Here is a 62852-nt window from a genome sequence, read left to right on the forward strand (position 1 = left end):
TATAATTCGCTATCAAGAAGGAAATTCTGATGCAAGATGATTATGCATGTTATGCAGAAGATGTTGAACCCCATGATGTAGAAGAGAAAGAGGAGTCACATGACACAACGGAAGGTACGAGGAACCACCTTCTAATTTATTCATGCAGTACTAAATCTCCTTTTACTACTTTAAGTCAAATTATTGGCCCCCCCTGATGCAACCATAATAGTTCTTTAAAAGGGCATAAGTGTTCCTTCAGTATTTAGAAATCTTTCTGTCATGATTTTGATCCCTCAAATTAGAAAATTTTATGTTAGTTATATCATAACAACCTAATTATATTTTCTCCCTACTATGTAAGAGTAGTTGACTTTCCCCAGAAGTGAGGATGTTGATCAAGTTCAACTCACTGAAACTCAATTTCTTTTTCTCCAAAAAGGATTGATGTAGCTTCTTAAGTTGGGATGTACTAAAATAAATGAAATCTTCATCATTCTGTTTCTTTTTCTCTATCTTTACTGAGAGATAATGCGGTGCAGCTAGTTCATGTCCAATGAAGAGAAATAACATAAGTAGGTTTAGAATTCCATAATATTAGCATTTAAATTACAAAATTCTAAATTCTTCCTCTTAGAAACATGCAGGTGACAAGCTTCCAAAGAGCAAAATAGTGTGTGATTTCTCCCAGCGAAGATCAGATACTTGTGTAATGAATGGGGATGTTAGGGTTCTCAGCCAAATTTCCACAATTATCTTAGCAGGGAACCCTCAATTAGATACTTCAAGACAAAACTTGTGGAAGGTTAGACCATATGCTCGAAAATGGGAACAGCCAGTCATGGAAAAAATCAAAGAACTAACACTCAAAGGACATATTAGGCCTGAAGAATCACCTAAATGCAGTATAAACCATACTGTTCCAGCCATAGTCTTCTCCACTGGTGGATTTTTGGGCAACTTCTTCCATGACTTCACTGATGTTCTGGTCCCCCTCTTCATCACTTCCCGCCAATATAACAGGGAAGTTCAATTCCTCGTAACAAACTTCAATTCACGATGGATCAAGAAGTATCAACCAATACTAGCCCGGCTATCACATTATGAGATCATCAACTTGGACAGAGAGAAGAGAGTGCATTGTTTCCCAAAAGCTCATGCAGGACTTCTAAGTCACAAAGAGTTTGGCATTTATGCCAGAAAATCTCCAAATGGGCACTCCATGACTGACTTCAGAGAGCTCCTGAGGGAATCCTTCTCCTTGAGCAGGAAGTCCGTGAGCTTTGGAACGAAGAAGCCAAGACTCGTAATACTCTACCGAAAAGGGTCGCGAACATTCATGAACAAGAAAGAAGTTGTTTCAATGGCTCGAAGATTGGGTTATAAAGTTATTCTTGCAGGGCCTGAGGAGACTAGGAATTTACCACGCTTTGCACGTACTGTGAACTCATGTGATGTCATGATGGGTATTCATGGAGCTGGCCTGGCTAACATGATCTTCCTTCCGGACAATGCAACATTGCTCCAAATAGTCCCATGGGGAGGATTGGGTTATGCATGTCGACATGATTTCGGGGATCCAGCATCAGACATGGGAATAAAGTACTTAGAGTATGATATCAAAGAAGAAGAAAGCTCTCTAATATACCAGTACCCGAGAGATCATCCAGTCTTCACAGATCCACTTTCAATCCACAAACAAGGATGGAATGCTCTATGGTCTGTTTTTCTTAATCGGCAAAATGTTAATCTTGATTGTAGAAGGTTTAGGGGTGTCCTGCAAGAAGTCTTACGATCTCTTCGTTAGTGAAAAATTGGTATTCTTTGGAATTTGTTAGTTCATCTTGTAAAAAGAGAGTTGTATAAAATGGAAAGGACAATTGATTGTAAATTGAAAATTGAATTGCAAGGCAACTTTTGACTCCAAAGGAAACTGTTAAGAAAACAAAGAATAGTCCACAAAATGTGTTAATGCTTGCTAAAATGAACAACGTTCCGAGCAAAAGGCCATCTGTTGAAACATATAACATGAAGCAAATGTTTTGATGCGTGACAAAAGACCATTGGTTGAATCTAGCTTAAATCAGAACTCTAATGTTCCCGGACTTAATAATTAAGTAATGATAGTTACTTTGTTTTCTTTGACACATCAAGTAATTTATTCTGTAAGAGATGACGAATTATTTGCCTTTGAATTTGGTTATATGTTACAATAACCAACAGTTGGACTTGTTACTGAATTACAATGGACTACGAGAAGACATGCCACAAATGACATGATTATTGGAAAGACCACTGTGAACACAGGATTGCAAAGTGCAAACAAATATCTAAGAGGAAAATTAAGAGAAGCATTTACTTTGGTTTCTGGAGAAAATTAATTGCTATTAGGAAAAGAGTATCAGGGTCATGAAAGGTAGGTGCTCATTATGTGAAGTGTGAACCCTTATTCCTATGAAAAATATAAGCTATGTATTATGTCAGTAATCTGCTTTGTAAAATTATTGTGAGCTTTAATTAGTTAGATTTCTCCACTTCACTAACCTCTCATTCATGATGAAAAGATGATACGCATCGGATAATAATTCAAGACACCATTAGGAATTAAATAACGATTTCCAACACTCTTTAAGACCAGAGCTTTAATGGTAAAACAATGGCCCCGAGTATATTCTGAAGGTAATTGTTTAGAACCTTTTGTTAGAGAAAATAATTGAATCAAACAGAAAGTTAGAAACTAAATAATCAATATTTTCCTGATGATGTAGACTAGTGGACAATCATAAAACAGAAATTATTAATGTACTCAACTAATCATCATCTAAGAATAAAGTTAAAAAGAGCTGGCCTGTAAAGTAGGGAGGAAGGCATCTCTCAATTGTTGTAAAGCAACTATTTCTCCCCGCCCTGAGGGTCTTGACAGGTCCAACTACTCCAAGATTCAACACCATCGATCTCACACAGTCCCCTTGAACATCATGTCTTTTGGAGGAATTGAACCATCCCAGTCAATGATTGATCTAATGAGAATCAGAGAATTGGAGGAAAATACCCATTGTCAGCGAAGGATTTAGGGAAACTTAAAGTCCAAGGTGCATATGGAACAGAAAATTCCCATAATGTTAGCACTTGAGGGTTAGGCCCTACTGCTTCTCATCTTCAAGTTTATGCACTTTCTACTTCAGAGGAAGCAAAAAAAATTTAATGAGGAAAATCCTGCATTATGGGTAAAAGTTGATGATCTAAAATGGACATATGCATAGCTGGAATAATGATTAAATTATTGGTGAGAAGGTCTACTGATGTTCACCAGTCTGGTAATACAACTATTGTTCTCGAGAGTGCAATACCAGGTTTTTCTTCACCCTTCTATCAATTTAAAAAAAAAAAAAAAACAGTAAACGTAAGTAGGATATTGCTCCCTCAAACAATTTTAATGATCTGAACTCGAAGGATGATTGTTCTTCATTGTCTAGTTGTGTAAATCTTCAAAGCATACAATTTTTCTTTGAATATGCAGGTGTCCCTTCATACTATGTCATCCCATCAGTATGCTGGCATGGCCACGACAAGTGTAGAGATAATTCCTTTACCAGCATGGTAATGTCACATGTTAGCATCTCACTTTGATCTATCATGCCACTACGCATCTCAGCATGGTTGTTGGTGACAAAGTAACAGAATGTGCAGGCATTTGCTGCACAATGACCTGTAAAGTCTTCTGCAGCAGCAATATATAACTGTTGTCTCAACTGCAAAGTATTTTGTTGGAGCAGAATCAGCTGCTGCGACAACAGAATATATGTTGCTACAGTAATTGAGGTTGCAAGTACAGCTAGGGCTGAAGCATTGACAGTAGAGCTACTTCTAGCCTACAAGATTATGTCAATAGCGTTGGTACGATCGGAAACCAAGGGAAAAATAAGTTGAAAGCAAATGCAGCATCAGTTTTGTTCAGTACATCAATGGAAGATGTAACAAGATACTTCCAAGAAGATTAGAAGTTCACAAGGATACAAACTATCCTGACAACGTGCCAACGAAACCAAAACATAATCTCAAATCTCATATCTAATGATGGATCTTATTTCCTCTCAGGTTGGTATTGGATCCAGATCTCGGACTACTGTCAGAACCACCATAGGTACATAGTGCTTCGGGATCCTGGCACGATGGCACACTAATGGTTGCATGGTTGTGCTTTTAGTATCTACATACATAATTGGAAGATCCTCTATGTACAAAAGGAGAACCATGACAATAACCAGAGATTCCCAGGGAGGCTAGATTGTTAAAGAATAATTGTTAATGCATGCCTAACATCTATTAGTTTTGTTATTTTATACCTGCTTTGCCCGCTTCAGACATACATTAGATTGATCCCTTGGTCTTATTTGATAGAAGAAAGTATAATCCCTCTAGGAACCCAAACAAATGTCCTGGGATGAGTATAGACATATCCTAGAGAAAACAAGATATCTTTCATATTAATCTAGTACATTTTGTCATCAAAGTCTCAGCATACTCTGCTAATAAGAGCTGTTTTATTGTTTGTGCAACAAGCAGCCAAATAACGAATGCATATAAATTCTTATAAAACTGACTCCTGATGCAGGCATTACAATGGAGAAATGAGCCTAACTGTTCAGATGCACATAGAAACTAACGTAACAATGGAGAAAAGCTTAAAGAGAAATGTAATCACTAGTTGCAGAGAAATATATATAAGAGAAGTGCAAAAGACATAATTAGACACAAGCATATTAATAAACATGGGCATGAACAAAGCAATCATGTTCTATTACTCTATAACATCCTTTACTCCTTTAGATAAGGCTATAAAGCAGAAGGCAAAAATAGGGACTATAGAATTATCCCAAATGTATATACACAAAGTCACAAACATGTTCATGGTGAAATAATTATCTAGTAAGAAGAATTTGGTGGAGAATCTGTAAATCTTGAAATTTACAAGTTTTTTTTGGTTAAATTTAGAAATTATAAGTTTGCAGAAGACACCTCTATAAACAATCAGAAGAGTTGTAAGACAAAATCAGTTTATGATGAACAGATGAAGTATCACTTAGTATGTTCACCTGAAACTCCATTTCCTTTGCTATGTGACTGAGATAGGAAAGTTCATCCTGAAGCCTCCTGGATCTCATTTTGCTGAACGCCATGCCCCATAATTGAAAACTCCAGTTCTGCATGTAGTTATTCAAGTTCCAGTTCTTTAGAACATAGCTTCTCACGCAGTACTCTAGTTAGCATGAGTTCTTTTAATTTGAGTTCCAAGTCATCCTACATAAGGTGAAATAGAAATATTGAGATCGACAGGATCGTCAGAAAGAGATAGCAAGATATTAATCTGCTGAAGAGCATTTGAGATCACTGCCAATTCTTGTTTCATTAAGTTTCATGACTTCAAAATCAAAGATGTCTTCTACAATTTCTTAATATAGGATTGATGTGTAGATTTCTTTTTCTCCTCTTCATGAGAGCTTCCTCTATCTCAGATGATATTTCCCCCTCCCTCTTTCCATCCCCAGCCAACCTCCCTTCTACTCCTCTGGCTGTAGCTCGCTTGGCGTGCAGTCCTCTACCTTCTTTTCCAACTTTACCACCTCATGTTGTGTCCACCACCAAAATCATCCACAACAACTTTCTCCCCCTTACCCCCCAACCCCTCCCCCCTTAGGCAGCTATGGCCTCTACTGAAGATCTCATGAAAAGATTTTTTGAGCTCCTCAAAGACGACAACATGGAGGAGATGATCCCCCTAGATGAAGAAAACCTAATCTCATCTCGAAAGCCAAATCTTTGTCTGGTAGGCAAGCTCATCACTACCAAAACCCACAGTCCTTCTGGGCTCAAGGTAGCGTTTAGTAGAGCTTGGAGCCTTAAGGTAAACTAGAGTTCATTGACGCCGACAAAAATGTCTACCTTATTGCCTTCGAGCTTGAGATCGACAGATGGAAGGCTTGGTATGGATCCCCATGGTCCTTTAATAGAGATCTCTTTGCCCTCGCCTACTTCCAAACCAACCGGTCGGTGAAGCTTTGGACCTTCACTCATTCTGAGTTCTGGATCCAATTCTCTTAAATATTACTTCGCCAGCACAGTGCGCACTCTTGCGGAGAAAGTCGGTTATCCCGTTTTAACGGACACCCTTGATGAAGCAAAATGGTCTAGATTTATTCGGATCCGTAGCAGAATTGATATCATTAAACCTCTAGCCTCATCTCTCTCAATAGCTCTTCTGAACGGATTAACCCAAGGGATCTTTATTAAGTATGAGCGCCTCCCAAGGTACTGTTTCTTTCGCTCCTACATTGGACATGAGATTTTAGAATGGGGTCATCGAGGTGAACTGGAAATTAAGATCATCGGCGATTTCCCTCAACACCTCCACTCCAAGTTGTTTGAGATGCTCAAGCGTAAGGACCTCCAGTTGAATGCTTCTCAATCCTCCAATGCCCCTCAGTACCACAAATGGGATGAAAAGAAATATGTGCATTCTAGGAATGGCAGCCCTCCCCAACGGGCCATTGCCTCATCGCCAGCAACCTCCTCCTTCGAGCATAGCCACTGGCCCTTGGAAAGAGGTACTTTTCCCTCTAATATGGCAACGTGTCGCCACCTGATGTCTCCCCTTACGCCGTCCAATCACCTCCGTTAATGCCTGTGCCACCTGTCGCTCCAATGCTATCCCTCACACCCCTCCCATCACTCCTTCCACTAGTTCCCTAAGCAAAGTCCTACTACCGTCAGGACCCCTATCCTCTACTACATTGTTGTCCAATTAACGCAAGAGTATGCTAAACCAGATAAGCTTGTCACCGCCTTACATATTACACCCCAGCCTCATACCCACTCCACTCTCCTTACATCCAAAACAGCCTCCCACTCCTACAACCCGACAGCTAAGCAGCCTCACCCATCTCATCAAGGTGCCCCAGCAATTCGTGCCCCAGCAAAAGCCAAAACGTGCACGCTTCCTCAAGCATGCATGGAATCCTTGTTCACGTACTCCCTTCACTAACCACTCCCAATCCCGCCTCCATGCAAACCCTAAAAGAATTTATTAGTTCCTTAACCTTACACATAAACCTATCCCTATCATCCCCTCCCTCTACTAAACTCTTCATTTCGTCATCTCCCAAAGCCGCATTCTAAACTCAGTAATCCAGCTCCCCCTTTGCATGTCACCCATAGCTACTCCCCACCTCATACACGAAACCCCTTACTAGATATCACTGCCTCTGTGGAATCACCTAGCAAAAGAAAAGTTTTCACTAAGTCCACCGTTCCAGTTAAGAAAATCGCTATCTTAACAAGCAATAGCTATTATTCTGATGCTATTAGTAACTCTTGCAAGGCGAGGAGCACTGCTCCATCGCCGGACAAATAATGAACAAATTAGCCTGGAATTGTCAGGGATGTGGAGGTCTGACGATAATTTGCAACACTAGAAATTTTCTCCATAGCACTCGCTCCTCTTTGGCTTTCCTTTCTGAGACTAAATGCTAAAAAAAATACTCGACCTCTGTAATCTCCTCCCTCCCTTTTTGTAACAACTTTGTTATCAGCTCCCAGGGGATAGCTGGCGGGCTTTGGCTTCTGTGGGACGACTCCATCAACGTTCAGATTTTGGAAGCTTTCCACAACTACATCTTTGTTACAGTTAATGATCCAGGCAATCGGATGGACTGGATATTTGGTGGCATCTATGGAGACCCTCGCCACGGCCCTGATGATCTCCTTCGAAATCACTTAACCCACTATGCTTTTGGTCCTTGCCCCCTTTGTTGCACCCTTTGCTGCATGGGCGACTTCAGCACCATGGTTGTCGCAAATGAAAAGCAAAGAGGGAATGTTTCTCCTTCTACTCGTCGAGCAGCCTTTGGTAGAAGGATTGATGTAGCAGGGCTTATTGATCTCGGTTTTGCAGGGGTCGGCGTTCACCTGGTTGAATAGATGGTTGGCACGTTCCCTTGTCCGTGAGAGGTTGGACAGAACTCTGGCCTCGATTTCCTGGTGGGCCACCTTTCCTTAGGCCCGCGTATTCCACATACTGGCTATTAGTAGTGATCACAACCCTCTTTTATTAATGCTTATGCTAAAAGTTTGAAGATACCCCTGTTGGTTTCGATTTGAGAATCAGTGGATTTCACTCACTTCTACAAGCAAGCATGGGCTTCAAGCTATAATCAGGATGACCCCCTCCCAAAAAATCTATCAGCTCTCAACCGTAGAATCAAAAGTTGGGCCTACTCTAATACCCATAATCTCCAAAGAGAAATTGAGAAGGTGGATAATTATATCCTCCTCCTATAAGCTCAAAAGGAGCATATTGATACTGACATAGTCATGGAAAACTCTCTTTGCTCAAACCATGAAAACTTTCTCCTCAAGAGTGAAATATTTTGGCATTAGCGCTCTCGTGTAAACTGGCTCAAGCTTGGTGATCGCAACACCAAATTCTATCACTCCGCTACTATCACAAGAGGAAGAATGATATTCTCCATTTGTTGGCTGAAGATGATAACATGATATATGATCAACCCCTCATCCAAAAAACCTTTGTCACCCACTACCGCAAGCTTTTCAAGTCTACCGAGCTTATATCAATCAGAGACCTGACTAATCAAGACTGGAGCCTCCTTCCAAGGATCCATAGTGGTGTTGCAGACATCCTTTGCTCGCCCCCTTCGGTTGAAGAAATCTCAGCCATTGTTAAGAGCTTAAATTCTAATAAGGCCCCGGGTCCAGATGGATTGATAGTCTGGTTTTATCAACTCTTTTGCTCCGGATGATGGGATTAACAAAACCATAATAGTTCTTATTAAGACGAAGGATTCCCCGATGACCGTTAACGATGATAGGCCCATTGGGCTTTGTAACACATTATACAAAATCATATCTAAACTGCTTGCTGCAAGGATGAAATCGTTCATCCCTGATCTTATCCTTGAAGCCCAAAAAGCTTTCGTCCCTAGAAGGCAAATTCTTGACAACCAGGTTATAGCCCATGAAATGATTCATTTCTTAAACCCTTAAGCACTAAAAGTTACTTCCTTCTTCAGGTCGACTTATTAATGGCCTTCGACAGAATGGACTGGAAATTCTTCATGGACTGCCTCAAGCTCTATGGTTTCCCAAATATGTATACCAAGCTAATCCATCGGTGCATCTTCTCTTCATCCCTAGTCGTTGAAGTAAATGGAAATGCTAGCGGATTTTTTAAACTCACTTGGGGGTTGCGGCAAGAGTGCCCATTGTCCCCTTATCTCTTCATTCTTGGAACAAATATTCTCTCATATTTCATTAAAATGGCTGCAACTGATGGCCTTCTGAAGGGGATCAAGATCGCCCACTCAGCGCCTCCTCACTCCCACCTCCTTTTTCGCGAATGATTTGCTCATCTTGGGAAAGCTTCCCCCACTTAAGTTTCCACTATCAACAACATACTAAATCACTTCTTTCTATTTCGGGACAAGATCTTAATCTAGACAAGTTTTTGTTGGGTTCTTCTACCAAAAGATCGACTATAGAATAATTCCCTTAAGATCTGAATTTATAGTAGAAAGTAGTTCATACAACTGTGAGAAAATATTCGTCAGGATATTCCCTTTATTCAAAGAATTACGAAACCAAGTGGATTAGATTTATAGATTCCTGACCTACAACTTTCGTATTTATGCCCTTCGTCGATTCAAACTGCAACTGGGATGTAAACACGGAATAATGTGGGTGATAGTGGTGGTGACGGGTGGAGTGGATGTTAGGGTTATGGATGGGTATGGAGATGAAGGTGGATGGTGGATGTGATTAAGGGATATAGACGAAGGGAATGAAGTGATCGAGATCCCAAAGAAGAGGGGTGGTTCGATAGTCGAGGGAGATTAAAAGTTAGGATAAACCTTACCAACGATAGATGTGGAAGGATGGTGAAGAGGGAGGAGGGAGAGAGTTTAGAGAGAAGATAGGAGGCAAGAAATTACTAATCTAATATCATAATGAATTTGGCTGCCATCCACATATATATAAAGGCTAGCCAATAAGTTCTATAACAATAAGTAACCATAATTCTAGAGGATTCTCACCGACCGTGTTCAAACGCATAATATGTGTTCTCTGTATTTGCGAACCTAATGCAGACGTTCGTAAGGGCATTCAAATGCGACCCCTCCTGCATTCGAACGCGACTTACAAAAATTTTATTTTAATAAAAATAAATAACTAATGCAGTAAGAAAATATCCTAACTAAATGTATTAGCCCACCATGCTTCCCCCACCTTGCCCTCAAGGTGAAAAGTTAGGGAAACACTCCAAAATGTTAATCTCCAACTCCTATGTCACCTCATTAGATGGCTTGCCGAGCTACTCAACTAGAATCTCAATCTCCAATCTGGTACCATGTCGTCGTCGACACCTTGTAAGTACACAAACTGTCTCTACGATCTATGTCTCCTCCAATTGCTCTGGTAGAACTGATCCAGCGATCTCATGATCTCCAATCCGCTCTCAGCAATGAAGCATAGAAGACAGGATGAACTCTCGATACCTCCGGCAGCTCCAAACGATATGCAACCGGTCCAATATGCTCTAACACCTGAAACAGACTAAAGTAGCGATGAGCTAACTTTTGATTACGCATCGAATGCAAGGTCACCTGTCGATACGGTTGCACCCTCACAAACACTCAACTATTGATGTCGAACTCCTGCTCCCTATGACTGCGATCATAAACTTGCTTCATGCGGTTTTGAGCAAGTTTAAGATGAGCACGCAACCTCCTCAATGTGGCGTCTCTATCCATCAACACTAAGTCTACCTCCGTCCGATCCATCGATGCCACTGGATCATAAGCGCATAACGTCGGAGTTGTGCGTCCATACACCACCTCAAATGGAGTCATGCCAATGCTGCCATGGTAGGCGGTGTTGTAGGACCACTCCACCTATGGTAAGAACTCCAACCATCATCTCGGCATCTCTCCAACAAAGCACCTCAAGTATTGCTCAATGTCTCGATTGACCACCTCGGTTTGGCCGTCCATTTGTGGATGGTAGGCCGAACTGAAGTTTAATCGAGTCCCCTGCAATCTGAAAATCTCCGTCCAAAAGTCGCTTAGAAATATACGATTATGATATGAGACAATCGTGCATGGCATATCATATAACCGAGCAACATCTCTAAGAAAAATTTCAGCCATCGACTTAGCTGAAAATGGATGTGATAATGCCGAAAAGTGTGCATACATGCTCAATCTGTCAACCACCACAAAGATAACGAAATAACCACGTACCAGCGAAAGACCCTCTATGAAATCCATAGAAATATCTTCCCAAACACGGTCCGGTATAGGTAAAGGCTGAAGTAATCTGGCCGGTTTCAAAATCCTGAAGCTTGCTTGGCGCCTTCTCAATAACCCTGGATCTGACTGGGCTATCTTGTTAATATCTAAATACTTTCCTTCAAGCTCCTTCTAGCAGACCAATATAAAGTGTGCATGCTCGGCTATGTGGTCCTTAATCATCAAAGTAAACGATACCCTATTCAAACATGCTCGGTGGGTGGTAGGGAATGGCAAATCTATTTCTATACTAACCAATCCTTGGCTACCCTTAGCTACAACTAGGCATCTTCACCTTCCAAACTCCGTCACCAAGGTTAGCGATCTCATCAGTAAATGTTCTTGGAAGCGTTCTCTCATCTGCACCATCTTTCTTCCACTAGTAGCCTCCTACAACATGTACACCTATATTAGTCACCATTCGGCTAATCGTCCTAATAAGCTCATTTGGTCTTCTGTGAAAAATGATGTTTTCTCGACAAAAGCAGCTTATGACTCTCTCTCTAACGGCAATTGGCTCAGCTCTACCTCGAACATAAAGCTCTGGTCATTCATTTGGCGCTCAAAAGTATTGCTTCTGAGGGTCAAGACATTCCTTTGGAGGTGCTTAGTCCAAGCTATTCCAACAAAAGCTATTCTCCATAGCCGTATCCAAGCCATCGTCCTATGTGCTCCTCTTCTAGCGAGACCATTGATCACATTCTTCTTAGCTGTCTTTTCACGCGTGCTATTTGGCTCTCTTGCCATCTCGGGGTCAAATTCAGCAGTAACTTCTCAAACTTGGAAACTTGGCTAGCTGATCTCCAATCAAACTTACTAGCTGAGGACATCTGCTTCTGCTTCAATATGCTCTGGTGCATCTGGAAAGCTAGATGCAATAAGGTCTTTTAGAATCTAGATATCCCCCCAAGGGATGTTGTATTTAGAGCTAATGAGCTCCAATCAAGTTGCATTGGACACCATTACCATGCCCCCGAGCAGCCTGATACGGGGGACTGGTCGACTATTCCAGATATCCTCCCTTCCACCTGTGTGGGCTAGGTCGATGCTGCGTGGTGCAACTCTCTCCTCGGAGGAGTCGACATCTTCCTTAGACCTAGTCAATACTCTTAGTCGATGGCCCTCTCTATTTTCCTGAATCACTATATCAGCCCTTTATTAGGTGAAGCTCACGCCATCCTAGCTGGTTTAAAGGAGCTCTGCAAGCTCCCCCTCAACGACGTGGCATGGTTGTTCAGCGACTGTCAAAATGCTGTGAACTGGATCAACTCTTCAATGGCTAACCCGGACTAGGATGCTTATCATGTAATCCTGGATTGCCAGCTCCTTCTCTCCAAACATCCGTTGATCAAACTAGGTTTTACTAGTAGGTGCAACAATGTATTTGCTCACAAGATGACTCAGCACGCTCTGCACAATAGGTCGTCTGACCTCTGGTCAGGAGAGTAGCTGAGTTCTATTTGTAACTCTCCCTAATCTAAATGATATTAGTTTGCGGACGTTCTTTCAAACAAAAAACAATAGAATTGATGCAAAGCATGCCCTAAGTTATGACTAGAGAAGATCTGTTAATATTGAGAAAATTACACCATAGGTGGAAGGGAACTGGTAACTAGAAATGAACCTACGAATACATGAAAAGATAATTAATTTTGAATTTGGGTTAAGATGATTAGTCTGCACTACCTTGTTTATTACCTAAAACAATGTTGCAATCAGCTGAAATTTTTATATTTTAATGCTGCTTTATTCACATGTGTATTTATTCATCTCTGTAATGTTAATCACATTCTCTCAAAGCCCATGTCAAATTTGCAACTGGTATGTACCTTGATCAATACTCTGAAATTGGATAATTGAATTATGAGGAATTGCTTAAAATAACATGCTATATTCTTATATCCTTCGATCCATCTTATACTTTAGATAAACAATTAGGAGACTTCTTGTAAGTATTTTAATGTCTCTCTAATATTATTGAGACTCTCTTAATTTTCTTTGATCTATTTTGTACCATCAAATTAAGAACATATGCACAATATCATACATGAAAAGAATTTTCCTTTAAATCATAATTTATACATTTTAAGTTGAATTTTATTTATTTAGTGTTAAACAAGAAGAATATTATAAAGATTAGATTATAAATATTTTTAATATATATACTTAATTTTAAGTATTTACTTTATTTATTAAGTATTTACTATTAAGAAACGGAAAAAGGAAGATTTTGAGAGGTTACAAAGCGAGAATCCATCGCTAAGCCTTGCATCCGGCTCTCACATCCCTTTGCTCCAAAACCCAAATGCCGTTTCCTGTCGTTTTAGAGATTTCTTCAAGATTTTAATCGATGTCCAAATTACTGATCTTTTCATCTAGTGATTGCTATTTGTGCTACTGCTGTGTTTCGCTTTTGTGATCTGTGGGTTAAATGGGTAGAAATGTGACTGTCGAAAAGAAGCGAACGTTACTACCTGGGGATGTAGTTGTTGGTTGGTATCTAAGGAAATCAAGAGTTTGAAGAAAATGGTTAGATTTTATGCCACTGGATTCAATTTCATTAGATGTTCATGTTTTCCTTAGATCATGTATGACTGTCCTTGAAAAAGGGATATCATGTTTCTTGTTAAGAGTTCTTGTCTAAACTGCATCTGACCTATCTCTTATTGTATACTTGATTGAATTTTTCAATACCTTTCAGTTAGGTTTCTATGTGTTATTACTTGTGAGGTTAGTGTCAAATTTGAAGGTGTTTCCTATATTGATGTGCAAGTTTTTTGCACCCTTGCTTATTTTATACCCTTGAAATTAAGGTGAGCTATTACTATCATGAACATAATTTGTTAAGAACTTGAACTGAGTGCTAACTATTTCTCCTTTTTCAGTTTTAACCAAAAATTACTGCTTCATTTGTTCAGCATTCAAGTGATTCTTTACTTCTATCAGATCTCAGCTTATGTGATACCTAGAGAAGTATTCTATCAGATCTCTTGGAGAAAGGAAAAGGTAATTGGTTTGAGGAAAAAAAAAACAGAGAAAAGTTAAAAAAAAATTATGTTGGAAACTGCAGTTCATAACAGAAATGATAGGAAAAAAACATGCAATTTTATACAATGGTGTGGAAGAAATAATTGTTTTGATAGGTGATTGCTAAAATGTGATTCAGAATACCAAAAGGATCGGATCAATGAATTGGGGATTGTAAATGCGATCTTAAATGATCAAAAAGTGAACTTTTATGCGGTTTTGTTTAATGTTTATATATATTTTTTATATTATTTTTGATGTTCTGTTGGCTGCTTTTAAAGAGTTTTAATCCTGTTTAGATTTACAATAGATTAGGAAAGTTCTAAATTCAGCTGGATATTGTTTTGTTCTATTTCTCTCTCTTTACAATAAATTCACAATAGATTCACTATAGATTAGGAAAGTTTCTTTTGTAATTGTTTGCTTAATATTCTTCCTAAATATTTTGTATTACTTGGTATCTGAAATTATCACATATTGCTGGAAATTTCTTTCAAGATATAATTTTCTAGTATGCTAGTTAAAAGCACTTTGGACTTTATATTAAACTACCAAGTTTTACGTCATATATCAATGTAGTCGACCATAGAATTTTGATTTGAAACAAGAATATTCTTAATTTATCTTCAGATAAATCCCTAGACAAAGTGGCAGATCATTCTTTTGAGCAGCACCCACACCCTGCTCTAGATGGGATTCTCAAGCACAGGAGGTTGGATTTTTGACATCTGAATAGCAACAAAAGGCAATGGTATATTTGCTTTTATCACCCAAAATTACTACTCAAATAATATCTGCTTAAATTGCGCACCAATATGTCTGTTATTTTGAAGTGATGAGGTTCATTGTTGCAGAATGCACTAGGCGATATAATAGAACTTAGTTTTTTAATATACTAAAATATTATATATGATATATTATATACTATGTGTAATATTTGGTTAGTAATAAAACTAGTATATGTATAACCATACTAAATAATATGTATAGAAAACCATACTATATTATGTACACATGTATAACATTTGGTAGCATCATGTTTTAATATAATATAGAAAACCATAACCCACGCTTGCTACTTCGGTCTATCTAGACCGGTAAATGGCCTCTTAAAAACTGTCAAATGGCTGTTGAAAATCACATGTGTTGCATATCCATTCTCAAAAACTGTATATACAATCTAATCGCCTTGCTAGGCCGCATTTGGCCTGTGCGGGGTGGTCCATAGGCCACCAATACTAAGGTAGCCGCCAAAATTGCCTTTCAAAATACTGATGAGGCTATCAATTTTGCAAAACCTTAGCCAATATTCAAAAGTAGAATCTCAAAAATCTATTTTAGGATCGAAGAATCAAGTAGATGGAAACAAAAACGAATCGAAAAAAAAGAAAATTGAGGTTTATAACCATATTTTTTTGTGAGGAACTAATTAGTTAGCTCGATTATTTTCTCTTGAATGATCAGCCATAACTCGAAGAATCTCCAATACTTTGTCAACATTAGTGACATAATATTTTGCATTAGTTGGTTTTCTGTAGCTTGTGCAAGTGAAGATTTGGGGAGATTTAGGAAAAGCATTTCCTTCAGTCGCCTTGTTAATTCTCTCAAACAGTTCATCTGATTGATCACCAGCAATGCACAGTATGAACTCTGGTGGTTTCCCACTTTGAATAAGTTTCTTGATGAGCTTCTCGGCTGCCAACCCTTTGGTTATTCCCTGTAATTTTACCAAGTATTAGTGCAGTTTTAAGTTTTAACACTAGAAAGGAGAAAAGGCGATATAATATATGGAATTATACTGAAAGCTATTCTACAAAAGCACAAGTTCATGTAGTGGATATAGATTTGATATGCAAAGCCAAAATAGATGAAATATTGCTCAAATTTGTACCTTAGAGTATACATAAGGAAAACACAGGCATCCTCTATTCTATTATTATTTCACTATGTTCATAAATAATTTCAAGTAATATGAATCTATGCATACATATTTAGATGATATTTTTCACTATATTAATATCTAGATAGTCTATCAGGATACAATTATGAGCCTAGATTTAAGATGAATAAACAAATTTAAGTTTGTGTCCAGCAAAAGCTGGATGTGAGACCTAGTAATGTCTTAATATATAATTAGCAATCAAACACAAAGAGTTCACAGATTTAAAAGTAGTAACCTGAGGTTTAACTTCCACAATATCCTGAGCACTGTCAACAATGACAGGATCATCCTTCAGTAGGTAGCCAAGATGATCTAATAGAGCCTTAGCCTGGGAGGAACCAAACTCGGGATCTGCATGTTTATAATGCCATGCCAATGATCTCTCATTTGATTCTATATAGGAACCATTTGTTGTCTGATTGTAGAATTCCATTACAAGCTCTGCAAAATTTCTCCATTCATAATCCTGACTAACTAATGAAGTAGATTCTCTTGCAGAAGCTTTACTCCACCTTCAGGAAAAGAATGAGCAGCAAAATATCTAACAATGAAGGATGATAGAGTTCTCAGTATAAACAGTCGTACCTGATGAAATAACCATGTTTGGCAGCGGCACTGAGAGATACACAAGAGGAAAACCATGCATCTAGTAGATTCCTCCCCTTTTTGCTGAGAATACATACTGTGTTTCGACTGTCCCTGCATAAGCTATCAAGGATTGCTATAGTTTTTGCGCTTGGAGATTCATCAACACATGATTCAGACATGATCATTACATCATAATCCAAGAATATTACCCTGTTTTTTGCTGCCTTATATGGCAAAGAAATATGTTTGAAGGATAATTCAGTGAGATCAGGAGGATAGGCAACAACCTTGAAGCCTAAGCCAATTCCATGATTGCAGTACACTCCATCTCTACGACCTTCACATGCTTTTTCAAGATCATTTACAAATCTGATAGTCCAATATGCTAGATCATGTGTAGCTATATAGTTGTAATGTATGTTGTGATGGAGTTTTCTTTTGTCTTCAGATAAGTTCATTGCTTCACACAAGGCATCAACAACAGACTGAGTACTATAAGGATTAATGCAAAGAGCTCTGCTAAGAGTTTGAGAACAACCGATGAACTCTGATAGAATCAACATGCTAGAGTGAGAAGATGTACACCTTTCTCTATCCATGAGTTCAGATCCTTGCCTGCAAACAATGTACTCATATGGTATCAAGTTCATACCATCTCTTATAGCAGTTACTAAGCAGCAATCGGCAGCCACATAGAAAGCAAGTTTCTCAGAGCAAGGAATAAAATGATCGATAAGGACGACGGGCGTATATCCTGGGCCACCAAATTCTTCATTAATTCTTTTGGCGATGAAAGCCACTTCACTTGTTTCCATCACATCTTGTTCTTTTCTCCTTGGAGGATTGATAATTTGAACAATAACAATTTTCCCTCTATAATACCTATACATCTGCAATATTTGTTCCATTGCAAGCAATTTCAGGATGATGCCTCTGAACATATCCATGTCATCCACACCAACAAACAATGTCATTCCCTTATATTCTTTCTCAATTTCTTGAACCTTTGTGATTGTAGCGGGAAGATTCAGTATTGATTCAAGCCAACCAAGATGAACACCGACAGGAAGAGACCTAATTGTCACTTTGCGACCGTAGTGCTCAACTGCAATATGTCCATGTTTTACTTCATGATGCAGTCCCAGTATCCCGCTGCAGCAAGAGAGGAGGTTTCTCATATAATCGAACGTTTGAAAGCCAATGAGATCGGAGTGAAGTAATCCACGAAGTATTCCCTCATTTGCAGGTAGAGTCAGAAAGATTTCTAATGGAGGGAAAGGGCTATGAAGGAAAAATCCAAGCTTGATTCGGCGCACCTGCTTCCTTAAGAAACTAGGTAGAAGCATAAGGTGATAATCTTGAACCAAGACACAGTCAGAATCTGAATCTATCAAACTTACAACCTTTTCACAGAATTGCATATTTGCAGAAACATAAGCATTGAAAGGCTCCCTGTCATAGTGTTCACAAGAATTCAGACTACAATGGAGAAGAGGCCATAATTTTTGCTTGCAGAATGTGAAATAGAACTTGTCGAAGAGATTATGGTGCAGGAAAGTAGGTACGCATCTGAATTCTTTGTAGAGCTTCTGATAGACAGTTTCTTGCTCCTTTTCGTCATCGATTGTAACATTCAAATTGCCTACATAAATGACTTCAGTTTCTCCTGGAAACCCATCTTTCATTTGTAATAGCAATGAGCTTTCGTCCCATCTGAAGCAAAACTCTCCACTTTCTTGATCCTTTACAGAGTATAGGGGAAGGAAATTAGCTACTATGATTGTTCTTTGCATGACAGCTAACTTTGGACTATCTTCACTGATGAAAATTCTTTGATTTCCGCAGGACAAGTTGTAATATCATCTGTGGAAAACTGCAAAAGAGATGCTGATGTGTATTGTTCTAATGCGCATAATCTGATAAATGCATTAACTAGGTAGCAAGACATAGCAAAGTTGCCTTAAATAGTTAAGAATAAATAATTGAAACACTTCTAGTTAATAATGACCATATATGATTGAAAGACTAAACTTTCAAGTTTCAATAATTTATTGCATCAGTATATGAGCAGAATTCAAAACGCTCTTCTCAATTTGAGAAAAGAAAATAAGAAATTTCTTGGTATCTTCTAACATGAAACTATGGATCAGATGATGCAAATCTTCTAATGTAGAAATTTTTTGTTAACCACATCAGCCATACACTTATAAAATCAAAGATAGAAATAGTAGAGAAAAAACAATTTAACAATCAATCTGCATTAGTATCAAATAAACCTTCGAGTAATTATTATTAACGACAAACCGATGTTAAAAAGGTAAAATTCAGATATATGATCGATAAATGATACAAGAAGTCAACGAATATCATAATTTCTAGAAAAATAATTGCAGAAAATGAATCGATAATGACAAACAAATAACAAAGTGGACTTTGAAAAAACAAAATTTAGCACTAATAAAAAAATCCATGAAAGAAATAAGAGAAGAATAAATAATGACATATTGTACCCTGAGGAATTCTTCTTATTATCCTAAAGAGAGCTACTCCCTTCAATTACTTCATCCCCTTCAACCATGGTCACAGTTATATATACAGGAGACACAGCGCCGGAAATGGAAAGCTCCAAAAATTTATTCTACGTAGGATTGAGTTGTGCCCTTATGTCTGTCCGAGGGAATCTAAGCAATATATTTCAGTAGGTCTATTCAAGCTCCGGATGTCAGCTGACATATGGAAAGTACTTATCCCACCATATCTAAATTAGATGACTAGATTCATCCAGGAACTAGAATCTATATTTCTATAAATGGAATGGAAACTAGATTTACTAGCCATATAGAAGGCCATATCTAAATTAGATAGCCGTACAAAATAGAGAAAATTAGACAGAATATTATAATAATAAAAAGGGGTATTTTACATAATTATCACTATCAAAGTTCCCACTGAAAGTTTTTGACTCTTTGGAATTGCCATTATTAGCTTTTTAACATAATGGCATTATTATTAAATTACCCTCTCTTATTATTTTTTTTAAGTTTAGAATGTAATATATTTATCAATAATTTTTATCTAGCATAAAAGAAGATACATTTTATTCTACTATGATAGTGGGTATAATATTTGATAGCTTTTAAACCATTTAAAATAATTAATACAAGAACAAAATAGTATTTTTTAAATCTAAGTTGTGTTTTAATCATGATTAATTAGATTCAACTAACAAAATAGCACGATAGTTTTGATGGTAATTATGATATTTTAAAGAATGTAACGATAATTATTATATTTTAGAAGTTTTCAATAATAATTATGTAAAAATAACGAAAAAGAAAGAGTTCAAAAAGACAGCTGAGCTCGTTTGTATATATAGCATAGCAGTTATGCCTTGAGTGGAGTTTGATTGATCCTTTCTCTAAGTAATCTGAGTCTAAATTTAATTTCGAGATGATCAAAGCTTGGCATATTTAATTTTATCTCATGATAAAACTATTTTAGCTATTCTTCGTTGCATCTTGACCTCAACTTTCTAAGATCTCTCAAATGCATGTTCTATTAATTTCCAAATTTAGCCTTTTTGTCAAGAAAATATCACATAATGCAATCAAGTTTAGGCGTCGTAGGATGGTTTTATTTTTAAAAGCAAATTATAATTTATCCCTCTTATCACATAATGTAATCAACTTTAGCTTACCCTCTTATGCTTTAACTTTAAGCACTTACATTTCTCTCGTGCACACCCTATTGTAATTATTAGTCAATCGATTAGCAGAGATAGGAAAAGACTTAATTAATCATCACAAGTACTATTTTCTCTACCGAAACATACGCTGATTGGCCGTTGCTGTTCTCCACTATTTGACAAATGGAAATTAGCCAAGGAAACCGTGGAGTTTGTCTAATAGAGAATAATAAATGCCTTCTTTCTTATCCTTCAATTTGTACCAGGGGATGAAGAGGGCAAGACCAATTATAAATGGTGTTCCATAGTGATAGTTATACTTTGGTAATTATGTGATGTTATGATACAAATCGGATCATATCAAAGGGAGATTAGGTTCAATAGATTGAGTCTAATTATCTTATCTGGTTATTTGGAGTTAGAGTCTTAGTAAGTTAGAATTTTATTTAATTAGCTAAATCTAACTCTGTGCAATTTCGGAAAAATATTCGTAGAATATTCTACACATATCCAAATAATATCAAACTAGTTGGATAAGGTCTCCAACCTCCAGATCTACAACTATTATATTCATTACTTCTTCAGATTCAGAATCTATCTGCGACAAAATGAAGCTTAATCCGAGATTAGGGTTTCATATTGTTTTAGGACTTGTTGGATAGCCTCTATAAATATGTGGATGGCAGCCAACTTCACTATGGAATTGGATTCTTGATTTCTTACCTCCTATTTTCTCTCTAGACTTCTTCCTCCTCTTTCTTCACTATCCTGACTTCTCCCTCCTCTTTCTTCACTATCCTTTCATCTCTACCGTTGGCAAGGTTTCTCCTAACTTTTAATCTCCTTCGACTTTCGAGCCACCGCTCTTATTTGGGATCTCGACCACTTCGTTCCCTTCGTCTATATCCTTTAACCACTTCCACAATCCACCTTCATCTCCACCTGTCACCAACACCATCACCAACGTTATTCCATATTTTTGTCCTTGCTACAGTTCGAATCTGCAAAGGGTGTGAATATGAAAGTTGTATATTAGGAAGTTATGGATCCAACCCAATTAGTTTCGTAATTTTTTAATTAACAGAGAATATCTAAAAAATATTTTCCTACGGTTGTACAGACTGCTTTCTGCAATAAATTTAGATCTTAAGGAATTGTTCAGTAGCCGATCTTTTGGTACAAGATCCTATCAATTTGGTATTGGTATCAAAGCCTAACAATTGGTATCAAAGCCTAACAATTGGTATCAGAGCCTAACAGATTATGAATCAAATCTTGACTTATTTTGATGTAAAAAAAAAATATTTTTATGAGTGGTACCCTCAGAAGTTAGGTTTCTAATGACTTTAGTTTTACATAAATTAGAGATCGCATGAAAAGTTAAAAATAAAATAATGAAAGTATGTTAGAACGGGACAAATCGATAAATATCTAACAGTAGTTATCAGAGTAGATCGTCTTTATCTTTATAAGAGTAGATCATAACCCTAAATCCACTTTAACTCTAGCCACCGTCCTCCACCATGAGCCACTCCTCCACCATGAGTCACTCTATTATACGGCTATGATAAAAGATAAAGGCAATAAAAATAAATTGCTAAACTTAAGTTTCATTCCACGATGATAATCAGATCTATATACGAATTATCTGCTTTATATAAAATTTAAATCAATAAGATAAATCTAACTAACTAACTAACTCAATTTGACTCGACTTGACTCAATTGACTCGACTGACTTAATTCACACACCACACTTTGAACACCTTGTCCTCAAGGTGACTATTCCTTGTACTCGTACAACTAATCAATGGACTCAAGTTCATTCTCTTCGAGTCCGTCTAGAAACATGAGATAGCTTGGCTGGCGCTTGCATTTATGAATGGGTGTAAATTGCTCATCAGAGTAAAAAATGCAAGCCTTTCCTTTTGCACACATCTAAGTCATTGGGTATAAAGTGGCATGAGATTTACTAGCGATTGGGCTGAGCCATTTGCATAGGCTAGGTTAGGATAGATGCAGTCTCTAGTGGGCTATGGGCTTGAGCCGTCTTTCTTCTTTCCTCTTTATGGATCTGGTTCAACTGATCCAACTTGGATTCCATCAGAATAGCTTGGGAGAAAGCTTCATTAGAAGTAGTATGCCTCAAAGCCTTAACCTCAGCCTAAATATCAGGCTTGAGCCCACTAATGAAGGTACTAATCAGGCCTAGTTAGACTTGTTAGTGACCCGGTTGTAGATCCGTTCGAACTCTTCTTGGTAAGCTCAAACTATTATTGGTAAGTCAGCTTAGTCAACATGACATGAAAGTCTTTGTACTAAGTTGGACCAAACCGAGCATAAATTGCATCCACAAAGTCCTACTAAGACTCGAATGGTCTAGTTCACTCAGCCAATTGGTACCACCTAATCTCAACGCCCTCCAACTAGAATGAAGCTAGCTGGACTTATTAGTGGTCGGGCGTGCCATGGTACATAAAGAATTGCTCTGCTAGATAGGTTTAGTCTAGCAGGTCTCATCTAGAGAATTTTAGAAAATCAAGCTTGGCGGTTTGATCTTGGGTCCCAAAATGTGGCCTATCGTCGTAGGACAAGTGATCTCATAGTCAATGCTAGTCACGTAGGTCATAGGCCCACGAATCTGACTCATGTTGCACCCGAGCTGCATGCAGGTTTGGCTTAGTTCGATGGCACAGGTCCACCGTGACGTTGCATTAGTCATCCTCAAGCTTGTACTCAGGCCCAAGGTTATGCACATGCCTTAAACTAGCTCACACAAGGTCGTCGAACCGATTAGCAATAATTTGGCTTGCCTCGAAATTTGTGCACTTTATCTTCCCTATGCATTTGCCCTAACTCTAACCTAGTGTTGAGATAGGATTTCGGCTTGGGAGCACCACCACAAGCCATTGTAGCCTCAATGGTGGCTGGCCACAAATAGTCGCCATCTAACGAACCCTCTGATAGTGGAATAGTGGTGAGTGACAGTGATAAGTCGAAACCGATCTTGGGTTCAAGCTGGTATCGTGGCAGCTAGGGTGCATCGTTGATTGGTTCACCACCCCCCGCAGCTGCAAAAGGGACTCGTGGTCCTATTGTAGGGAAGTGGTGGCGGCGGGAAGCCCCGGTGAAGCCCTGGTGAAGCCATCCCAAAGAAAAGGATAGCCCACCGTGGTGGTTGCTAAGAGTTTGGCCACCCGATAGTCGCCAACGTCTACGACAGTCACCACTGGCTAGCAGCCTGGCCTGAGGAAGCCGTAGTGGTCGTCGATAATCGTGGGAGCATCAGACCCATGACCACTAGTTGTGAGTTAGCTGTAATAGTAGTGGTTGTCAATGGCGGTCTTTCAGCAGTCTCCAGCGGCTCCCGCTAGTCTAGCTAGGGTGAGAGGGTCCATGGAAGGGATCGAATGCCGAGGTTGGGGCCAGCGTAGGTTGGATTGCCACTAGTGGAAAGGTACAATTTTTTATCCTAGCTTCCATTGTAGGTGGGGAAGATGACTTTACGACCACTACTGCAGGCGACTTAAGTGTGGTAGTAGCCACCATTGTCCGAGTAATATCGACTCTAATACAAATGTTATGAATCAAATCTTGACTTATATTAACATAAGAAAATTATGATATTTTATGGCTAATAGCCTTGGAAGTTAGGGTTATAATAGTTTTAGTTTTACGTAAATAAAAAATCAAGATAAAAAGTTAGAAATAAAAAAAAGTAGAAGTAGGTCAGAATGAGATAGATCGGTAAATATCCAATGCAGCGACAGTTGTCGGAGGGTGGCAGACGACTAAGAATGGTGGTGGATGACCATATAATACGGTGGTGGCTAATGGTGGAGGATGGTGGCTAGGGTTTGGATGCTTAAAGGTGGATTTAGAGTTACGATATACTCCTACGAAGATAAAAATAATCTAACGGCTATAATTAGTTAAACTTAAGTTTTATTCCACGATAATAATTAACTTATGGCTACTCCTATTTATAGAGTGTGAGATGCGGTACGAGTTTTCAAATAGTTAAGAGTATAAAATATAACAAAAGAAAAGAAAATAAAAAAAACGGATGTGTACCGAGGCTGTGATTTGGGAGGATTTTTTTTTCCTTGATTTAAATGTCCGTAGGCAGAAGATTCCATTAGACTCGAGTAGTACACAACCCACCAATAGATGGGTCAGTCCAGATTTTACAAGGATATATTTATCAGCTAGTCTGGCTAGAGGATGAGCATAGACAGAAAACATTTAAATGATCCAAGGACTGAGTATATGAAGCAATTCAGTAGCACACTACTAATTCTTCAGCTAGTCTGGCTAGAGGATATATTTATCAGCTAGTCTGGCTAGAGGATGAGCATAGACAGAAAACATTTAAATGATACAAGGACTGAGTATATGAAGCAATTCAGTAGCACACTACTAATTCTTCAGTTGATATTATGGGAGGATTGATTCAGTTGATATAAAACAAAGCCAACATACTTATCTCGCACGATATTCTCTCTCCTGCGAATGTAAACACGGGTTTATTCACTGTAGATTGGATGACAACGATCCCCTTCCTCGCGCTTTTTCTCAACCCACTGCAAACATTTGCACGAGAGGTAAATTCTATCGAATGCCCGTCTTGTTCAAAACTAATTAACTATTTAATGTTGCGAATTAGATGCATATATTGCGATTTTGGGCTGTGCCATTAGAGGTTCTAATTCATCTTCCTGCAATGTTTCGCAGTGGGTATCACATGTGAAATTTAGCCCTAAATATGATCGATTTTCGATGCTCGGATAATGGCTTCTAAGATTGTTGTGATTTGGGTTTTTGGTTTGTTCTTATTTAAGTTTTGCTATGAGAGCTCAGGTTTTATGTAGTCAATTTGATTTAGTTCAGAAGGTGAGAGTGAGCTTAAATGGAAACAAATTGCATTGGTTTTTATACTACATGGTATAGAGGCTTAAGCATTTGGACTGAATTGAATTGTATTATGTATATCTAATCTTAGTTGGTTTATGATTATGGTCTCCTAATATGGTTTATGTTTGGCTCTCTAGTATGTTCCATTTATAACATGCATCAAGAATGATGACAATCCCATTTATATATGCTGATTTCATATGTGATAGCCTCCCCGAAAGCTCTGGACATGGGTTAAAGCATGGCTTCATAGAGATGAAAGCATTAGTTATTCAAGTATGCATTGTGATAGTTTTAACAAGGTCTTTTTTACATGTATAGTTGTATACCCCTCCAAATTTCTTATTTATGTTTATACCCTTCTAAATTTCATATAAACACATGGTTTTTACCATAGTTCCTAGTTTCGGCCGATCCCGAGTGGGATCGGCCGAAACGGATCAGGATCGGCTATAGCCGATCTTGATCCAAGCCGAAACCAGCCGATTGGCTAGTTTTGGCCCTGCAGCTGCAGCAGCAGCCAGCAGCTATAGAGAGAGAGAGGGAAAGAGAGAGAAAGAGAGGGAAAGAGAAAGAGAGAGTGAGAGAGAGAGAGGGAAAGATAAAAAGAAAGAGAGGGTGAGGGAGAGAGAGAGGAAGGGAAAGATAAAAAGAAAGAGAGAGTGTGGGAGAGAATGGATACCTCAGACTAACAGTTAGAGGGATAGGAAAGAAGAGAAGGAGGAAGAGAGATTTTTACTTTTTAGGCTTTATACGTGAGTAATTATTATTTCTTGTTTTCTTATAATTTTTTTTAAAATTTTAGAAATTTCTCAACATTTTTAAATAATATTTAAAATTTTATTTAATTAAAATAGTCCGATCCGATAGAGACGGCTGATACGACCGATATGACCGATACGGCTGATATGTATCATTTTTTCGGACGGCCTATCCTGATCCCGATACAGATTTTCGGAACCTAGGTTTTTACATAATTATCATCCAGGTTAATTTTTGACTATTGTTAGTTAAAATCCAAGTAATTTAATTCTTTAACCGAAAGGGATGTATGCAAATACAAATAAAGTTAACTATGTCTTCTTACAGTTAACTTGATGGAAGTTTAATGGTTAAAATATATTTGCAGGGTATCCATGTAAAAAACAAGGGTTTTAACTAAGGGTTATCAATGTAAAAGACCAAATGTTTTGAGAGAGATATACGGACAAATATTGACTTTAGAGGGGTACACACATAAATAAGAGATTTTAGAATGGCCTCCATGCTAAAAAACCCCTTTTAACAATTGTACTTGTACTTATGGAAGAATTTACACTTTTCTTTCTAACAAAACTTTTGAGAAGTTCAAATTTTTAATAACTAATACTTATGTTACAAATAGAAAATTTGAGGAGGATACTCCGATCTACTTTAGAAAGGATTTCGTTGTAGCTATCTTTGTCTATGAATCTAGTATTGTGGTTTCAGCTATGATATTGAATGTATCAGTGTTATTGCTTCTGCAACATTGTGGTGCTGTTGCTGCTCCTTTTTGCACTACTATTGCCTGCATTTTCTGCATCGACAACTTTGTTTAACATTGTGTAGCAAGTAGTGCTGCTATTAGCTGCAAAATTGATGCATCTAGCAGCATTTTGTAGCATGAATCATTTTTATTTTTTGGACAACTAATTTGTTGCTTATTCATAGGCTAAATTGGAATTGTTATAGTTGAAAGATATTGCTAGTACTTACTATGTAGAATAATAGATTAGATGACACTCAATTATGGTTGTTGTTGACAATTAAATTGTGATTTTGTAGAACTAAAAAGGTTGGATTTAGTTGAAAAGTATTCTATTATACATAACTTAAATTGGTCAGACTTCAAGAACCACTATCTTCTCAATAAGTTTTGCACTTGGAAGTGCCTTCTATTTTCCTTTTTGTTCTTTGGAAGAAACTAATACCTTTTCACCAAGTATAATCTTTTCTGCCTAGTCTAAGCTTTGGCTTTCTGTGCATGCATTTCCATTTCGCTTATTCTGCACATAGCCAGTGTTATTATTGCATATACTGATATAGTTAGTTCTAATTCCGCACTGTTGCAGAAATCTAATGTAATAATTCTTCTTAGGTGAAATCAGTCATCGAGGCATGAAGTTACATCTGAAACAGAATTGGTCGAGCCAAGGAAGCCGCAATCAAGCTCAACCAACCATAGCGGCATGAAATGTTACCGGAGTACCAAGAACCGTTACTGCAATGGTGCCTCCTCAAACACCTCTAAAGCCATCCCAAGATGTGAAGTACGCACTCAGAGGTCCGGGACGAGCACTCACACCTGCTCAAGTAGAGGAACGAAGAGCCAAATGCCTATGCTTTTATTGTTATGAGAAGTTTGTACCCGGGCATCGTTGCGCTAAACCGATGGGATCGATGATGCTAATCGACGGATTGGAGGCTGAGGATGAGATTGCAGATGAAGATGAAGGTATAGTTAGACATCAAGGAGGAGTAACTGAGGAGCAACCCGTGGAGGACATGATAGCCAAAATCTCCCTCGCATATTCAGGGATAGCTGCACCAAGGATTTTGCGGGTGAACGGTGTAATCAAGACAACTATAGTGAAAATCTTGATTGACACTGAGTCCACTCACAACTTCATTGACAAGAGGCTTCTTAAGAAGATTGGGCTTGAGTCAAAACTCATAGAAGGGTTCGACGTGACGATTGGAGACGGCACCACATTACGGGCAGATTTCATTTGTGGAGGTATGGAGTTGAAGGTGCAAGGCTAATTTTTCATATTGGATCTTTATCCGTTGGCCTTGCGAGATGCCGACATTATTTTGGGGACTCAATGGCTTCGAAGCTTGGGACCCGTGACATTTGATTTTACAAGCCTCACATTGACATTTTGGAGAAATGACCAGAGAGTGCTGTTGGATGGAAGTCAATCGCTATTTGAACTTCCAAACATAGGGGATGCAAGGGAGCTTGCTTCTTTCTCGACACCGACCTTTCCTTTCTTCTCAGATCTGTAGAGAGCCAGCACCGAGGATAGTGATCTAGTTCGACTCATGAAGGAGCTGAGAGAGAACCCATCAAACCACCCCGAGCACAAGGAGCGCAACGAGTAAGTACTCGACCGCGGGTGAATCAAGGTACCTGGGAATGAAGAGCTACGGAGACTATTGATAGCACACTTCCATGATACTCCTATAGTAGGTCATGAAGAGGTATTACGTACCTACAAGCGGCTGGCCCAAAACTGTACATGAACAGTGATGAAGATAGGTGTAAAGAAGTTTGTGCGTGAATGCCAAATCTGCCAACGAGTCAAATCAGAGACACTCAAGCCCAGCGGGTTGTTGCAACCACTGCCTATACCGGAGCATATTTGGGAGGGCATCTCCATAGACTTTATCGAGGGGCTGCCGGAGGTTCGAGGACAATCGGTGGTGTTCGTTGTGGTGGATAGACTGAGCAAATATGCTCATTTCATAGCATTGATGCACCCGTTTTCAGCGAAAAAGGTTGCTGAAATTTTTGTTCGGGAAGTGGCGCGCTTGCATGGGATGCCTAGGACGATCGTGTTAGACCGAGATCGCATCTTCATCAGTGAGTTTTGGTCCGAGTTCTTCATATTGCAAGGGACTCAAGTCAACCTTAGTTCAGCTTATCACCCCGAGATAGATGGCCAAACCGAGGTGGTGAATCGCGGACTAGAGCAATACTTGCGATGCTTTGTGGCTGACCGACCAAAGGGTTGGGTCAAATTCCTTTCATGGGCCGAGTGGTCATACAATACCGCTCATCACTCTAGCATCGGCATGACCCCCTTTGAGGTGGTTTATGGGTGCACTCCCCCTGTCTTGCGTGCTTACGATAGACTTGCGGCGACGGATAGGACCGAGCTCGACCTAGAACTTACTGATCGAGATGAGACCTCGAGACGCTCAAGATTCACCTAGCAATAGCCCAAAACTGCATGAGACAAACTCATGACAAAGGCCGGTGTAAGCAAAAGTTTGAGGTGGATCAATTGATGTTCGTTCGAGCTCAACCGTACCGGCAATCCACATTGAAGCCAATTTTGAACCAGAAGCTGGGTCACAAGTACTATGGACCGTACCGAGTGCTACAATGAATCAGTCTAGTAGCTTACTAGTTGGACCTACCTGAAGGAAACAGGATCCATCCGGTTTTCCATGTATCGACGTTAAAGGCCCAGATCAAGCCTAACCATGTGGTGGGTTCGACCTTGCCCGAACCAATGGAGGAAGATGGCCTAACTGAACCAGTCTGAGTCTTAGGTCGCAGGAGAAGACGCCATGGATCCATATTGGAAACCGAAGTGCTAATCGAGTGGCTAAGCAAGCCTACTGACGAGTCTACTTGGGAGCTAGAGTTAGATATCATGGATCGCTTCCCCAATTTCAAATCTTAAGGACAAGGTTGCGGAAGCGTGGTGGATTGATACAATTTAGACTTCACCGATGTCGTCTCAAGCATGGATACGCTTTAGAAATGTCTTTGTTTCTTGTTTTAGTGTTTAATTCTAAAAAAATAAGTTTTTTGTATGTCACATTCTAACGCAGGTGGAATGCGTTCGAACGCGCTTGTGAACGCCTACATCAGGTTCGCACATTCAGAGAGTGCGAAATGTGCGTTCGAACGCGCCTGCGAACGCTTGCATCGCATTCGCAAATCCAGAGAAGTGTGAAATAGGTGCATTTGAATGCGATCGGGCGCGCTCAAACACGGTCGGCGAAAATGTACTATTTAGGGTTAATAATTGCCATTTTTGAATTGTTTGGTTAGCCTCTAAAGGTATGGATGGCAGTCATAGAATTATTATTGATGAATTGAGTTTTTGCCCTACCTCCTTCGTCTTCTTCTCACCCGTTCTCTCGTTCCCAAGCGACGCCGCTTCTAGCGTCCCTCGACCGGTTAATCACGCTAGTCCCTTAGGGGCGGCCCTCTCCTCCCCCTTCTTCCAATCTATTCATCACTCGCCCTAATCCTTCCATCACCCATAACCCTTCCACCACCACTTACTCACTGGTGCCACTCCATTAACATCGATCCACCATCATCTAGGATTTCGTGCCTCCATCCAGAGATCCTAAGACAGACTTCTCGATGTTCGTCCACTAATCGGACGATATCGCGAGATCCCACATCCGATTCGCCTGAAACTTAATTTGTTGGAAAGTTCTTTTCCGGGGCTACAGCATATCAAAATTTTATGTCAATCCTATGGCTGAGTCTTTCGAGATCTATTTTTAAAGTTTTGTATCAGATTATGTCCAGATCTAAAAATCGGAAAGGATCAAACCTTGGCCAAAAGGGGAGATCGTATCAAATCCCTTGAGCATGAGGAGATTTGTTTAGCCTCTAAGGTTATTATCCAAGCTAAGCAAAAAGCCATGGACGACTCACTAGATATTCCGAAAGAACTTCCTAGTCTAGACTTAGTGCCTATCATGCTCATCTCCCTCAAGCTAAAGAAGTTGTTAAAGGCATAGATGGTCGTGCTGACCGACACAGGGTGTGCCGACGGCATACCGGCACGTGGCACAAAGGGTGTCGCATGGCACCCCTCCTAATAGCCTTGTCGCTCGCCATCGACCTTGTCATCGAGCTACCCATCGTCGATCGCCGCTCGCTTTCACCGTCGCCTGAGCTTTGTCAACTGCCCTAGCCCGAGAGAGAAAAAAGATCGTCTACAACTTAAATTTTAAATCTCTCTCTCTCTCTCTCTCTCTCTCTCTCTATCTTTCTTCTCTCTTAGGCTAGGGCACCCAATGAAGCTCAGGCGACGGCGACTATGAAGGCGAAGGTGAGTATCCCTTACTTTTTTTCTCTCTTCTTACAGGCACGTGTTGTGCCATGTCGGTCAATGGTTGGCACGATCCGTGCCTATGGCAAAGACATCATTGTTTAAAGGCACGCTCGCTTGTCAAGGTTGGGGCCATCCTCAACTCTTATAAGCAGAAGAGTGGCTTCAAAAGGCAGCATGGTGATGAAAATAAAAGGGTGACACTTCTTCAAGTACTCAATCGAAAGACTGCTTCAGTAAAGCTGGATTGCTTCTCCTAGATGGTGAAAATAAAGCGTCCCTTATACTAGAACTACAAAGGCATCAACAACAAGAACTCTGATATTGTTTTTTTTTTTTTCGGAAACCCACACTTACACATTTGAATCTTGTGTTATTTGTAGGCTCAGATCGCTATGGGATTGTCTTTTCGTGTCAAGGACTGGAGCTGCGGGTAGAATTTTGATCTACTAGGAAGCTATAGATTTTAAAATATCAATTATACACTCCTCTCCCCAAGTCATCCATAATAGTCTCCGAATCATATAAGAGCTTGTGGATGCTTACTGTTCCAGTTGCAACCTGCCCCATCTATGGGTTCGATGAAGAATCTATCGCTCATCTTTTCTATAGTTATAATTTTGCCACCCAACTTTGAGATCTTGTCCAAATCAAGTACATCTATGGGAATTGGGAGCTTGTTTAGTCGTGAGTATCTCCCTTCTTGTGAAGCAAAAGACTCCCTTTCTCTCCTTGATATGTATTGTGCATTGGCTAATATGAAAGTGGATGAATAATTTAGTTTTCAATAACATCAGGGATAGCCCTTCTAAGGTTTGGGAACTAGCCCTATGTCTCTCATGAATATTTTGAATAGTTGTATACTAGTACCATCAAGCAAACACCCTATGTTATTTTAATCAGATGGGAATCTCCTCCACTTGGGTGGATAAAAGTAAACACTGATAGCTCCTTCACAAGAGCCTCTGAAACTAGCGGTGTCAGTTTTGTGGCCTAGTGGCCTAATGGATCCCCTTTAATTGCAGCGTCTTGGTATAAAAAATTCATCTCTACCATTGAAGCCGAAGCTTGGCTATGTGTGAAAACTTTCTCGATTGTCAAATAAATGACTAACCTTACCAATTGGTAGAAACAGACTCTCTTTTGCTTGCCAACACTCTCAGTAGGGTTCACGACACTAGAAGGCCCATCAAAAAAATAATAGATGAAATTTTCTTTCTTACTAAACATTTCTTCTAATGTAAAATCACACGTATACTTTGTGAAGCTAATGATTGGCTGAGTAACACAGGACACTTTCCAACATAACTTTTGTAGCTTTTGACAGTTAATATTAGCAAGCTGATTGTAATCGTGGGTCTTAATTAATATATTTACCTTTTTGTTTAAAAAAAAAAAAGCTTTCTAGGTTTTTGATTTAGTTCAATCCAAATTTGTTCTACTGAGAGAACTTCTAAACTATTTTTCCTCTTAATTTGTGCTCGTTTAAACCTCAAATATTTGACACCCCTAATTAAGCTTGTAATCAAGTTGCAACTAAGGCTACAAATTTTTTTTTTTTTTTTCAAGAATGATTGGGGTAAACCCCAATTAAGATTATGTACGAAAGAAGTAGAAACTTATTCGATACCATTCGGATTCAAACCTTTGAAAAGTAATTAAAGCTACATTTACATCTTGGATCTACGTGATAATGGAAAATCCAACGAATTTGGTCAACTGAGGCTTACATCTTTGGTCAGCTAGTTGGTAGCTATTAATAGTCGAATACTTCATCTTCCCACTGAATCAGATCATTGCTGTAAACAAATCCAGACCTTGTAAGCAAGGATTGAGACAAACTGGAAACACAACGGATAAGTATAACTGTATTCTTCTACTAGGGATAATTACTGAACACAGAAACAGCACAAGGTATATAACATTACCAACCCTACATGGTTAATATTTATCACCCAGTATCCAAAGCTTATAACACTTCAAAAATAAAATTGTCAAATTTAAGATCAAAACTCAGAACCCTCCAAGTGTCATGTTGAACAAACCAAAAACTATATTAAATCATCAATCTACACTCTGAAGACATTCACAAGGAACTTACTTCCCTACATATTAGCATGTCTTTAAGTTCGCCATTCAATTAGGAGAGGGATGGAAACTCTATTTCATCAACAAAGTGCACAGCATTGCTCAAACGGAAAGCCACCGGAGGAATTTGATTCATAAAGATCTAGAATTTTGTTTAGCTTGGCATCATGACATCATCACATGCTCGAAGTGCTTGAAGGGCAAAGTTTCTAACATCCACATCTGGATCCTCTATAAGCTCAGCCAAACAAGGCATAATTGTATTTTTAACCACCTATAGCAAAAAAATTTGAGGCAATCAGTATCAGCTGCAATAATCACGCAGCGAACTAATTGGAGATCATATTGTAACTAAACATATCAACTACTTACAGTTTGTTCAAGCATGGGTATGAGGGACTGCAAAACCTTTGCCACATTGAATTTAATATTGGGTACCCTGCAGTGTCAAAAGTTAATTTGTAATATTCTGAACAGGTGCGTAAGTTTCTTTTTCGGGTCAGAGAGTTTATTCACCTGTCCTTTGAGGAAGCTATGATCACAGGCAGTAACTTCTGGCATGTGATATCGGCACCGAGGATTGGAGCTAGTAAAGAAACTGCTTGCAGAATGGTCATACGGTGCAAATAATGTGGATTACTGATCTTTTCCAGCACCTTCAAAAAGAGAAACAATTCAGCAACAACTTGTTCCAATTAAATTATAATTGTCTTTTATCTTGATACACTTTTCGTCATCAACTCAGCTTAGCTTTTGTATCTCTACTAGGACAAACAACGGCAGATTCTCCCAATATATATAGAGATAATAAATATATCATCGCCATTAGAGCAAGTGGACTCAAATAAAGAAATGCCTATAGTGTGCTGCTTGATCGTCATAGATCCTCAAGCTGAAAAAAAATTTATATAATGACTATAAATCAACAATACACTATGAATAAAAATGTTCAGCAGCAAGAAAACAATACATTCCAATGTTTAGCATTGCCAAGATAAGGATGCTAAACTAAACGAGTGGCATTACTAGATAAGATAAAATAAGAAAGGATAATATCAGGTCGAAGTTTGAGGTAGCACGTATATAGGAGAAATAGATAAAATTGTTTCGGACATATCCAACATTGACTAAATAGTGCACTAGTATGAAAGGAATTCATCCAAATAGAAGATTTCATGGGAGGGTGGCGAAGACCAAAACAAATGTGATAAATATTAGTAAGAAATACATGAAAGCACTTAATTAGACAGCACATTTGCACTTGATAGAGATGAATGGAGGAAAAGGATCCATATAGTCGACGCCAAATAGTTGGGACTAGAGGATTGGTTATTGTTGTATCATCATCATTGCCATCATCTTCCAAACCTTTTCCAGTTATACAAGATTGGAATAGAACACCACTTAGAGATACGATGCAATGTAAAGCGACTAGAATTAGGCTAGCCTTGAAGGTTTGATTTCCATCAAGAATCAAATCGGTGCCTTAGTTTGATTTTCATTTTTCTCTGTCGTTAATGATAGCAAAGGGGAGAAATAAGCAACAAAAATAACTTGAATTTTTGGGCTTTGGAGGGCTAGTGGCTTCTATAGTGGATGGACTATTCCTTCATTGCGTTGAATTTAGATGCAAAGGAGATGGCCAGAAAATTAAATTTGGTCTGTTACTGCACTAGCTGAGAATTTCTGCAGTAACTATAGGATAGGTTTTCAGTGTATTTAGAGGGGTGCTGCTAAGAACTGCAGTAATTATAGGATGACAGCAAGAACGGAAAGAAGAGAAAGAAGTAGAGAGGAAAGAGGAGATGAGAGAGAGAGAGAGAGAGATCTCCAGACTAACTCTGGTAGGGACTCCACCCTGAAATGTTTCACGCAAGGGAGAAAAACAGGAAGAACCCTTTTGAGCCTTCCCAAAAAACTTTTTTGACCAATACACCATAACTATTGCTACAAAAGACCACAACCAATCTTCTACTAAGAGGTGGATGGGAAATTAATTCTTAGTTTGCATGGATCAAAAGAAAAAATAGGTATCATAAAAATCCAACAAATAAATTAAGCCAAAATCAAGCATATATAAACTGTTTAGGTGGCCTATATCAAATAACCCTGATGAATACAAAATCAACTATCACAATGAAAGCAGCAATTACAACAAAAGAAGTTACTATAACTATATTAAAACAAATAGGAACATATGAATAAAGTCTGGATTCATTATTACAAGTCACAACATGCCACAAACCACATAAGTCTCATCAAGACTTTATTTTAGAAAATCAACTATCATCACCTACCTAAAATGTCAATATTCATAACCAAAGATAAAAATAAATCCCTTGTTCTCACAAAGAATGGCAGAAGAAAGGAACTCTTTCTTTTGATTATCTTTGACTGGCCCATCTGTCATTCTAATTCCCATGAAATTTGAGCATAAATTTTACGTAATAGACATCTAAGCCCAAACAAGTATGATGAAGATGGATACTATATTCACATATACATTCTCCAAAGCTCAATGTTTATCATTTACTTCAATTACAGCTACTTCTTCCAAACACAGAATGTAACATCCTAAGATCAAAAACTTGTGTTAGCCTTCATACTAGCTTACCTTCATGCAAATTTTCAACTAAAACTGCCTTTTCACTGCCAGCACAATTGCTGCACAGAAACTGCAGTAGAGTCTAAAGCTTAAATGTAGTATCCTTGATGTACTGATTAAATAAATTGGTGTGGATGAACAATAAGTACAACATGAAAATAAAGTCAAATGTCCGATAGACAAAATTTGACAGGATCAAGGAATAGCTCTTTACGTTGGCATGGCATCCACTGGCACATAAAAAAGGAGGAATGGCTAATTGTATGGAGTCAGCCAATGCCATGAAGAAAAATGCCAACTATCCTGAGAGCCTTGCCTTCAGTGAGTCTTACTATAACTCTCAAAGAAAATGGAAGAGAATAACGAGAAAACAATAATGTTATAACATACAAACAAACCTGTGGAACTATATGTTGCATTGCCCATTCTGGGCCAAATTCTTCTGCAAGACGCTTCAAATTATTAGCAGCTGCATCTCGAATTGAGAAAACCTGAAAAATAAACCTTACTTAAGTTTTTTCAGTGGTATCTTTTAAAACTACCAAACTGTCTTTTAAAATCAAATTATCAACAACTACCAAGGCAGCATAAATCACCAAAATGAGCCATAAATTCATTGAGAACCACCCAACCAACTTCATAGCACAGAAGTTATCTGATGACATGCATAATGCCTGGCAAAAGTACATAATTGTGGAAATTCTTCTTTAAGTCTCGGAAGCGAACAGGATAGGTGTAAGAATAAATAGAAGCATCAGCTCCTTAGTGGGAGATGAGTTTCCACCAACTTTAACGTCTGCAGCTGGGACGTCTTAGAGGCTCTAAGTGAAAGGAAATCAACCATTTTCCCGGGTGTCTTAGGACCCTCTCTCTCTAGGGAACCCGAACGAAGACATAAAACTAATGTTGCCCTCACAAACCAGAGAGGTACATGAAAAGCCTCAACGTAGTTCCCAAAATTATTGCTCTTCAGATCAGATATAGTCCATTGTGGATAGGTAATGATCAAGTGCATATTCTTGCAGTGAAAATAGAAAGGGAAAAGATGTCCAATGCATAGTTTGATGACAAGATGATGTTATTACACTGAACAAAAGGAAATACATTCAAAATACCTCCAAATTGCTTCTTGGTTTTTATTAACTCTTCTTAACTATATTAGACCCATAGAAGAAATATTCATACCTTATCTTCCAACCACTGCATGCAAAGAGCACCCAATTTATCAGCAAAAAATCCAACACCTAACTGGCTCGCCAATAAAGGAATATATTCAATTATGGCCAGCCGAACTCTCCAGTGTTTATCCTCAGCAAGCTCCACAATCGCAGGTAGTAATGATTGGGACAACAAATCAATTCCAATAACCTGAGAAGGTATACACCATTAGCTCAATATTAGGCAAAAAAGAGTAATCTTTCCTAGGTAATGGATGACAACTTTTTAACCACCTTCTACTTCATTACTAGAACTTTGAAAAGCTATATAGCTAGTGTATGAATTTGTCTACTCATTTTTCAGGGACATGTTGGCACCAAAATTCTCCAGAAAAAGAAAAAGTGAAAGTAGTAACTAAATTCTACTATGACCATAATAAAGAAAAATTATACACAAAGAGAATGCCACTAGAATGAGGGAAAACTTATCTTAATAGCCAATTCCATTATGAAATGTGGAATATTAGTGCTAAAATTTGTCTAGTGAATACAAGCTCATCTTATGAAATGTGAAGTATCAATGTGGTTGAAAATGGTGGAGTGGCACATGGCAAATTATGGCATAATGTAGCATGTAAGTCAAATCATGAATAGCCGTGCCGGTGGCATATTGGCACATGGCATGAGGGGTGCCGCACGGCACACCTCCTAATAGTTTCATCGCTCGCCATCAACCTCATTGTCGAGCTACCTGTCGCCAATTGCCTTCGCCCTAGCTCGCATCGGGTGTCCTAGCCCAAGGGAGGAGGAAGAAAGATCAAGAGAGAGAGAGAGAGAGAGAGAGAGAGAGGGTTATCGGTGCTAACACCCCCACCCACCCCCCCCCCCCTCTCGATCTTTCTTCCTCCTCCGTCAAGCTATGGGCACCCGACACAAGCTCGAGCAAAGGCGAGCAATGATTAGCGACGATGACAACGAAGGCGAGTGGCGATCAGTGACGACAACAGCGAAGGTGATTATCACTTACTTTTTCTCTTCTCTTACGGCACAGCCGGCAAGTATCGCGGCACATGCTGTGCCGTGCCGGCCGATGGTCGGCATGGTCCATGCCTATGGCACAGCCATCATTGGTCCAAATTTCCTTTTCTGTTTAGGTAATTTATATTCAATAATTCAATTACAAACTAATTATATAGCTATGATGTAGATTTATATAATACAAAACGATTAGAGAAATCAAATTAGAAAATTTTCTTAAGACATTTGAGTTCATGACGCCCCACATGACTCGTGAAATCTACTGAGCACTATAAAACATCTTGGCCAAAACAAAAAAAAAACTAAATGAACTATAGACTTACTGAGAAAAGGCTTGATGACATTGTGCTGATGATTACTGTACAGATGTGCTTTATATCAAGTTTATTATGTTTGGGAATAGTTATTAGTCTACTATCTCCATATTTTGGAACTTGTAATACTGACGGCCAAACACCATTCGCCATTATGAAAATAGTGACTTGTTTTGTGAGGTTAGTGTCAAATTTGAAGGTGTTTCCTATATTCATATGCAAGTTTTTGCCAACCATGCTTATTTTATACCCTTGAAATTAAGGTGAGCTATTACTATTATGAACATAATTTGTTGTATTAAGTACTAACTATTTCTTCTTTTTCAGTTTCAATGAAAAATTGCTGCTTCATTTGTTCAGGATCCAAATGATTCTGTACTTCTATCAGATCTCAATTTATGTGACACCTAGAGAAGTAATATTCTATCAGATCTCAGTTTACATTATATGGAGAAAGGAAAAGGAACTGGTTGTTCTCAATCACTATTGGTTTGAGGAAAATAACAAAAAACAGAGAGAGATGAAAAAAATGTTGGAAGCTACAGTTCATAGCAGAAATAATAGGAAAAAAGTGCAATAGGATTGCATTGATGTTTTCCAAAATATGGTAAAGAAAGGGTTGTTCACAAAGTTCCTTTTGTTTTAATGATAATGAATATATAAAGAATCAAAAAGGACAAAAAACAGCATTTCCTTGCTATTTCTTCTTTTTTTTCTTTTAGTTCAGAACATCTTTTAGTATATCAGAAAATTTTATACTCCATTACTGCAAGTTTATTCCAATCGTCCATATTTTCTCTGATCCTTCCACTAATTTCCAAGACCTGCTGGCACAAACCAAAATGACAGCCTAAATTACTGAAACCGAGTAAATGTCACAGTGACCAGTTAAAAGTTAAAACAAAGACTGATACTTAAGACCTTCGCAGAAATCATAAAGTTTGTGAAAACATGGCGAACACAGGAAAAGCAACATGTGAAATTTGCTGTTTATGACAGGTGAAACTGGTTGATAAATTGATACAAGTAGCATGTGTTAAATTCGCATGCACAAACAACACTTTAAACCTAAGCAACCTTCAATAACTACATGGTCTGGAAAATAGAGATTGAATCCCTTGATTGGTGGTCATTTAAAAATAAGGGATTGTGTAAATATCTTTTTCCTTAAATTTAGCAAACTGATTACAAAAAATTAGGGATTCCCAAATATAGGGTTTCCTTTTCTTGTTAGCTGCTATTTTCTCCTTCTTTGTAAAGTATTAGTTATAGCCTCATAGAGGCTCTTGTAAAACAAAAATAATATAATTGTTCCCTCATATTTTCAACTTGGTATCAGAGTTGCAAGGCATGTTTTCTATTTTCTCTGGGATAAATTCTGTTTTCTCCCAGCCTTCATAGCCATATTTCTTAAGACTTGCCTTCATTGCAGTCTTCTTTCTTGGCAATCTGCTTAGCCTATTCTCGTCATCAAACTTCTTTTCTGTGAGCCTTCATAACCAAGTGTTTCAAAATGTCAAAAATAATCTCTTCAACCCCTCCATCCCAACAACATGAGGAACAGGCTCAGTGCTCCATAGGCGAATTGCAGAATATTCAACCAGCTTACCGGCTTAATGGACGGAACTACTTGAAGTGGTCTCAGTTGGTTCGAACTTTTCTGGAAGGAAAATGGAAACTGAGCCATCTATTGGGGACAGGACCAAAGAAGGGAGATGTGGGAGTTGATGCATGGGATGAGGAGGATTCTATGGTGATGTCATGACTGTGAAATTCCATGACACCAAAGATCAGTGATACGTGCATGTTCTTGCCAAATGCGAAGGCCATTTGGGATGCCCTCTACCAGACATATTCAAAGCTTGAGATGCGGCGCAGGTTTATGAGATCAAGACAAAGACAGCTTCCACAAGACAAGGAACAGGTCTGTGACCGACTATGCTAATTTCTTGCAAAATCAGTGGCAAGAATTAGATTATTATAGGGTAATTGATTTGAAATGCAACAAGTGCGCTGTAATTATCAAAAACTTCATTGAAAAAGATAGGGTTTATGATTTCCTTGCTGGATTCTGAATTTGATCAAGTTAGAGTTCAAATTCTCGGCAAAGAAGAGGTCCCATCACTTAATGAAGTGATTTCGCTGATTCGAGCAGAGGAGAGTCGAACAGGAATTATGCTTGAGTCACAACCAACTAACCAAGTGATGGTTCAGCACTTGCAGCCTCGAGAGAAAACAAGAGGAGTCTTACCAAAGAACAACTATCACGTGTTGATAGGGGTGAAAACAGGTTGGATTAACTCCGACCCGACCCGCTATCCGACTCGATTCGGTCGAATTCAGATTTAAAATGTTTATTCGATTCAGATACAGATCCGGAAATAGATAGATTTTTTGAAAAAATCCTAGATACGGATTCGGATACAGGTCGGATATAATTTTTGGATTCGGATTCGAATACGGATATCGGATATTTATTTACTCACATATTCGGATACTCATCCACACAAAAGGGTTACAAGTGTTTTCATCCACCGATCAGGAAACTCTATATCTCAGCTGATGTCACTTTTGTATAAAGGAAACTTTATTTCACCAAACCTTATCTTCAGAGGGAGTCATCTATTATGGAAGATAAGAATTTTTTCCTTCTCAACCTTCCTTCATCTTTATCTCCTATGTCTCACTCACAATCTCTCACTCCTATTTCAAACTCTCAAATCCAATTTGTACCTGAGTCCAACCAAAGTAAACATGTGATGTGGGCATCATTTGTAATTTGACCAAAATAAAGTTGCTTGAGTCCAATTTTGGTCTAATTGAGCTAATTAGGCTCAACTTATTTTCACATTTAATTTGTTGAGTTGATTTTTAATTCAAATGATCAATTGAATTAGTCAATTGATAGATATGGTAAGCCTATATGTAAGGGGTGTCCGCATTGATTTATTACCTAAATTGGGCTAGTCAATTTAGGTAAGACCTAATCAATTAGAGTCCTATTAGAAAATGAATTCCTATTAGAATCTCAATTGATAGTTATGGTAAGCTTATATGTGGGGGATATCCACATTGATTTATTACCTAAATTGGGTTAGTCAATTTAGGTAAGATAATCAATTAGAGTCCTATTAGAAAATAAATTCCTATTTGAATCAGCTAGAATCAAAGTTGTTAATTTACTTAAGGGTTATTGCATGAGAAACAAGAAAGGATTGAGTAAGATTTATTTGAAATCTCTTATTTTCTATCCTATAGTCTTCTTCGTCTCCCTCCCTCTTTCCTTTTCTCCTACTCTATCTTAAGATTCTTCTCTAATCTCTTCTACTTCCTCTCTAAACCTCTCTCCTTCAATCTCTACTTTTCATTGGTTACTGTTGCTGTCCAGAAGATTCCAGTAGTGAAAGAGAATCTTTGGGTGCCCGGACGTGAAGAGGAAGACGTGATTTCAAAGTAAAAGTATTACTATTCCATTTATTAGTAAACCTAAACTCTAAAGTCTTTCCTTATATCATATTTTAGGTCTTTGCACTGTCAACATACCTATTTGAGAGTTGAGGAAGTAACTGACTTATCTGATGGTTTTCTCTTCTTCCATCTAGTAATGATTCTTTTAATTGATTAATTTATTATTAGTTATTGCTTACTATATTTTATTTTAATTACTTGTTTGGGTCGATTGTTCTTCAAAACATTGCATTCATACTAGATTTGCATCAACATGTGTCTCCTATTCTGACCCCTATACAGGGTAATAGAACTCTTGATCATATACGGTTCGAGAAAAGGAAGATGTACTCGAGAAGGCAAGGTCTAGCTCCTGATCCAATGCAAGTTCAAAACATTGCATTCATATTAGATTTGCATCAACATGTGTCTCCTATTCTAACTCCTATACAAGGTAATAGAACTCTTGATCATATATGGTTCGAGAAAAGGAAGATGTACTCGAGAAGGCAAGGTCCAACTCCTGATCCAATGCAAGTCCAAATCTCCAATCCATCTTCTGAGAATGAGGTAACGGTATCTAACCTTCCATTTATAGAAAACCAGCTCCCTGAACTTGAAACAAATGACCAAGATTTGCCTATAGCCATTAGGAAAGGAACCCGAGAATGTACTAAACGACCTTTATATCCTCTTACCCATTTTGTGTCTTTCAAAAAATTCTCACCAACCCATAGGAGCTTCCTTACAAGTCTGAATGAAATTTCTATTCCAAACAACTAATCTGACTGATGGAGAATGGAGGAAAGCCATGAGAGTTGAGATGGACGCATTGGAAAAGAATGGAACATGGGAGTTAGTTGATCTACCAAATGGGAAAAAGGCGATGGGTTGTAAGTGGGTGTTCTCTATAAAATACAAGGCTAATGGATCGTTGGAGCATTGCAAGGCAAGGTTGGTTGCAAAAGGGTACACAAAGACATATGGAGTTGATTACCATGAAAATTTCGCTCTAGTTGTGAAAATGATTACTGCGAGGATACTATCCTTGGCGGCTAACTATAATTGGGAACTACAATAGTATGATGTGAAGAATGCCTTCCTATATGGGGACTTGGATGAAGAAATTTATATGAGTATTCCACCAGGATTTGGAGTACAAGGAAACAAAGTGTGCAAGTTAAAGAAGGCCTTGTATGGGCTGAAACAGTCAACTCGTGTTTGGTTTGGGAGATTTACCAAAGTGATGACAACTACTGGATATAAGCAGAGTCAGGGAGATCACACTCTTTTCATTAAACACTCAGCTGCAGGGAGAGTCACGGCCTTAATAGTCTATGTGGATGACATAATTGTGACCGGAGATGATAAAGAAGAGAAGCAAATCTTGAAGCAATGTTTGATCGAGGAATTCGATATTAAAGATTTGGGGAAATTGAAATATTTTCTGGGGATCGAAATTGCTCACTTAAAACAGGGCATCGTCATTTCGCAGAAAAAATATGTTACTCATCTCTTAAGGAAACGGGTATGCTCGCAAGCAAGCCAGTTGCAACACCTATAGAGCCAAATCACAGACTTAGAGAATCAGGCAAAGAACGAGCCGTAGATAAGGAGATGTATCAAAAACTAGTTGGGAAGCTCATCTATCTTTCTCACACTCGGCCAGATATAGCATATCTTGTGAGCGTCATTAGCCAATTTATGCACAATCCTAAAGAGATTCATCTTCAGGTTGTCTACCATGTATGTCACTACTTGAAAGCTAATCCTGAGAAGGGGATAATGTTCAAGAGAAACTCTAATCCTAGAAAGGGGATAATGTTCAAGAGAAACTCTAAAGTAGTCCTTGAAGCCTATACAAATGCTGATTATGCAGGATCTCTAGTAGATAGATGGTCAATTTCAGATTACTATACATTCCGTGGAGGAAATTTAGTAACATGGCGAAGCAAAAAACAAAATGTTGTAGCACGATCTAGTGCAGAAGCAGAGTTTAGAGCAATGGCACAAGGTGTATGTGAGCTATTGTGGATGAAGATCATACTGGAAGACCTAAAGATTAAATAGAGGAGATCAATATGACTCTACTGTGACAATAAATCTGCAATCAGCATTGCATACAATCCAGTGCAGCATGACCGGACTAAGCACATTGAGATAGGCAGGCATTTCATCAAGGAAAAGTTAGAAAGCGGATTAATTTGCACACTTTATATTCCTACCGGAGGTCAACTAGCAGATGTCCTTACAAATAGACTCAACAATGTTACATTCCAAGATTTAATTTCCAAGCTGGGAATGAAGGATATCTACTCACCATCTTGAGGGGGAGTGTGGAAAATAGAGATTGAATCCTTGATTGGTGGTCGTTTAAAAATAAGGGATTGTGTAAATATCTTTTTCCTTGAGTTTAGCAATCTGATTACAGAAAATTAGGGATTCCCAAATATAGGGTTTCCTTTTCTTATTAGCTGCTATTTTCTCCTTCTCTGTAAATTATTACTTATAGCCTGATAGAGGCTCTTGTAAAACAAAAATAATATAATTTTTCCCTCATATTTTCAACTCATGGCAATCCTAAAATGTTGTCATAACTCCTGTAAAATGTAGGCATATTTTGATGGAAGTTAATTTTCAGAAAAGCGGCAGTTCCTTGAGAGGCAAAAAGAAATAAGTAAAGCAGAACTAACAAAGAGAACCATTGGAAATCACTAGATGTTTCCTGCTTTTTTAGTATAATAAACAGTATCTTAAATACGCACACATATGGGTGCTTGTGAACGGCACTAAAATTAGTTCCAACTATAGAGACACCATATTATTAATTAATAAAAGAGGTTATTTGCAATGAAGCATAATTTATGATACTCACCCAATTCACTAACAAAGATAACCAATGGAAATTTAGCACTAGATCTCTTGCTTACACAGTATAATGAACAATGCCTTAATATGCCATGTGCTCGTGAACAGCAGAAAAATTAGTCCAAATAAAGTATCAAAGCTGTTATGATCCAACAACGGGAGTCGAGTCAGTTGAGTCAATCAAGCTGAGCCGAGCCAAGTTAGTTAGCTTTATCTTATTGTTTGAATTTCAAATAGATCAAATAATTCACATGTGGATCGGTCCATAGAATTTTTACTTCTATAAATAGAAATGGTCATGTGTTGATAATTATCGTGAAATGAGAATGGAGTTTAATTATTTTATTATCTTATATTTATCTTTTAACATAGATGTTAGATCTTCTTTATCTTTGTCGGAATAGATAGTAGCCGTAGAATCTCCAGTGCTTCGAAACCCTAGCTACCATCTTTCTCCAGCAGCTACCCTACTTTACGGCCGTCGACTACCACCCTATTTTACCGATTTACCCTATTCTAACCTTCCTCTACTATTTTACTTTTAACTTTTTATCCCGACGTCAGATTCAGATGAAACCAGAACTATTAGAATCCTAATCACGAGGCTACCACTACATAAATTTTTACAATTTTCTTACGTCCAGATCGGTCCAGATCTAATTCGTAAGAAAGGCCATGCTATACATCAATAAAAGAGGTCATTTGCAATGAAGGTTAATTTATACAATACTTACCTGATTCACATGATCGAGTTTGCTTATTATGTTGAGTCGAACATCAGGAAACTCATCCTTTAACAAAGAGAGAAAAATCGGAAGAAGTTGTTCAATAGTAGCTTCCTACAAGTGAAAAGCAGAAATTTTGTGAGCTTTGCTGCCATAAACTGACAATAACTAAAAATTATATAAAGACACTTTGATTTTTGTTATAAATTAATGGTCCGCTAATATATTCCAGAACTTAAATAACAGTTTATTCTTATAATTGAACTAGAAAGCTTATAGTCAAGAAATATCTCTCCAGCATAGACCATGCTCCATCTCAAAATTTGCTACAAAGAGGGCATTCCTATTAAGTGTAAGCAAATAATGGAAATCTAATAAACTTAGGCACAGTAAATCAGTGATAGACTAATAGGTTCATGGATGAAAAGGCAGATGTAGTCATATGAAAGGATTTACCTTATGCATATAATTTCAATGCATTCTATGAGATCCCAAAATAAATCTTTAACAAAATGTATATGCAACTATTATACAAGATGGAGAGAAACAAACAAATAAACACCTCCTAAATGATTTTGCCAAAACAGTACATGCATTATATTGGTTCTGAAAGCTGAAAGTGACCAACAAACTCAGCCTAACAACAAGATTTTGGACAAGAAAAGAAAACATAAGAAACTAGTTAAATAAAAAGAACATAAGTTTGCTTTGTTTAGTAGAACTACAGGAAAAAATCTCTTGTAAGTAATAATAAACCAATTAGGGAAAAGAAAAATGCTGTTTACTAGTGTGACAACAGTTCTGGAATAAGTATCTTCTATGCCATGAGGATGGAAACTATATGTGATGGCATGGAACAAAGGGATCTATTAGGAGTACTACTGAGAAAATTATAAAGCTACAACACAAATTCACCACGAATATACATAATCTTTCAGAATCCATAATAAAAAAGGGAAAAAATTCAAAAACAACCAAGCACATAAAGACAAATAGGCAAATAGAACTGCAATATTCTTTTGATTCAGTAAGGAAAGTAGCATGCAACATTGCTCTTACCTTGCCCAGGACTGGAGCCATGCCCATGATAACCGAAGCCAAAGCTGAACGAACATGTTGTGAGGAATCTGACGACAATTCCTATAGAATATAGATGATGTTGAATGTAGTAAAGTTCACAAGAGGAAAGAACAAAAGAACTACATACTACATAAGCATGATTTCTAGCTTGATGCAATAGCCAGTATGTATATATCATCCAAAACTGCATAAATTTTTGGCATAGATACCTTCACACATGGAAGAATAAGCTGGATTGCAAGTTGTGGGCTCAAGATCTGGCAAAACTTTGTCACCTTTCCTGCAGCTGCTATTCGAACTTCTGCCTCATTATCACGAAGAAGACGAACATATGCAGGCGCTAAATCCGACCTTGAACATTTTAACAAGTCAAAAAAATTAGAAAGAGAATTTGTAGAAGCTTAAATTGTTGCCAAATAGATGTAGAGAATGTAGGATTTAGAAAAAAAGCAAGCACCTTTTTGATAATATAAAATTCTAGTCCGGTCACAATAGTAAAAAGAAGAACAACATTGGAGAAAATACATAAATATATATACAATACTTAATTTCTTAATGGACTAGAAAAGATATTACCTTGTAGGTTCAGGGCCAACAGCTTCACAAAGCTCATATAATTGATTTGCAACCATATACCGCACACGCCAGGATTTATCCTATTAAATGAACATGATCAATAACAATCATGCAATGAAATATCATATTAACATACTTCTTACTTTTTAGCAATATTCTTTCATCTACCCTGTATGTATGGACAAAGAACTGCGTTCAAAAAATATAATTCTACACCAACAAATCAAACATATTAATATATTATACTGGTATAGAATATGTCCATCCAAATCTTTGAATAAATAACTTGATCATAGAAAGTGTACCAGGCATACCTGTGAGAAATTGACAATGACCGGAAGAATATGCACTACACAGTCCTGGGTTTCCAACAACTTCCCAAGTGCTGCACAACCCTCAACAGCCAAAAGGCGCACTGAATCTTGATCTGAAACAAACAAATGCTGACAGATTTGCCTATCCAGAGATATAATTATCAGAAGAAAGTGAATAGAAGGGCCATAGCAAAACATTTGGGTTAAATAAATCCAAATTACAGCAGTGAGAACATAAGAATCACGGAATACCTAGGCATAGTCAACAGCAAAACAAGCATCATTACGGCAAGAAGAAAAATGACAGTACAACCAACAAAGAATTAAATTTAATCTGGTAAATTGAATTCTAATATGAAGACCGACTTTCAGCACACGAGGCTCAAAACTACATGATTTACAATTTCTCTAATACAACAACATTCTCAAAGACAATTTGTAAATTCTATAATCTAACACATTCATCTAGTTGAAAGAAATTACTATTACAAGGCAAAAGAAGGAAAGTTTTAGTTGCGAGACAGTAAAATCATTGTTCGAGTAATTAAAGCACTTATTGTGGATATTGTCATTTGCTAGTTCGTGATGTATAAATCCACAAGACCACAACTATATGCCTCTTCAAGTTTTCTGAAAGTAATAATCGTTTTTACATGCTCATTTCATCATCCATGAAATGCAGTCACATAATAAGACGTATGTTGGCAAGAAGTCCAAATATTAAAATATAAGGAAAATTCAATTTTGAATTTGCAAAAAAAGATATTAGTTTTGTTCTCTTTTTATATATTCCATATCATCTATTGAATTGGATGCCGAGAAAAATTCTAAACACTGGATAAAAACCATTTTGTAACCATTACCTTCTATTTAATATTTTCATGCTCATCTCTAATGTAAGCTCTTGCAAAATGACACTGGAATCAAATTTAACCTCTCACTGGAGGATTATGGGATAGAAGAATTTCTGATAGGAGCAATCTATTCTTGCCAATTTAGGTTGTGCAGAAAAATGTGTATTGTTGTGAAAATCAAAGGAAAATTTCAACCCAAGTTATTATCCCAGTTTACTAAACCTGAAAATTTTGGGGAAAATCAGCAAATTAGAATGCAATTGATGTACGATTCAAGTATATCCACGACATTCTATAAGAAATTACGTGTGTTATACTATCTAATGCCAAAACTTTAATTTAGCTCCTAAAACCTAACTTAAGGCTCTAAAAGGTTTAATAGCACCATACTGGCTCGGCACAAAACGTGTCAAGCATAGATGTCATGCTAAGCTAAGGCCGGCACACCTCATGCCTTTGACATGGCAATCGTTGTAAAAAATCTACCTTCACAAATTGTACCTGTAGCTTTATATAATTACATCTTTGACCATTTCTTGCTCAACTAATACTCGTTTACAATGATCCCTATCAAACTGGCACAAACAATTAAGGCGTGTCACCTCATGTCGACTGGCATGATTGACATGTATTGTGTGATTTGTGCTGATGGCTAACTGACATGCACCATGCCATCAGCAATTCAGTAGAACAATCCTTTTGATGGAACATCGAGGGCTCCAAGCTTAAAGATCTAGGTTAATTTTGGTGAAAAGTGGAAACTGTAATGCTAAATCATACATTCTCTAATCATTTCATAGAAGCTTTGCCAAACTATTGGAATTTCCAATTTTTAATTCCATTGTATTCAAACATTTAGTGCCATATTCATATTATTAGTTAAAGCTAGTTTTAGGGCCATTTTCGTATTATCGATCACTGAGTAGAGGCTAGGCATATCATCTCACCCCAATCTACATGCCGGCATGCTAGATGCGTCACGCACCTGGGTGCCCTTGTACTTGATGAATGATTATCAATACAATCTTCCTAGGACTTAACACCTAACCCTAAACCAATACTTTTAAGTTGTCAAATCACTCATATTGATGAAAAGATAATAACTAGTCATACATGAAAATATTTGTCAATTAGATTAATTAGCAAACAACAAATGGTATTAAGTTACAGAAGTCTAGAAGTCTACGAGTGTGCACAATACAATATTAGCATCCAATAGAAAACCAGTGTCACACTAAAAACACTATTACCTAAAACCAGGGGTTTTACTATGTTTTTCTATCATTCATCAAGAAAGAGAGTCAGATTCCTATATTATAGTTCAAAAATAATGAAAATAGAATAAGAAGAAAATTTTAGTACCCTAAAGATATCATAATGTCTGGACAACATTGATGAAATGCAGAACAGCACAAAAAGTTACCAATATCGTATGGTGAAACCATCTTACTAACAATGTAGAAACAAAAACAGTAAAGAAAGATCAAATATGCCAATGAAAGGAAATGGTTTAGAGATAGATATATTCATTATATGTACCATCTTGTGTTAAATCCTCAAATATTGTCATGATCTCTGCTTTCAAATGGCTCGGTTCAACTGTAGCAGCGAATTTTCCTAGGCTGGATGCAGCAGCTCTCCTAACCATTGGCATGTCATCTTGGCACAACTGGCCATAAATGGATCTTAATTCTGCCTTCAACTGATCAGGTGAACTTGGATAGGCAATATGGAAAAGGCCACATGAGGACACTCGAGCTGTAAACCATTCACCAGCTGCTAGTCTCTAAAAGCACATTATTGGAGCATGAGAAAAAAAGGAGAGAATAAACGAAGCCAGGTCAATCAGAATATTATGAGAAAGCCAGAGAAACTTTAAAAGGTACAAACTGAGGAAGCAAAGTTCTGCAGGAGAATAAAGGTCACATGCAAATTTTTAGATTAGAGCATCACTAGTTGATTTTGGCATTGTATTGGGACTAACTCAAGATAGAATTAAGTTATTTTGGTATTTCTCCATTTTCATGATTCCTTTAGATTTTTTATGTTTTCTTCCATAATTTAGTATTTCAAATATTCTTAGGCTTAATTTAATGTATTTCAGTTCATAACTCATAAGTGAGTGTTAAATTAGATAACTTAAATTCTTATGGTTAAATATGAGGGTAAGGTCTCTTAAGAGGTCAAACTAGGAACCCGAGTCTCTAAAGAAGTCTCAATATCCTGTAGTTTCTTTTCACGAAATGACGAAAAGATGAACTCTCTTTCTTCTTTCTTTTAAGATATTCCTCTGATTGGTGTGAGGCCAACCCTTCGGTGTGATTTCAGCGAGTCAGAATAAATCTCAACTTCTTTTATGTTATTTTACTATTTCCAACTTCTCTATAGTCAACTTGAGCTTAGATGTCAACTTGATTAATAAAGAACATATATTTAGTAAAGAGTTTATTTAATAAAGATTATATATTTAATAAAGAGTTTATTTAATAAAGAATATATATTTAATAAACAGTTTATTTAATAAAGAATATATATGTGTGTGTTTGTGTGCACTTAATATGAACTTATCCATGAATATAAGCGATTTCTTATGTATATAGATATTGCCCCGCATAATTCATTAGTTACTTTCATGTTGGTTCTCCGACGTTAAAAAGATGGAATTTTTACAAATCACATCTTATATTTTGTTTCTTTTGTGATTCACACCTTATCTTTGAGGATTTTATAACCCGACCCTTTCTTTTCTCCAATAATTCTCATTTAACACCCTAAGTTAACTTAAATGGTACTAAAAAAGAAGTATTCCATTATACTGTATAAAATAATTTATAAATACCTAAATTACTCTTATCTTCTTCATCTTCTTTTTCTCTTCCCAAAAAAGAAGAAGAAAAGGAGGAGAGGGAGGAGGGAGGAGGGAGGAGGGAGGAGGGAGGAGGGGAAGGGGGGAAGATGAGGAAAGATGGTGATGGTGGTGGTGGTGGTGGTGGCGGCGACAACTGCAATGACGGCTACCGTGACGGCCATGGTGGAAGAGGTAGGTGGGGAAGATGGAGAAATATAGAAAATCAGAGATAATGGTGAAAGTATTTTAGTAATTTGATCGAAGTTAGCCAAAATAACACCAGGGTGTTAAATGAGAATTATAAAAATAAATAAGGGGTTGGATTATAAAATCCTTGAAGTCGGAGTGTGAATCATAAAATAGGTAAAATATAGGGTATGATTTGTAAAAATTCCTAAAAAGAAACAATACTACGAAGATGTTGAAGAAGACAAATTTAACCACTTATTTGATGCCAAGTACATATTTTACTCATAACTAACATTTCTTGTCAGAGAAACTAATAGGTTCTGACCCCCACAGATCCTATCATGCAATACCACTACAATTTAATGGACAAAAAGGTAAGAAATCAACAAACCTAGCCCCTAGCTAGTAAAGCTTCATAGGGACTTTCTACCCAAGTGCAGATAATCTTTAAGGCCCTATTTGGTTTGAGATTAAGCTTCAAACTTGATTAGTTAGTCTCATTTCTTAGTCTTGATTTGGGTATCCTAAAATAGTTTAGGGTAATTTAGTGTTTGGTTCTGAATTAGTTTAAGAGTATTTATTATTTATGATGTTATGTGAAAAGGTGAAAAAGTGTTAGTTTTGGAAGGAAATGGATGAGATATAAATTTAATGGACAAAATTACCCTTCTCATGTAATGATGGTAGTCATTATTATAATGTATGAATAATATATGGTGTCTATAATAGTTATTTGCAGGCTTAAGTGTAATTTTCCAATTATTTGCGGGCTTAAGTGTAATTTGTAGGCTTAAATAAATATGGGAGATATATTTGCCGGCTTAAGTATAATTTGCAGGCTTAAATAAATATGGGAGATATATTTGCAGGCTTAAAATGAATATGTGGTGTCTATAATAGTCATTTGTGGGCTTAAGTGTAATTTTCAAATTATTTGCAGGCTTATATGATGTCTATGATAACAATTTGCTGGCTTAAATGAACATGGGAGATATATTTGCTGCCTTGCATCTTTTATATAAGCCCGCAAATCAAATCCACAAACTGAACACATTAGGAGCGATTAAGCCCGCAAATTTAGTCTGCAAACTAAATATGTCTTGCGATTAAGCCCGCAAACGGAACACAATTCTTGCGATTAAGCCCACAAATGGAATTGTTCTCTCTCCATTTTCTTTACTGAGAGAGGAGAGAGGACAATGATGATGAGATTAGACATGATTTGACAAGTCTTAGTATACGGACTTATTCTTCTTATTTGCAAACTTCACATTCTAAGCCAACAAATAATCCAACTAAGTCTACAAATATATAACATATAAGCCTGCAAATGTTAGAGAAGTGACTCATCACGATTTTTTTAATTTTTTTTTAAATAAACATCACGTGATATTTATTACACAATTGTTGGATGTGTACGGTTAATTTATAATAGCAATTTTTTCCCATATGCCTGCAATTTTATTTTTAAGCCCGCAAAACGATGTTTGCTGGCTTCTTTTGTAAGCAAGTTAACTAGCCTTTGCTACCTTCTAAGGTCGCAAATCGACCAATTTAGTTAACCTTAACCTTCCAAGTTTATTTTTAAGCCTACAAAACAATGTTTTTACACCCTTTTTAATAACCGACGAGTTACTTTTATTTTATATAATTTTTTATTAAACCTACATTAAACGATATTTTTAGTAAAAATATTTAAAAATAATTATATTTGATCTGCTCAAATTATTTACACTATCTTCCTGTAATTTTTATTTTATTTCTAAGGTATTTCGAAAAAGAGGAAAGAAAGGAAAGAGAGGAGAAAAGAGAAAAAAGATATGATTGACAAGACACTGATAGATGTAAGTCACGTCAAGGGTAAAATTGAAATCACTTAAAAGAATAATAAGATTTATATATTATTATTTAATTATTTATTGAGGACTGAACTTGATTAAGAAAAATAAAGTTATTTTAGTGTTTGGTTACTAAACTAGTTTAGGGTCCCTAAACCCAAAACAAATAGGGGCTAATACTCTACTAAATTTATTATATATTCGATATATAAATTCGTTCGACCAACATGAAAGAGAAGAGAAAGAAAAGAAAACACTTATTGTTTGCCAAACTCAAGTAAAACAGCCTGTAATAGTCTCCCAATAGAATTGACTACTTAAGAAAAGAAAACAAACCATAAACCAAACAAACTCTTAAAAAGTAAACTAATTTAATCAACAATCTAATTGTCAGGCATTCAAACAGTAGGAAAGGCATTCAAACACATCAGTGAACTTTGCTCTTTGTCAAAATATCCTGCAATTGTTTGAATGGAGCGTAAATCCATCCAGGCATTTAGATAGTCCGTTGGGTATTTGAATGCCTGACTGAAAGTACGCTCGTTCCGTCCATTCTGCATTCTCTTCTGATGTTGCCTCTTCTAATAAGTGAACTGGAATGGAGTAACGAACCTTGTCCTCAAGGTTTAGATGTAGAAATTGCAGCTCCAATCCTCAAAATCCTCCTACATAGCATCCTCAGACAGCAATCCTTCCCAATGGACCAATGCTTCTTGTTTAGCTAGGACACTGAAACAACAATGAATAGGTGATTCTCTTCAAAAAACACAGATGGTACGCCACCGATCCAATCCTCCAACAAACTCTCCATCTGTCAATTGTACTATGTAGCGTTTGAACTGCCCATCTCATATCCCACAAGTTCCACGCGACAATTAGTGACTCGCTTGGAGTCATCTCCATCATCATCATCAAGAAAGCCCCCGCTCCATGGCTCATCATCTATTGCATCGAGTCCACACTCCATATCTAAAGGCTCGCCCCCTAAATTCCATTGCAACAAGTGTTGTGCAAATACTCAAATGGGTGAGGGAAGCGGAAGCAAAACCCTTCACCATCAAATAAATTCAAATAGAATAGCAATAATTTGGGGCAAACCAAATATTAGCAAAGCTAATATCAATATCATGTGAGAACTCCAAATGCAAGATACTAGTTGTAGAGAACTTCAAATACCCAAAGTAATCACAAATATGAACACCAAATCAATGCAAATCATAAAGAGAAAAGAGGGAGAGACACGATTTATGTGGTTTGGCGATGTACCTACATCCACGGGCGGAGTAATCTTCAATCCACTATGCAAATCCTCAAATACAAAGAGATTACAACTCTAATCTCTCTCTAAACAATGGTGGCTCTCCCCTACAAGCTTTTCTCTCTTGCAAAATGCCCACACAAAACCCTAAAACCCAATATTTCTATTTATAGGGCCGGTTCAGATTGGGTTTTTCCGCATCGCGTTCGAACGCCCTTGGGGGCGCGTTCGAACACGCCCATATCAAAGCAGCAGAAACAAAGGGGCGTTCGAACGCCCGCTGGGCGCGTTCGAATGCGCTAGTGCAAATGCAGACTGGCATTCGAACGCCAAAGCCCCATTCAAACGCCTGGAGAAACAGTTGCTCTCGGGTTGGCTCGCGTTCGAACGCGGTTGGGGCCGTTCGAACGCCTGCATCACAGACTACTCTCTGTCTGGAGCCCGCGTTCGAACGCCTCTAGGGCCCGTTCGAACGTGCGGCACAGAAATGCTGATACTTGCTGAATTTTTTGCTGAAACTAAATTTGAGCCAATTTTTAACAAGTACTTTTTTCTCGTCATCTCGAATTCCATTATTACTTCTGTAGTCAAAGATGACCAATTCCAAATTTTGCCGTCACTATTGACAAGAAAATGATAGTCCTACAATCGGACATTTGCATCATGATAGATCTCCTTGCATTCTAGTCTATTTCTTTGAGCCACCAAACAAAAACAGGGTAGCAAGCTATATCTTATACCGAAGCTTTCGAATGATCGACTTACTAACAAAGTTATGAGTATTTGTCAATCAGCATCGATATCGATATTCCTTCCAAAGACCCTGTGATCTGTAAAGTTTGCGGCATCACACGCCCGGGTAAGGCATGCAAGGTAATCTTCGGTGGTCCCATCATGTCTTCTAAGGTGGCCTCGATCATCTTCCTATCCGCTGCGTTATCAAAGTCTGATTCAGCTATGAGGACAAATAATTGTTCTCCTCTGCATTAGTGTCCAACAACAAACCTCTCATCGCAATTAAAACACAAACTTTTTTCCATCCCTCCCACATTTGCTCATAAGTCAAACATTGAAAATCATTACTCAACGGAGCTGCAGGCTATACCATGTCTACGGTTGAGCCCTCTATTAGCATCCGCTCTGGGTTAATGCTAATCGCGGCAGCATCGGGTTTATTCTTGCAGTCAACGTGGTTAGACTGCCTCACCTTTGCCAATTGATCCTCGTGCTTGCGTGCTTAGTCCATGGCATGAGTTATAGTCTAAGGCTTGAAGGGTTTTACTTCCATTTGTATCTCCTCCAATAGCCCTCTGATGAAGCATCCTAATAGTGTGGGCTTCAGCTATGCGAAAACTCTTGAGGCCAGTTTCTCGAAGTCATTTTGATATTCACTCTACATTTTTTTCAAGACTTCATAAAAAGGATCATATTCAGATGGCCTAACCTTGATGTCAACCAAAGAGTAAACTCCGGCCAGTTTGCTAACAAGTTCATTTTATTTAAACCACTGGAACTATTGCAGGACCTCATCTTATAGATCGAGCGCAGCAAGCCTAACCGACTCTACTGGCTGTGTTCCTTAGTAGGCAAAAAATTGCTTCACCTTAAATATCCAACTAAGATGATCTTCCCGCAAGAACTTCAAAAAGTCTAAATGAGTAATACAAGGCTAAACTCTCCCAATCTAAATGCCTCAACTGCCCTAGGAGGAGCAGCAGCCGACCTTCCTTCCAGACTAGCCAGTGTCTCCACAATGCGCATTGAGACAGCCTTCAACCGACATCGCCAGTGTCTTTGGCATCTTCCATGACCTTGTGGCAAGTTGAATAATTTATTTTTTATCAACCGGCCACAAAACTCTAATACTAATTAATAGACTCTGACCCAACAAATCCTATCAAGCAATACCATAGTAGTTAAATAGACAAATAGATAAGAAATCGACAAACCATAGCCCCCTAGGTAGTTCAATTGACTTGAGAGAGAAAATAAAGAAAAGAAAATAATTTGTTGCTTGCCAAACTCAAGTATTATTACCTATAGAGTTTCCCAATTAGACTAACCACTTAAGGAAAGAAAAAAAAACCCTAAACCAAACATACTCTTTAAAAATAAACTAATTTAATCAATTCTATCCCTAACCAAGTTCGCTCCACAATAGAGGGAGAGAAAAAGAAAATCTAATTTGAATTCAAATAGATTCTAAATTTACTCTTGAAATGACTTATATCTATTATTTTTATGTCTTGTTAATGTTCTCTCTTCTCTCTCCTTCTCTCTCTCGCATCTCTCTTCCAAAAAATGCATATTTTTTTTATTATAAAAAAAGATATCTTTCACAATGGCTAACAGAAAGAAAACCTAGGAAAAAATATTCATACACACTGGTGGAAAAATTAAAAATTTATTATTTAATATAATTTACTGATAAGTTTAATATGGGTTTAAAATAGCAAACTTGCATTTGTATTTTATAAATTTAATAATAATAATTTGGTACTATTTGCATGACATATACTCGATTTCCCAAAAAAAAAAAAATTTCCTTTTTCAAATATCACATTAAAATAATAATTACACTTCTATTTTCAAATCTTTTCTCATCTATCTCCAATTTCCTTCCAAAATAAATACATTTCCCTTAAAAAAACATTAAAACTAAGTATACAATAAATTATAGAGTGGTTGCAGTCTTGTGAGTTTTTAAGCCTGCAATAACTCACTTTCTTTTTTTAAACAAAGTTTGCAATACGAAGAACTTCTTAAAAATATTAAACAAATAATATAGCCTTAACATGGGCTTATAACCAAAAACAATAACCTTATGTTATTATTTAAAAAAAAACATTAACCATACATTGTTTTAAAAAGAAAAAATATGTAAGCCCGAATGCAAGCCCGTAAATCAATAAATTTAAAAACTTTTGATTGATTAAAGAATAATATTTAAAAAATTTATTATCAAAGTCAAAGGGCATTTTGGTCCATTAATTTTATATATCATCTTATTTCTCTTCAAAACTAACATTTTTCACTTTTTCACATCACATCAAAAAAAAATAATTACACTTTCGCCAAACACCACATTTTCTTAGCTTAGTTCAAGGTACCTAAATTATGAGTATGAAACGGGGTCAACTAGCCACGTTTAAGATTTAGACTCAAACCAAACAGACCCTTAAAGACCAAAGGTTTTGAACATCTTTTTTGGAGAAAAAAATTAATGGTACAAAAATAAGAAATGGATTCGAAAGAGAAATTATTTACAATTATTAATCAAGATTTAACGAAATAAACATCCATAAAAACACTAATGATTTTTCTCACCTTTACCAAAGGGACAAACCAGTCAACTAGATCAGTTTCCTTCATTTGTGCTCCAATTCGACACAACGATTCTACAGCCTTGTCCCTAACACAAGTTTCTTCTACAGTGCACAGTGTCTCCAAGGGAGAAAGTAGAACATGAGCATGTTCCACTCCTCCAACATATGGAATAAACACGCCCAACTCTTCCGCCATTGCAAGAAGTATCTCATCATCGTCATCATTGTTTTCACCAAGAAAGGGAATTAGTTCTTTTCTTGTTCTTTCCTCACCCAATGCTCGTGCAATAGTAGAGAGTTTCCGGATAGAGTTCAGACGCAGCTGGATATCTTCATTTTTCAACTCATCTATCAATATAGCAATTGGATAGAGTGGCTCGTCGATCATAGCCATTAAATTTCACAATTTTATCACAGCTACAAAATGGAAAAGCAAAAAATTAGTGTGGTAAGCTATGAGCTTCTAGCAATATATGAATAGAGAACTGCAGCTAAAAATCTTAAGTGCAAATTAACATGCATAGACTGAACAGTTAAAAGAACCTTCCAAGTATGCATTTAAAAATGAACAATAGATATCCCATTCTGGGAGTCAAAATATAGGTTAACTTGTTTCATAAATCGAAAATGATGTCCGATCATCTAGAGGTAAATTAGACGTAATAACTAAAAAATAATTGTATTCTTTGCTACATTCAAACATTCACCTAATCTTTCTCTACATTACGTCAAGTAAGGTACATAATTCAGAAAGTTTAAAATTTATCTTGTAAAAAAGTGAACTGTAAAATGTTTAGTTTTGCATTCATATATGACAGTAAGGACTATTATGATAGACCTAGAGAAATAATAACCATTCCATATACCTTTTTGACAATATAGTTACAATAACATTCTTGGGATATCATCAGAAGTTCTTCCAAGAATATATTTGCTTCAAAGTAAGCACTAGTGTTCACAATCTATAGACCCAAGGATTTATGCACTACTCAGGCTTGTGGATGTCAGGCCTCACAACATGTGACAGCAATGGAGGGATGGGGGATAGAGAGTAGCTAATATAGGCTAGAGTGGCAGTATTTTCTGCAGCAGTACAAAAACAGAGGATGAAATATATATATATATATATATAGAGAGAGAGAGAGAGAGAGAGAGAGAGAGAGAGAGAGAGAGAGAGAGAGAGAGATGCGGTAGAGGAGGAAGGAAGAGGGAAGGATAGAGGGAAGGAAAGAGGATAGAGAGCCCAGAGCTATGGTAGGGGCCAGCTTTTCAATTAAAGGGAGATGGGAAGAGAAAGAAGATGATGTTTGGGTTGGATTCTTTCTTCCTGACTCAAATTGGAACAAAACTTAAACCCAACAATGGTCATGCCTGTCACGACCCAAAATAGGGATCATAACCGGCCATGCATCTCAATATGCTTGAGATGCACGAAGCCTGTCATGATCCCTATTTTGGGTCGTGACAATGTTGGTATCAGAGCCAGGTTTTGTCATTTTAAATCACCCTTAGAGTTATGTGGAGGTCCGGTGGCATAAGCTCAGATTCGTTGTGAAATTTTTATTATATTCAGTAAAATTATTCTTATCTCATTTATAAATTTTGAAGGGGCAGTATGTATACGCGTCGTCATCGACGAGGAGCTGCGGCCCAGAATTTATCTCCTGACAGGAGTAGGGAACAAGAGTCGGCTCCTGCTCAAGCGCCAGCTTTTGCACCAACTGCTATTCCTGGTTCGGGATCGAAAACTGCTCCTACCCAAGCTCCTACTCCTATCCAGACTCCTACCCCCGCCCAGATCCCCACTCTTGCCCCAGTTCTTGCTACTCATACAGTGGTGTTAGTGCTTCAGACCTTTCTTCAGGCCATTAGAAGACAACCATCGCAGACTCCAGCTACATCAGAGTCAAGGACCCTTAGTCTAGATAGAGGTACAGTGTTCGAAAAAATTTTGAAGGCATCTCCACCTACCTTTAGAGGGACCACGATCCGATAGAAGCCAGAGGCATGGCTGCTGCGAATCGAGAAGATATTACGAGTATTGGATTGTTCAGAGGATCAAAAGGTTGCTTTGACGACCTATATGTTTGAGGATCGGGCAGAGCATTGGTGGTGGATGATTGAGCGCCAGTACATTGGACGAGAGAAGGAGCTGACTTGGGAAAACTTTAAAAGGATTTTCTTCGAGAAATACTATCCTCGGGCATTAAAGAAGAAGAAGCATGATGAGTTCTTTGAGCTGAGACAGGAGGCATGTCTTGTGGTGGACTTTGAGGCGAGATTCACTGAGCTGTTACGATTTGTTCCACATATAGCAGCGAGCGAGGAAGAGAAAGTTAGCTTCTTCGAGGATAAGTTGCGGCCAGCCATCAGAGATAGGATATCACTATTCCAGTGTCAGACACTTCCAAAAATGGTGTCTAAGGCACTCCTCGCCGAGAGAAACATTGGGGAGCTTCGCCAAGAACGAGAACAGCAGCATCCACAAAAGAAGTCGAGGAGGTACCAGGAGCAAAACAGAGGAGGTGGTCAACCGTCTGGACAGCCTTGAGGGCCGAAAATGGACCAAACCCTTCTGGGGGAGGTCCCAAACAGAGTCAGCTTAAAAATTGTACGAGGTGTGGACGCTCACATTCGTCTAGTGTTGGGTGCAATGGAGTACCACGAAGCTGCTACAACTGTGGAAGACCCGGCCACTTAGCGAGAGATTGCAGAGCACCACGTGGGGGATGGCGTCCGACCTCTCAGCAGGATCAACAGCATCGACCGTCCCAGTCTGGCACAGTGAACAATAGGCCTCCAACAAGTAGCGGAAATCCAAGAGTGAGGCCAGAGAATAAAGGAAGAATTTATACCTTGACCCAGGAAGGCTGAGCACTCACCATCCGTGGTGCAAGGTACATTATCTATTTCTTCCATACCAGCTAAAGTCCTTATAGACTCTGGAGCCTCACATTCTTTTGGTTCACCTGATTTTCTTTCCTTATTACCTATTGCATCTGAGATTATGGAATCATATTTAGTAGTGATTACACCCATCGGGAGGACCATACTTTTAAATCTTATTTGCAGATCTTGTTTAGTAGAGATAGACGATCAGAAACTTCCAGTAGATCTTATTTGTCTGGACATGCATGATTTTGATGTTATATTGGGTATGGATTGGCTATCTGCACATTATGCTATAGTAGATTGTAGAATGAAAAGGGTTACATTTTCTATACCGGAGAAGCCAGAATTTTTCTTCCAGGGTGAGCGAAAGATTCCTACGACCAGTATTATCTCAGCACTTCAAGCAAATTGATTAATGAAGAAAGGATGCCCAGGCTTTTTGGCATCGGTAGTGGGCGTGGAGCGTGCAGAGCAGGAGATTCATGAACTTCAAGTGGTAAATGAATTTCCAGATATTTTTCCTAAAGATTTACCTGGTCTTCCACCCGATAGAGAGATAGACTTCACCATAGATCTGCTCCCTGGCACTGAACCAATATCAAAGGCACCCTGCAGACCCAACTTCAAGAGTTACTGGATTTGGGTTTTATTCGTCCGAGTGTATCACCTTGGGGAGCGCCAGTTTTATTTGTAAAGAAGAAAGATGGATCGATGCGTCTTTGCATTGATTATCAAGAGTTAAATAAAGTCACTATGAAGAACAGGTATCCACTACCCCGGATCGATGATCTTTTTGATCAACTGCAAGGCTCTCAAGTCTTCTCAAAAATCGATTTGAGGTCTAGTTATCACCAATTGAAGATCAAGAATGAAGATATTGCAAAGACAGCATTTAGGACTCGCTATGGCCATTATGAATTCTTAGTGATGCTTTTTGGCCTTACAAATGCACCTGCAGCTTTTATGGACTTAATGAATCGGATCTTCAAAACCTTCTTGGACCAATTTGTTGTGATATTCATTGATGATATGTCGAGCTATTCCAAGAGCAAAGAAAAGCATGAGGAACATCTGAGGACAATACTTCAAACTCTTCGTGAGGAAAAGCTTTATGCCAAGTTTAAGAAGTGTGAGTTTTGGTTGGATGAGGTGGTGTTCTTAGGACATAATCAGCAAGGATGGAGTCAAGGTGAATCAAAAGAAGATCGAGGCTGTTAGCAAATGGTCGAGGCCTACTTCAGTATCTGAAGTACGCAGTTTCCTTGGATTGGTAGGCTACTATAGAAGGTTTGTGGAGGGATTTTCACGGATTGCCTTGCCACTTACTCACCTCACCAAAAAGGGGATGAGATTTGAGTGGTCAGATGATTGTGAAAATAGCTTCCAAAAGCTCAAGCAGAGATTGATTTCAGCTCCTATCCTTTCACTTCCGACAGAGGGCGGTAACTTTGTAATTTACAGTGATGCATCCCGACAGGGTCTCAGTTGTGTTTTGATGCAGCATGGAAAGGTGATAGCTTATGCATCTAGACAACTTAAGATTCATGAGAAAAACTATCCTACTCATGATCTTGAGTTGGCTGCGGTGGTTTTTGCACTAAAGATTTGGCATCACTACCTTTATGGAAAATCTTGTAAAATTTTCACTGATCACAAAAGCCTCAAGGTATATTTTCACTCAGAAAGAACTTAATTTGAGGCAGCGCAGGTGGCTAAAATTAATCAAGGATTATGATGTTAGTATCAATTACCATCCCGGGAAGGCAAATATGGTAGCCGATGCTTTGAGCAGGAAAACATCAGAGGGGCACTTATCAGCACTTACTTATCAGCACTTACTTATCAGCAATGCATTATTGAAGAATTCATACGCTTGAAGATTGAAGTAACATCAAATCCAGAGAGAGTAGCTATTTGCAGCCGGCTAGTGGTCAAACCTACACTTTTAGATCACATCCAGGATGCTCAATTAGAGGATGCTAACCTCAAAAAGATCTTAAAAGGATTAGAAAAAGGAGAAGCTCTTGGCTATTCGAGATCAGATGAAGGACTAGTCAAGTACCAGAATCGAGTCTATGTCCCAGCCAGTGAGGAATTAAAGAATGAAATT

The 62852-nt window shown here is 37.8% G+C and overlaps 3 protein-coding genes and 1 long non-coding RNA gene across 9 annotated transcripts in view; 3 read left to right on the forward strand and 1 right to left on the reverse strand.

Annotated features, from left to right (window-relative positions):
• The window catches only part of LOC140789518 (beta-1,2-xylosyltransferase XYXT1-like), a 5987-nt gene extending 4080 nt beyond the window's left edge, over positions 1-1907 (forward strand). For both annotated transcript variants that reach the window (XM_073139241.1, XM_073139242.1), the window contains 2 exons: positions 58-114; positions 627-1907. In XM_073139241.1, the coding sequence (XP_072995342.1) occupies positions 58-114; positions 627-1786 (1217 nt within the window). In that variant the 3' untranslated portion in view covers positions 1787-1907. The remainder of the gene's footprint in view (positions 1-57; positions 115-626) is intronic.
• Positions 1908-8844: 6937 nt separating this feature from the next.
• Positions 8845-9395, forward strand: LOC140789103 (secreted RxLR effector protein 78-like). Its single transcript, XM_073138710.1, has 2 exons — positions 8845-9000; positions 9066-9395. The coding sequence occupies exons 1-2, from the start codon at positions 8845-8847 to the stop codon at positions 9393-9395; spliced, it is 486 nt and encodes a 161-aa protein (XP_072994811.1).
• Positions 9396-13572: 4177 nt separating this feature from the next.
• On the forward strand, positions 13573-18847 carry LOC140788225 (uncharacterized). 5 transcript variants are annotated; one of them, XR_012108986.1, is made up of 5 exons: positions 13573-13868; positions 14258-14345; positions 14997-15117; positions 16807-17213; positions 17345-18606. It is a non-coding gene; the product is annotated as an uncharacterized lncRNA (long non-coding RNA). The 5 variants fall into 5 exon arrangements; XR_012108988.1 differs by lacking the exon at positions 13573-13868 and adding an exon at positions 18742-18847 and having other exon boundaries at positions 13900-14345; positions 17345-18457; XR_012108987.1 differs by lacking the exon at positions 13573-13868 and having other exon boundaries at positions 13900-14345; positions 17345-18245; positions 18326-18606.
• A 14371-nt stretch (positions 18848-33218) lies between these two features.
• On the reverse strand, positions 33219-58268 carry LOC140788968 (uncharacterized). The gene is made up of 12 exons (XM_073138526.1): positions 57852-58268; positions 49931-50177; positions 47538-47650; positions 47224-47303; positions 46857-46998; positions 46627-46707; positions 45577-45681; positions 37204-37386; positions 36417-36509; positions 33930-34069; positions 33786-33852; positions 33219-33687 (listed from the first exon to the last, which is right to left on the reverse strand). Exons 1-12 carry the CDS (start codon positions 58242-58244, stop codon positions 33568-33570), a joined length of 1764 nt encoding a protein of 587 aa, XP_072994627.1. The 5' UTR covers positions 58245-58268; the 3' UTR covers positions 33219-33567.
• Positions 58269-62852: the final 4584 nt, after the last annotated feature.

This window comes from Typha latifolia, chromosome 5, assembly GCF_019914945.1.
Source record: "Typha latifolia isolate L0001 chromosome 5, TyphaL0001v2, whole genome shotgun sequence".
Classification (NCBI taxonomy): Eukaryota; Viridiplantae; Streptophyta; class Magnoliopsida; order Poales; family Typhaceae; genus Typha; species Typha latifolia.

Bases quoted from the DNA above. Each gene is read 5' to 3' on its own strand.
- LOC140789103 (XM_073138710.1), top strand. From the start codon at position 8,845: ATGACCGTTAACGATGATAGGCCCATTGGGCTTTGTAACACATTATAC. The intron at 9,001-9,065 runs GTTATAGCCCAT...TTCCTTCTTCAG, and splicing joins GGCAAATTCTTGACAACCAG to GTCGACTTATTAATGGCCTT.
- LOC140788968 (XM_073138526.1), bottom strand. From the start codon at position 58,244: ATGGCTATGATCGACGAGCCACTCTATCCAATTGCTATATTGATAGAT. The intron at 50,178-57,851 runs GTGAGAAAAATC...ATGTGCTTTTAG, and splicing joins GGTTTGTCCCTTTGGTAAAG to AGACTAGCAGCTGGTGAATG. The intron at 36,510-37,203 runs GTATGAATATTT...TTTATTTTTCAG, and splicing joins TGCAGTGGTTGGAAGATAAG to GTTTTCTCAATTCGAGATGC.